The sequence below is a fragment of the Hemiscyllium ocellatum genome, chromosome 8, assembly GCF_020745735.1.
Source record: "Hemiscyllium ocellatum isolate sHemOce1 chromosome 8, sHemOce1.pat.X.cur, whole genome shotgun sequence".
Taxonomy (NCBI): domain Eukaryota; kingdom Metazoa; phylum Chordata; class Chondrichthyes; order Orectolobiformes; family Hemiscylliidae; genus Hemiscyllium; species Hemiscyllium ocellatum.
The window spans coordinates 11268777-11340865 of record NC_083408.1 but is presented as its reverse complement, the minus strand read 5'-3'; positions in this window follow the sequence as shown (position 1 = coordinate 11340865).

The following is a 72089-nucleotide window of genomic DNA, read 5'->3' as shown; positions in this document are numbered from 1 at the left end:
CTCCGTCAACCTTTCTCTGGCTCTTTTTCTCTCCCCATCTCCTTCCCTCCCTCGCTCTCTGTCTGACTCCACCTCTCATTCGCTCTGTTTGACTCTTACCTCCTCTCTCTGAGTCTGTCTGTACTTCTCTCCCTGTCTGAGTCTGTCTCTCTTTCCCTGCATCTCCCGCTGACTCTCTCTAGCTCTCAGTGCCTTCCCCCTCTCTCACTCACTCTCGCGCTGACAGAATCTCTCTGGCTCCATACCTCTCCATCTCACACGCTCATTCGTCCTCATCCTTCACTCTCCCTCTGACATGAACACGGGAGGGATTTTGGATAGGCTGTAGAAGGCGAGGTGAGAGATAGAGGACAGAGAGATGGGGGCAGGGTTGGAGTTCGAAGAAAATGGGGAGGGATAGACAGTAGGGAAAGAGACGGAAACAGCAGGTGAGTGAAAAAGAATGGGAATGAGGGAGATGAGTGCAGATGCATGACGAAACCGGGGCATGTGTCTGAGAGAGAGAAAGATGGGCGGTGAAGAGACCGAGTGAAATGAATGGGCCGTAGAAAGAGAGAGTGTGCAGAGGGAGACAGAGAGAGTAACATTAGGAGAAAGAGTGGCGGAAAAGAAATCTGGACAGAGGGCATGTGGGTAAAATTGAGAGCAAACGAGACATGCAGTTGAGTGGAAATTGTGGAATGGTGTAGAGAGATGAAATGTGCAGATGCTCTGTCAGAGTCGGGGACCAAGAGGTGAAATCAAGTACTGAGGCACGTGCCCTCCCCTTCCCTGAAGACTTGGACCTGGGGGTGAGTCTGTATTTCTCCAGCTCAGCTTCTTCAACACAAAGGCACACAACAATATTTTTCACACTGCTACTCGGCAGTTTTTAATGAACAATTTTATTGTTTACAAATGGAAGTCGTCAATACAGTCAGTGGGATGGTGCCTTTTCTCACTGGGCCCTAAGTCGAGAGAAACATTGAAATATGTCACTGTTTTCACCCCATGGGATAAGGTTGGACAAGCCAGCGCTACTCTCAGTTTGTTATCACAGCGACAGGCTGTTTCATCGCTGAAACACTGAGCTGAAATGAGAAAATTCCGAATGGATCTTTTTTAATAAGAGAATTTGAATAATTGATGAATTTGGGTGAAGGGATATTTAAGCACATTCTTCAGATGCTGTCTGAAAGTTGTCTGGGTCACGGCATAAATCGCAGTGTTTGTGCAGCAACTGAGAAGCTGTAACATGAATCCCAAATCCTGCACAAAGTAATGGAGAGAAACAGGGGTATCCACAATCCAATATATCCGGTACCATAAAGAATACAACATTAACGTTGACCATAAAAGGATGAAATTACCAGAGATCACAAACAGTAAAATGATGGATTTCTTTCGGTTTCTCATTTCTGTGTCAGACTGAGGGTCCCCATTGGTGTGAACCCGGAATCTCCTGCGGGCCCTGCTGGTCACTACAATGTGTCTGACGGTAAAAACATTAAGTAACAGAATCAGGACAAATGGGAGAGCCGGATTTAGAACGTGGTGGAGGAACTCAATTGTAACCCAGACACGGGAGTAACGAACAGCAAACGTTGCATCACAAAACCAGGGCTCGTTCCACAACACGTACCGAGGTTTAAGCATAAAATACCAGAAAATGTTCTTCAAACAGCTCATCACAGTCACTGCTCCCAGAACCACAGCTGCTGTTTTCTCACTGCAATATTTACTTTTCAGCTTCTGACAACAAATCGCCACAAACCGATCAAAGGTGAAAGTGACGGTGAACCAGACAGAACAGTCAGTGGCTGCATAAAGCAGGACGGCGTGGATATTACACACGGGGACGGAGTCCCTCAGGAAATAAAACTCTTCCTGAAAAACAATGGGAATGTGTCTCAATATCAGGTCGAAGAAAATGACCAATAGATCCGCCACTGCCATAGCCCACAAGTAACGCCTGACACATGGAGACAATCCACAATCTTTATAAAGCAGGACGTAGATGTTTACCATGTTAACTGCGAGGAAGGAAAACACACACATTAGAAATCAGCCTGGAGGTAAAGCGACCAGTTTGATTCAGGCCCCACTGAGATTTTCAAATGTGTCTCTGTATTCAGATATTTAGTAAAAGAATTGGCGCTCAAATAACATATGGAAATTTCTCACTTAATGATAAAGAAATCCTCCCTGCCCAAACACACAGAGACACTTCAATAAGAATAGATGACTGCCAGAACATTCGCACAGACTCGATCACTCGAGAGCAAACACATGTCACTTCTTTGCAGTTCCTAATACGGAGGGTGAAAACGTTGCTGTACTGAAGGATTCCCCCCAGTTCCTCGAAAACAAACCGAGGTTGGAAATTTCTGTATTTTGATTTCAGTTTTGGTTGATCCTAAATCGTGAAGAAATATAAATGCAGGGAAAACGCAATCACACCGTTACCTGCCCTGAGGGGACTTCAGAAATGTATCACCTTCTGCCTGGAACGTGATCACTTCTCTCAGGACCTTTTCTTTGGTTCAGTTCTCTGACGTCCCGCCGTTCACGAGTAATATCAGGTAAACAACGGTCTGGGGAATGTCGGATATACAATGTTTTGGGGATTTACGTGGATAGAATGTTCCAGGTAATGTCGGGCATAAAATATGATAGTATCATAAAGACCCACATGAACCCTTCAGCCCATTAAGTGTGGTAAGGCCCACTCTGCCTCATGGGGGAATGTCTCCTGAAATTCAACTCAACTGGCACTTTGTGTACGAAATGAATAAGATAAAGGCAATAGCTCAAGGATTTGATGTAAATCCGCTTTAAGGAAAATGCTCACGTCATCCCTTATTCAGCTATTTCCTCCCACCTCCTTTTCAGTTCTGTGTAACGCTCCCAGCTGTAAAATGTTCTTGGAGTTCAGTTCTCAATATCAGTCAACCTGCAGCCAAGTCTCTCTAATGTCATTAAATCATACCCATTTCCCAATTGCATGTTGTGATTTTCTCAGTATGTTTTGAGAACACAACACACAATCAGACAGAGTGATTTTCATTCAGAAGTGTGACCCATTATTCCCTGCTCCATCGTCAACTTTATTCCTCATATTGACCAATCAGGAAACAGTCTGACTCCGCCATACTCACATGAAACCCGAACACTGCACCGGTAGGACAGACCCACCAGTGATGAGGGCATCGTAGGATGCAGTCAGTAAAAGAGTTACCATGGAATTCTAGAACCCGGAAACCTCATGGTAACAGGTCAAAGATAGTTAAGGAAATCTCCTGATGATGGATATCTACTGCCCTCCACATTGCTTAGTTCTCCTCGAAGTTGAAAACAAATCAGAGGCAGCACTGTGGGTGATAAGGACACAGAACATATTCTGCATATGTCCATCAACAAGAGTATCTCCAGAAGTTCAGCATTGTCTGAGCAGGGAGAGGCCTCAAATACACAATAGCCAGACGATGGGAAGTGATGGGGGAACCAACAAGAGCGAAACATTCACACCAAATTGATTATTCGCAGCTGGATCTGTCCCTAGCCGTATCTGTAGTAGGAGCTAAGACACAGTCCTGGTGAAAGTAATGTCTCAGCTTCATATTGAATATACCGCCCACTGTGTCATGTGTCACTACCTACTGCGAGGCGGAATATACTCCTAAATGCCCGAGTATGGAAACTTGTGGTCCATGAGGCACTGTGGGCTATCAGCAGTTGCAGCATCAATAGCCTTCCTTCCATCAGAAAGTGGGCTGTTCACTGATGGTTCCAAAACATTCAGCATCATTCACAATATCACCTATACTGAAGCAGGCTATTCAAACGATCAAGAGTTTTAAACTTGAACATCATGAGGCCATTCAGCCATTCAAGACTGTTACTCACTAATTGGAGCAGATGTTTAATTTCTTGTGTCTGTTACACCCGAAATGGAAGGGGATGTTCAGTGTTTTACAGCTGCTGCACAGCAATATGGGGTTACTGACTGGTTACTGAGTCCAGAGCAGAGATAAATCAGTGATAAATTATTCTTTATCAGTTTAACACAAATTAGCAACTGCCGTGACATAGCGACAAAAGCTGGGGCCTCATCTATCTGCAAACTATATCAACTCTTTAGATAAATGGAATAAATGTATTCGAAGTACGTTCAGCACGAACTGAAGTTATCAAGACATGGTAAAGAATCTCTCATTGGATTATCAATGGACAACAACTTGGCAGCTGAAGTATAAAGTGAGAAACCAAGAACCTGTCATTTTTCTTTCCAGGAGGAATAAATAGCTGTATGTTACATAAAATGGGAGGGATTACAGGACTTAGTGATGCCGTGTGTTTTGGAGAGTTCACTCTGACCAATTCAGAAATGGGAAGTGTTGCTCCATCTCCCTGACGATATGCTTCCTGATGTTCCAAGTGGTTCAATTGCCTTCAGGACACGATACTTTGATGTTTTTGTTAGATGATAGCTTGTGATGAGGAGGAGGGCATTTTGAGCTGTGCTTCATGGGGACATCCTTTCTTTCTATGTGTAGGTCCGATGACGATAGGAATGGCTGACTGCTTCTGAATGAAGAAGGTGTAGCAGCTGCCAAGACAGTGGGTATTCACCAACAAAATGTATTATGCGTGGTCACACTGCAACATTAATAAATTTAGAGGCGAAGGGTACAATCACAAGAATGAGATCGTAAAATAAAGGCCTTGCCAGATGTGCAGAAATGGTTAGTTGCATCACATTCTGAATGCACAACAGAGAAGTATTAACCCAGAGGAATTATCTACTCAGCCTGGAGCACTGTGTAGATGATGTTCTGTTCGATCCATCGTCGCAATCTGCGAAGTGCAGAAGACTGTGCAGACCGCAACAGTGTATTCATCCATAAACCCTGACTACACATCGCTCCAGCTGTCGGATCTGTCTAGAGCAAAGCTTTCCATTGACCTATGAACCCAGATGTGTTTTCTGTGCAGCACGGAGCCATACAGACCACAGTAGTGCATTGATGTATATACCTGTACTAGATATCTGTACAGCACTGGGAGCTGTTCAGACCACAGCAGTGAAATGATATATATATAAACCCGGACGAGATATCTGTCCAGCACGCGGAGCTATGCAGACCACATCTGTACAATTGTATTCAATCCAAATTGAGTGAAAAACTTTGGAAGAGGTAAACATGAGTTTTATTGTGCTTTTTCTAATTTTCATTGGATTTGAATGTGCTTTGCCAAGTGACAGTGAGAATCTATTGTAAAGTCCTGACACAAACCCACTGGCAGCATTTAGGCGAATAATGGGCATGTTCCATCTTCTTCTGTTAATATCTCAGTGATAGCATTGTACGGGATCGGCAAAAGCTGCACTGAGTCTCCAAAGTCATTCTTTGACGAAGGGAATAGCCGTGAAATATTCAAAAAATAGCGGCAGGGTCGAAATATTCCAGTTAGAGCTCGTCTGCTCCGTCCGTTCTTTGTGTCTGTCTTTTGTATTCTGCTTTCTGGAGAGTTTGCTTCTTCACAAATGTTTCATATTTTAGTTACTCATTTGGGTATCGAGGAGGTCAGTCCAATTTGGAGGCTGCAAAGGGAGGCCAGGTCACTCAACTTCAATCACCGGACAACCTGGAGACTGGGACTCGTGCAATCTATAGTCTACGCCCAATGCAGTCTGTAACCTGGGCTGGGTGCTATCTGGAAACTGGGCCCAGTGCCATCTGGAGACTGGGCTCGCTGTGATATACGAACTGGGACTGTTTCAGTTCAGAGACTGAGCCCAGTGCTTTTGTGAGACTTCGTGCTGGCACACACTAGCCTGAAGGGATTATAAATACCAGGTCATTTGTAAATTCATTTTATTTTATCTGCTTGACTTTCATTAACTATTCTTTCCATTTTGTACAAAGTATTTGAGGTCTGTACCTAGATATCTTGCACCTAACATGGAGCCATAAGCAAGGACATTACAAAACATTCACTGCGCTCATTCGTGTGCATGCGACAATGAAACTAATTCAGTTCAAATGTTAGCGAGTCACTGCCTTTGATGACTTTTCCAAACAAAACTGCTGCTTGTGCATTGGCTTGCGGGGGCCAGCAGAGGCTTTTATTACATCACTTTAAACGCAATAGGGAGAGACAGATGGAGAGAGAGATCGTGAGGGGAGACATCTTGATCCCCATTTCAATCGATTCACTTCCAAAACTACAGTAAACTAAATGCTCAGAGATGCAGATGCAGAGATAAACACATGAACACATATGGTTCTGTTCGCCGAGCTGGAAGTTTTTGCTGCAAACGTTTCATTCCCTGGCTAGGGAACATCATCAGTGCTATTGGAGCCTCCTGTGAAGCGCTACTTTGATGTTTCTTCCGGTATTTATAGTGGTTTGTTCTTGCCGCTTTCGGGTGTCAGTTTCAGCTGTAGTCGTTTGTATGTGGGGTCCAGGTCGATGTGTCTGTTGATGGATGTTCTTGCCGTTTCCGGGTGTCAGTTTCAGCTGTAGTGGTTTGTATATGGGGTCCAGGTCTATGTGTCTGTTAATGGAGTTTGTGGATGAATGCCATGCCTCTAGGAATTCCCTGGCTGTTCTCTGTCTGGCTTGTCCTATGATGGTAGTGTTTTCCCAGTCAAATTCATGTTCCTGGTTGTCTGAGTGTATGGCTACTAGGGATAGCTGGTCGTGTCGTTTTGTGGCTAGCTGATGTTCATGGATGCGGATTGTTAGCTGTCTTCCTGTTTGTCCTATATAGTGTTTTGTGCAGTCCTTGCATGGTATTTTGTAAGCTACGTTAGTTTGGCTCGTGCTGGCTATTGGGTCCTTTGTTCTAGTGAGTTGTTGTCTGAGTGTGGAAGTTGGCTTGTGCGCTGTTATGAGTCCTAAGGGTCGCAGTAGTCTGGCTGTCAGTTCTGAGACGCTCCTGACGTATGGTAGTGTGGCTAGTCCTTTTGGTTGTGGCATGTCCTCGTTGCGTGGTCTATCTCTTAGGCATCTGGTGATAAAGTTGCGTGGGTATCCGTTTTTGGCGAATACCTTGTATAGGTGTTCCTCTTCCTCTTTTTGCAGTTCTGGTGTACTGCAGTGTGTTGTGGCTCTTTTGAATAGTGTCCTGATGCAGCTTCGTTTGTGTGTGTTGGGGTGGTTACTTCCATAGTTTAGGACTTGGTCTGTGTGTGTTGGTTTCCTGTGCACCCTTGTGGTGAATTCTCCGTTGGGTGTTCTCTCTACTAACACGTCTAGGAATGGGAGTTGGCTATCCTTTTCCTCTTCTCTCGTGAATCGTATTCCTGTGAGTGTGGCGTTGATGACGACATGGCGACATTCGGCCTCTCAAGCCTGTTTTGCCACTCAATAAGGTCATGGCTGATTTAATCTTAGCCACACATTGATATCCTCTTGTGAAATAAGCTGGGGCATTTGGCTGTGCTTTTGGTGTGGGAGCACACTGGGACCAGTGACCATTACTCTATTAATTTGAAAACAGTTCTGGAAAAAGATAGACCTAATCCACAAGTTAATGTTTCAATTTGGGGCGGCCAATTTTGATGCTACTAGACAGGAAATTTGCATTTTATGTTGGGGGAAACTGTTCGCAGGTTAAATGACGTCTGGCAAGTGGGAATCTTTCAAAAGCGAGGTAGTGGGATCCTATTAGTTTGAAGGGCAACGCTAACAGGACTAGGGCACAGGGCATGACGCAAATTGTCAGGCGCTGGTGGAGGAAGAAAGGGGGAATATGCTCGGAATAGGTAGCCCATTTCATTTGAATCACTAGTAGAGCATATGGGGTGTTGGAGTACACTTCCCAGGGAAGTCATGAGGGCAACAGTGGACATGAGATAGCTTTGAAAAATTAGCTTAAGGAAAATTTCTAGATATTCTACAAGTATATTGAGGGCAAAAGAAAAATTAGATAGCGAATAAGGCCCCTCAAAAATCGAACACATGTATGGACCTACAGAAAGTGAATTAGGTTCACTAGGTTGATTGTCACATTAACTCACCTAAGGACAGTGAAAAGTTTTCAAGTCGCCACATGTGTCGCAAACCTAGGTATAAAGTCCCACCCCCCTCCGGTACAGAATCTCGGTCCAAAGAAGAAAAATAAAGAAAACAATTTTAAAATGTAAAACATCATATTCATTTCTGGAAAAGTGGAAAAACGGAGAAACGCAATAGTTCAACAACACAGTCCATAAGTGCCTCCCAAGCTGCGTTCACTCTCCTCAGAAGTACTCTACCTTCCCCACTGCGATCCTTACAGTCTGCTGTTACGTGATGGATGGGGTCCTCCGCAAATATATAGGATCTGTATCTATTCAGGAAAAAGGTATGGAAGGGAGGAAACTTGGGGAAATGGGTACATGTAATATTAATTTGAAACGTGGTCACATTAGAGTAGAGGAAATGTTGGACGTCTTAAAATGCATAACCGTAGATAAGTACCCAGGACCTGTTCCAAGTCATTGTGTGAAGCTCGGGAATAAATTGCGGGGCCGCTAGCTGTGGCATTTTGCATCATTGTTCAGAATTCTGAGGACCGCTCACTGGACCTGAAGCATTAGCATTGATTTATTTGCACAGATGTTGCCACACCTGCTGAGTTTTTCCAGCAACCTTTATATTTGTCTCTGATTTACAGCATCCACCAATTTCTTGGATTTTATTTGCATCATTCACAGCCATGGGCGAGGCGCTGGACGACGAGAAGACTGCTACTATTGTGGCATTATTTTAACAAAGGCTGCAAGGAAATGCCAGGGAAGTACACGTTAGTGAGTCTCATTTCTGGGTTGATTAAGTGTTTCGAGGAAATTTGGAGAGACAGCATTTATATACATTCGAAAAGGCAAGGATTGATTTTTTTCACAGTCAACATAGATTTGTGTGTGGAAAAACGTGTCTCACAAACTTGATTGCAACTTTTGAAGAGGTGGTCATGAAGATAGATAAGATAAAACAGCATGTGTTATTTGTGTGGATCTTAGAGAGACCCAAAAAATCCGCTTGGTACACTGGATAATAAGATTAGCTCACAGGGGATCAGAGTGAGTGAGCCAATTAGATATAAAATTGTTTTGACAGTAGAAGATAGAGGATGCGGGGATAGATTTGTTGTTCAAATTCAAGGCCTGTGCCACAAGGACCAACGGTGGATCAACTGTTGTTCTTTACTTTTGGAGAATATATGGAAAGCTTGGATAGTAAGTTTGTAGATGACACTAAAATTCGTGGCGCAGTGGACAATTAAGAAAGTCATCAAACAGGATAAGGAGATGTTGATCAATTGGGCCAGTGGACCGAAGAATGGCAGATGGCAGATAAATTTGAGGTGTTTCGTTTTGTTACACAAACCAGGACAGGATTTACACATATAACGATAGGGCCCTGGAGAGTATTATCAAACAGAGACCCCAACAGGTACTGATGCATAATTCCTTGAAAGTGGCATCACAGACAGAGCAGTGAAGAAGGCGTTCGGCACGCTTCGTTTCATCAGTGAGTGCATTGATAATAGAAGATGGGACATAATGTTGCGGCTTTAAAGATAATGATAAGGCCACATTTTGTATAATTCTTATCACTCTGCTAAAAAAAAGCATGTTGCAAATGAAGAAAGGGACGAAAATATTTGAAAATAGTTGAGTAGAGCTTTTGAGAGATAAGGATAGACTGGGATTTTGTTCGTTTTTTGTCGGAGTTTGAGCGGTGACCTTACATAGGTTTATAACTTCATGAGGGACACGGATAGGAAGCTTATCCAAAGTCTTTTTCCCAGTGTGTGCGTGACAAAATTGATAGTGTAGGATTTAGGTGAGAGTGTAAAGATTTAATAGAGATCTCAGAGACAGCTGTTCCTCACAGGGGATGGCGTGTTGATATAACAAGTTGTCAGAGCAAGTGGCAAAGGCGAGTGCTTTTATAGCATTTAAAATGAATTATTCTCTTATACGAATTGGAATGTTTTTGTTGGGGCATGCGCCAAACTCAGCCAAGTAGGACTAGTTCAGTTTATGATTCTCGGTTAGCATGGGCAATGCGAGTTGAATCTGCTTGTATAAAAAATGAATCTCAGACACTCCTCTTTTATGACCAATTCCATGTTGCCTTCAAATAATTTCCAAATCCAAAATACTCTTCAATAATCATTAATAGCGCATTCCGAACATTGATGTGGGGTTGTAGGCCACAACAAAAGAAAAAAAGTTGTATTAAACCATGATCTGTAACTTTTTTTGCCTGGGATAATCCGCCTGTCCACAATTATCATCAAGCTGATATGTGGTTCAGTGTCAAGTGTGGGTGAACATGACAGCGTCAGACCTATGTAAACTGAAACCTAATGAAATCCCTTTAAAGCTATGGGAATTAACTACTTACATTGCAAACAGGAGAACGAACATCTGACAGAGAGGGCGAAATTGTCCAAATATTCACAGATCAGATCGAATCTCCGCTGTCCTGCTACGTCATAAATGGTGACGGACTATTAAAGACTTCACTGGTGTAGATGGCTCAATTCAAAATTGAGCCATCCAAAATATTTGAACGGCTCTGCAAATCATTGCAATAGACAAGGATTTAGCACTTGTACCATCCTCAGCCAGGAGTACTGCATTTATAATCCATCTTCCATTCGTCATGATGCCCACCGAATCACAGATGTCAGTCGTGAATAAATCGCTGAACGTGACAAGAAGAAGCAGCTGAACACTGTAGATATGGCAACAGCGACTGTCTCTGATACCATTCCTGCAATAAGACTGAATACTTGTGCTTTAGTCCCTAGTGAAGCTATTTCACCCAGCTCCAAATCTGACATAACCCTGGCAATGTTGGAAATTGCTCAACTGTGTCCATTGCTCTCAGAAGACAATAATTACAATCAGACCAATTATCACCCACTCAGTCCCATCACAATAGTTACATTGGTGGGAGTACTTTTTCATGGCTCAGACGTAACCTGCTCACCGTGGTTTTCGATTGGGCCCCATGTGGAGAGGATTTGTTGTTGAAATGACAACAGAATAAGAATCCAGACCAGGCTAAAGATCCGGCAGCTACAGAAAGTCAAAAGGAATTCTCAAAGTATCGACATGCAAAATCTGGTGTCAGTAGCAGTGACCTTGAAGCCAATGTCGATTCTTAACACCAATTTCTTTCCTCAATAAACTTTCAGAAAGTAAACCTCCCGTGTTTTCCTTGTCTGGTCTAAAAGTGATTCCAGACACACAGACATGTGATAAAATCTTCAATTGTCTCTGAAACAGCCAAGCAAGACACTCAATTGTATCAAACTGATGTGAAATCTGAAAGTATAAAACGACACAGAACGCATGTCACCAGGCTCAGTAGCGGAAAAGGGAACAAGAAAGACAGTCCTATCGACCTTGCAGTGACTCTTTCCTAACATCTGAGAGGTTGTGACATTTGCAGAGCCTTCCACAGACAGCACAGAAAAATCGCCACAGGCGTAGGCCATTCTACAAAGTGGGCCTCTCCCATTCTAGCTCATGGCCGAATATCTACTCAATTCCCTTTTTCCACACAATATTCATAACACTTAACGTGCTTAACCGTTTCGAAATATAAAACAACATCTTAGGCAATTTGATTTTGCACCCCTTTCAATATACAGGCAGTTCTCATGTAATGTGTGTCCGTTAAACAGAATTTTTATGTAAATCGATTAGCGAATTGTGCATTCCTTCTTCGGAAATAAAGCATCCTTTCAGTGTTATGTGATTCCATTCCCGGTCCCAGCTGAACGGCAAAAGACACCCTCAGGATCCTATGTCTGCAAAACACACATTCAGAATGTTCAGATAACTCAGGAATATCATCCGCTTTGCAAGCCTTGAAACTGAGGCCGAAAACTGGGAATCGTTGTGTACATTTGGAAGGATATTTATTTCAAACGGGGTTGGGGATCTTGATGAGGATTGGAATTCCATGTCATCATCACTTGGTCAGTTTGCTAGCGCGCTTTCTGGTGCAGACCTTCATGAAAGGGACAGTGCTGCACTCAGTGATTGTAGTTTGCAGGGTTACATTTACGCACTATTTCACTGAAAATGGAAAATCATTCTCATCTCAATGGAGAGTGGCCTGTCTGTATCTATTTTTTCCCATTTGTTTTAGAAATCGCCGCCAGGGAACGTATCACCCCTGCTCCAATTTGTCTCATACTGTCGGTGATTCATGCATTTCACTGAGATCTATTATCAATTTCCTAAACCCCATCAAATACAGGCCCATTCGATCAAATCTCCACTACCACAACAGAACTGTAATCCCAGAGATCAGTCTGGTCAACGTGCACTCTGCTCCCTCATTGTCAGATGTATCCTTGACTTTCTGAATTGAACTATGTTGCACACAAGACCGCAATATGCCCGAAATCTGGTCTCACCGAGACCCTGTGCAGCTGTGGTAAGATCCCGTACTCTTGAGAGAAAGTGGGAACTGCAGACGCGAGAGATCAGAGTCAAGAGTGTTGTACTGGAAAAGCACAGCAGGTCAGGCAGCATCTGCAAAGCAGGAGACTCGATGTTGTGTGCATAAGCCCTTCATCAGACTTACACTGTATTTAAATCCCCTCGAAATGAAAGTCAACATACCATTTACCTTCCCAACTGCTTCCTGGTCCTGGAATATTGCTTTAAGCGACTACTGTGCAAGGAGAACCAGATAATGTTTAATGTTGCAGGTCCCCACTTCGTGGATCTATGCACACCGGACATTGTAGCAATGCCATTCCCAAAATTAACACATGACTTCAGAACTCACCGCCGGGAAGGGAGCTCACACATCTGTGATGATTTGAACAAGAATACAGTATCACTCTATTAATAGATCAATAGTTTTCAAATAATCCCTTTTCAAATGATAGGTTGCTATTCTACTTTTTTTCCACCAAAGTGCACAATGCCAAATCTACCCACATCGCTCTTCATTTGCCAAGTACTTGTCTATTCAATCCACTTATCTCAATCACCTTGTAACTTTTTTCACATCTTCCTCACCCACTCACAATCCAACATTGGTTCGCACCATCAGCAGGTTTGTAAATATTGCATTTGCTTCCCTTAACTAAATGATTGAGGTGTATTGCCTATTGCTGGGGTCAAAGCCCCGATACCTGGAATACTACATGAGCCTTTGTCTCCAATAAAAGGATCCTTCTATTCCTTTATTTCCAATCCAAGGCCTTTGGTGCTGGAACTTGCCGGCTTCAACCTCTTTTCTTTTTTTCGCAATTTCACACCGTCCTTTTCCTTTACTTAACGGACTGACGTCGTGAATTTGAAAGTGTTTACTGTACCTTAAAGAAAGTCAAAGCTGACAAGCTCCTGTCATGTCACAGCATGTGCTGGAGAATTGAAACATGTGACATTTTGGCTGAAACGTAGACACACTGATGTTCTCACAGCCATTAAAACTTGACTGAGCAGTTTCCGTTATGCCCCAAAGTACGAAAACCTTAATTGAATTTGGATTTAATGGTTCGAGCAACATCGAACCAATGAGGCGATCTAAAGTTTTGGGGTAGAAAAAAAATAGACATTTTGGACAGTTAGGCAGAGAAAGAGCACTTCCACAGTCAACAAATCCTCTCTCGAAAAGGTACCTTCTTCCATATGAAATACCTTTGCACCAGAAGATCAAAGACGACCCAGGGAGATAGAAACACAGAGGGAATGCGCCACTGCAGACGACAGCCAGTGTCTGGTTTAGAAAATTTGTTTTCTTCTGATTTCCACGGGACTTTATTGGACCAGTATATTGTTATAGAGTGGGAGGGTGATAACAAATCTTTAATAGAAAGAAGGCTTCCAGTTGTAAATAGTTGTTCTGTAATGTTCACTTTCGAAGTAAAATAAGGAAAGTGTAATTTATTTTATTTAAGTGGAATTTGGGGAGTGCTCCATCATTCGTACCTTAACAAATTACGAGGCAAAGTGAGCTTTTCTGTGTGTTTTGTATAATTGTGAGACGAGTTTACCATATGTTCCAACACTTGTGTTGTGGCGTGGACAGCATCAAAAGTTTCAAGAGCCCAACCTGTGGACTTTGAGCGGAATGAGGGCGGAGTTCTCAATGACTCAAAATCCTTATCCAGGGAGTGGGCATTGAACTGGGTGCAGTGCAGAGGGGAGTGAGTTCCTAATTAATATCTTAGTGTGCGTGGGGGAGGTGGGGATTCACTGAGACTCTGGAGGGCCAGTGTGTTTTGGGGACGGCGAATGATGCGCATGAGTGTCTGGGGGGGTCTGTGTGTGTGGGGGGGGGTCTGTGTGGGTGTGGTCTGTGGGTGTGGCGGCAATCTGTGTGTGGGCGAGCTGCATGTTTGTGGGGTCGATGTGTGTCAGGCGTCTGTGTTTTTTATGGGGAAGCTGTGTGGGTTGGAATTTGTATGTGTGGGGGCTGTGTGTTTGTGGGTGTTTGTGTGCGGGGACTGTAGGTGTGTGTACTGGAGCTGTGTGCGCGGGGGCTGTGTGTTCGGTGGGGTGCTGTGAAAATATATGTGGTGAACTGTGTGTGGGGGTGCTATGTATGTGAAGAGACAGTGTGGGAGATGGTATGTGGGGGTGCTGTGTGTGGCGGCGTCTGTGTGTGTCATCGAATGCTAGCAGGAGTGTGTTAATATGCGGGCTGTGTGGTTGTGAATGAGAGTCGTCTGTCAGAGGTGGTGAGCTGATGTGTGAGCTGTGTGTGAGGGGGGATTTTGTGGGATATCTGTTTGTGGCAAAGTGTTAATGTGGGAGCTTTGAGGGGGGCTGTTTGAGTGCGCAAGCTTTGTCTGTTTGAGGAGGTGTATTAATGTAGCGTTGTGTATGGGGATGTTTTCTTTGTGTGTGGTGTTTATCAACTAGCTGAGTGCCTGTAGACCACTAAATAAATGCAAACTAGGCCAAACAGTTTACATTATACCCTGAAAATAGCAAACTGAATTCCAGTTTGAATTTATTATATTACTGTCGTACAACCGAATGGCAAAATCCGCCGTTTTGGGAGTATAAAACCGGCAAAACAATGAAACTTGGGAGAAGAACTGCCAAGCTACCAGCATCTGAAGACTGCCCAGAAAATAGCTCTGTTAAAGGTATCTGTGAAACAGAAAATCCACAGAAGAAGAAAAGAAGACTGAGGAAGTGATAGATGATATGACAGCGGGCTGGTTTTGAAAATTTGTCATTTTGATAAATCTTAATCGGAGTTTTTATTCGACTATTATAAAAGGGCAAAAATAGATAGGTCGGAGGAAGGAGTTGTAACTTCTTGTTACTTAAGTATTCTGAGTTATAATTTAGGAAATTGAGTTGTTTATTTTTACTTTTAATAGTTCTTGGCCTGTCGAATTTTCACAGATTACTGCACGGGATTTTTTTTTTGTATTGCTGGTTTAAATTCAGCACGCGGGGTTACCTAGTTTCATAACACAATTCTTATAAACATTCCGTACTTTTCAAACAAAATTCTAACTGTGTAAATGTTACGACTGATGTGTTTTTTTTTAAATCTGATTATGTTGCTGTGGATCCCATAGATATCTAGATTGCAAAATTAACGACACTGAATTTGCAGTTCCGGGCAAAACTACGAACATTCCACAGGACACGCAGAGAAATATTTGGTGAAGCCCCGGACCCAGGGAGACACAACACTGAGAAGGTCCAGACCCACAGGGACACATCACTATGTAAGCATGTATCCTTCGAGTGACAATCCTGAGAATGCCTGGACCCACAGTAGAAAAAATAAATCTGATAAGGTCCAGACTCATAGAGACGCAGCCCTGATAAGGCCCATGTCCACAAATACATAAACCTAAAAAAGCCCAGGCAGACAGACACGCAATCTAGCGAATTTCCAGACACTAGAAACACAATTCTGAGAAGGCAATGACCGAGAGAGAAAGAATCCTGAAAATTCAGGGACCTACAGACGCAATCGTAAGAAAGCTCGAACCCGAATGATCACAAGCCTGGGAAGGCCCAGACACATAGAGACAAAACTCTGAGAACATAAAACATTGAAAATTACAGCCCAGTACACGCCTTTCAGCCCGCGATGTTGCACCGACCTGTAACACCAACCTGAAGCCCATCTCTTCCATTGGGATGCAAATATTTTTCTATTGAACTTTTAAAAGCCCTTAAGGTGGGCGTGTCTACTACAGCTGCAGAGAGGACCCTCCACATCCCGACGACTCTCTGAGAAAAGAAACAACTTCTGAAACCTGTTTATCTAGTATCCCTAAATTTAAATCTATGTCCACTCGTGCTAGACGTCACCATCAGAGGAAAATCTCTATCACGAACAACCTTAAATAATGCTTTGATCATATTGTAGTTCTCTGTTAACAGAAATCTCAACCTTCGTCTTTCGAACGAATGTGACCTCACATCCCACAGCCTTTCCTTATAAGACATTCCCCTCATACCATGTTGAATCCTGGTAAATTTCCTCTGTGACCGTTGCACTGATTACACATCCTTCCTCGAATATGGTGAGCAGAACTGTATGTAATCCTTCAAGTGCAGCGGCACCAGCATTTTGCACAGCTGCAATGTTACCTCATGGCTCCCGAACTCAATCTCTCTACCAATAAAATCTAAGACGCGAAATTACTTCGTGACAATCCCAATAATCTGGGTGGCACCTTTTAGGGATCTACGTATATGGGCACCGAGATCTCTCTGCTCATTCTCACTGCAAAGAATCTTACCATTAGCCCAGTACTCTGTATTCCTGTTATCACTGCCAAAGGGAATCTCTTCACACTGTTGCACATTAAACTCGATTTCTAACAGCTTATAAGACCTCTGCAGCTTATCTATGTCCCTATGTCTCCTGCGCACCCTGCAACGTTCTCCACATCTCTGCCAACCTTTGAGGACGCAGAGAGACACAACCCTGAGAAGTACTGGATCCATGGGCATATAAACCTGCGAAGACAGGGACTCACTCATACAAAACCCTGAGAAGGCCTAGACCATAGAAACTCAAACCTGACGAGGTCGAACACAAGGTCACAATCCTGAGAAGGCCCGGACCCACAGAGAGACAAATCTGAGAAACTCTGGAAGCATAAAAAGACAACGTTTCTAATGTTAAGACATTCAGTGAAACAACCCGAGAAGGCAACGACAGTCACATACTCAACGTTGAGAAGACCCAGACAGACAGAGACACCACTCTCAGAAGGACCAAATCCACAGAGACAAAATGCTAAAAAGGCAGGTGCCCACAGATACACATCCCTGAGACAGCCCTCTCCCATACAAACAGAAAACTGAGTACGCCCAGACCCACAGAGAGATAACATTGAGAAGATCCAGAATGACAGAGACACAATCCAGAGAAGACCCGAACACAAAGATGGAACTCTGAAGAAGGGCAGACTCATTTGACACAACCCTGAGAAGTCAAGAACACGTAGAGAAACAATCCTGAGAATGGCCAAACCTAAAGAAGCAGAACCCTGAGAAGACATGCCTACACAGATATACAAGCCTCAGGAGGCTGTGTTTCACAGAGACACAGTCCTGAGGGGGCCCTGACGCACAGAGACAAACCCTGAGAACGGCCACACGCACCGACACTCAACCCTGAGAAGGCAGATGCAGGCAGTCATAATAAGGGTGAAACCCAGACACAGAAAGACACAACCCTGAGAAGGGACAGACCACAAAGAAACCATCCACAGAACGCCCAGACAAACACACACAATACTGAAAAGTCCAGGGCCCATAGAGGAACACTTAGAAGAAATTTCGGATAGACAGAGACAGAACCCTGAGAAGGCCCAGACCAGAGGAGACATAACCCTGAGAAGGTCCAGACATAGAAACATACGCCAGAGATTCCCGGGAACAACCAAGGCAAAACCTTGAGAAAGACCAGATACAAAGAAAAACACATCCCTCAGAAGCACAAGACCCACAGATCCATAATCCTGAAAAGCCAGTGTCTCACACAGACACAACCTTGACATGGACTGGACCAACAGGAACACAATCCTGTGAAGGTCCAGACATACAGAGACAGAACACTGAGAAGGCGCAGACACACAGAGACACAGCCCTGAGAACGCTCAGACACATGGAACCACAAACCTGAGAAGGCCTGGACCCACAAAGACACACCCTAAGAAGGCAAAGACCAGCAGAGACATAAGTCTTAGAAGGCTTAGATGCAAGGGTACATAACAGTGAGAAGCAAAATACAAAGAGTGACACATTTCTGTGAACAAAGAAAACTTCCAACCCAGGAACAGGCCCTTCGGCTCTCCAAGCCTCAGCTGATCCAAATCAGCTGCCTAAACCTGGCGGTCACTTCTGAAGCATTTGTATCCGTCTGCTCCCCACCTACTCATGCATCTGTCCAGACGCATCTTAAATTAATCTACCGTGCCTGCCTCTACGACGTATGCCGGCAACGCATTCCAAACGCCCATCTCTGTGAAGTGCTTGCCGCGTGAATGCCTCTCAAACTTTTCACCTATCACCTAGAAAGCGTGATTTAGCGTAATTGAATTCTTCACCCTGGGAAAAAGCTTGACTCTATCCACCTTGCCGATAGGCTTCATGATTGTGCAAACCTCAATCAGGTAACCCTCAATCTTCTTTTGACTAGTAAAAATAAATTTAACCTACTCAACATCTCTAAATAACAAGCACCTTCCATACCAGGCATACATCCTCATCAACCGTCTCTGCACCCCCTCCAAAGCGTCCACATGCTTTTGGTAAAGTGGCGATCAGAATTGTGCAGAGTATTGTAAATGCTGCCGAACCAATGTCTTGTACAATTTTAACATGACTTGCCAACTCTTATCGTCAATACACCGCCCAATGAAGACCAACGTACTATATGCCCTTCTTGAACACTCTATGCACCTGAGCAGTAACCTTCAGGGTACAATGGACCTGCACTCCCAGATATCTCTGCACTTCAACTTTTCCCAATGCTCTTCCATTCATTGTATAATTCGCTCTCGAATGAGACTTACATAAATGCATCACCTCACATTTGTCTGGATCGAACGCCATATGCCACTTTTCCGCCTAACTCTTCAGTCAATTTATATCCTCCTGTATTCTCCGACAGTCACTTTTGATTTCTGCTACTCCACGAAACTTTGTGTCATCTGCAAACTTCCTGATCATACCAACAGTGTCCTCTTCTCGATCATTTATGTTTATTACAAACAACAGTGGCCCCGATACTGACCTCTGTGGAACACCACTGGACAACTTTCTCCATTTCGAGAACCTCCCTTCAACGACTACTCTCTGTCTTCTGTCGCTCAAACAGTTCTTTATCCAAGAAGCCAGAACACCCCAGACGCACCATGTGACCTCAATTTCTCCATTTGGCTACAATGGGGAACCTTATCAAATGCCTTACTAATGTCCGTGTATATAACATCAACAGCCCTTCCTTCATCTTACAACTTGGTCACTTACTCCAAGATCTCTATCAAGTTGGTAAGGCACGATCTCCCTTGCACAAAACCATGTTGCCCATTATCGATATGTTCATTCCTTTCCAAATATAAATAGATCCTATTTCTCAGTATCCTCTCCAGCAACTTCCCCACCACCGATGTGAGTTTCACTGCTCTCTAGTTACCCGGAATATCCCTACTACCCTTCTTGTACAGGGGGACAAAATGAGCAACCCTCCAGTCATCCGGCACCTCACTTGTATTTAAGGATGCCACAAAGACTTCTGTCAGGGCCGCAGCTATTTTCTCTCTCGCCTCCCTCAGCAACTTTGGATAGATTATATCCGGTCGTGGAAGTTTGTCCACCCTAATAACCTTTAGCATGCCTAACACTACTTCCCTACTTATGCCAACGTGATCCAGACTAATCAAAGTTCTATCCCTAATCACAAAATTCATCATGTTCCTCTCCTCAATGAACATTGATGCAAAGTAATCGTTAAGAATCTCACCCATTCTCTCAGGTTTAGCACACAGCCTTCCTTCATTATCTTTTAGCGGACCAAATATTTCTTTCGTTACCCGCTTGCTTCTTACATAAGAATAAACTACTTTGAGATTTCCTTAATTCTGCTTGCTAAAGCTACTTCATTACCCCTTCTATCCCGCTTCATTCCTTATTTATGACTTGTCATACACTTCCGAAATTCCTCCAGGGGCCGTTCTGTTCTTATCTGCCTCGATCTTATTTACTCTTCCCTTTTCGTCTTGGCTAGTCGGACAATTTAGCCTGTCATCCACGGATCACGAATCTTGCCCTTCCTACCGTTTGCCTTCAAAGGGACGTGTCTTTCCTGCAGTGCCATTAACCTACATTTGAAAGTCTCCCACATCACAAATTCGGACTTTCCTTCAAATAGCAGTGTCCAGTTGACATTTCCAAGCTTCTGCCTAACTTTGATATAATTCGCTTTGGCCCGGTTTAGCACTCTTCCCTTAGGACCACGTTCTTCTTTATCAATGATTATGGTAAGACGAACAGAATTGTGGTCACTGTGTCCATTGAAATCCCCCAGCGCAACTTCCACCACCTGTCCTGGCTCGTTCTCTAGTACCAGGTCCAATATGGCCCTTTCCCTCGTCGGATTATTGACATACTGCTATTGAAAACTCTCCTGCACAAATAATACTCCAGCCAGGTCTCTGATGCTCAGTGTATCCCAGTCAATGTTTGGAAAATTAACATCTCCCATCACTACTACCCTATTGCCTCTCTAACTATTCATAATCTGGTTACCTATGTGTTCTTCTCCTTCACGCTCACTTTTGGGAGGTCTGTCATGCAGCCACAACAATGTAACTGCACCCTACTTATTTCTCAGCTCCACTCATAATGCCTCACTCCCAAGACCGCCATAGTGTCCTCCTTTAGCACAGCCGTGATATCGTGCCTGACCAGCAATGCAAGTCCATCACACACCCCACTTTTACTTCCCTCCTGGTCTTGCCTGAAGCGTCTATATCGTGGAACATTTAGTTGCCAATAATTATGCCCTTCCTTCAACCAAGTCTCTGTGAGCGCAGTGAAGTCAGACTCCCAGGCACCAATCCAAACCCTAATTCATCTGCATTACAAAGTATACTCCTTGCATTAAAGTAGCTGCATTTCAGGCCACTAGTTCTTTTGCGCTCACCTGCTCTCTGCCTATTCATCCCTTGATTAATGCTACATTCATGATTCTTATAGTCTCCAGTCTCCACATCGCTCCCTACTTGCTTTCCCTTCTTGATCCCCGTCCTCTGCCACAGTAGTTCAAAACCTCCCCAATAGCAGTAGCAAGATCTCCCCCAAGGGCATTGGTTCTGGTGTGGCTCAGATGCATACCGGGTCTGGTTCAGATGTCGACTGAGAAGACCCAGATCTACAGAGATACAACTATAAGAAATCCCAGACCCACAAAGACACAACGTTGAGAAGGGCCAGTCCCACAGTGACCCAATCCTGGGAAGGACCAGCGTAACAGAGACATAACCCTGATATGTCCTGTTCCAGCAGTGTGACAATTCTGAGATGACGGGGTCACACCTGAAAAGGCCTGGTTACCAGAGACACAAACCTGATTAGGCGCGGACACACAATTGGACACAGGCCGAAGAAAGACAGGACCTACAGGGACACAACCTGAGAATGCCCGGAATCAACGTGACACAGGCCTGAGAAGGACAAGATCGACAGAGACACAACTCTGAGAGTACCAGGACCCACAGAGGCACAGCCTGAGAAGGGCCAGACTCATCGAAACACAGCTCTGAGAAAGGCCAGAACCACAGAGACACAACCCTGAGTTGGGCCCTCACAAACAAAGACATAATCAAAGAGGTCAGAGCTACAAAGGCATATCACGGAGTAGTCCCAGACCCACAGAGAAACAAAGCTTAGAGCACTTGGACACACTGAAAAAACATTCTGCATAGGCTTGGACGCACAGAGACACAACGCTGAGACGGTAAGGAACCATAGGGACACATTCCTGACCATGCCAGGACGCACTCAGACAAAAAACTCTGAATGCCTGAAAACACTGAGAGACAATCCTGAGAAGGAACAGACTGACAGAGACATAACAGTAGAAGGAAGAGGTCTATTGGGAGATAACATGGAGAAAGCCTGGGTCTCCACTGAAACAACCCATGGAAGCAGAAGCAGAAGCACAGGACCCAATGTAGCAGAACCCCGAGAAGACCCAGTCCAACAGAGTCACATGCTTGAGAAGGTCCAGACCCACAGAGTCACATGCCGGAGAGGGCCCTCACCCAAAGACACCGAAGCAAGAGAAGGCAGATTCACATGGACACATATCACTACGAAGTACTGGATCGACACATAAACAACTCTGAAAAGTCCTGGACTCATAAAAACACAACGCTGAGAAGGGCCTGACCAGAGTGCTACAACCACGAGAAGAAATGTGGCATCAGAAAAATAATCCTGAGAAGGCCCAGATTCACAGAGATACAACCATGAGAAGAGAAGGACCAACACAAACAAAACACTGAGAATGTGCGCACCCATACAGACACAATGCTGAGGGGCCCGGACAAAGTAAACACAACCTTGAGAAGGCGCGGATGTATGGAAAGTCAACTGTGAGAGGCACGTTCCCACAGAGACACACTCCTGAGCATGCCCTCATCCACGAAGGCACAATCAACAGGAGGCAGTGGCCCATCGAGACATATCACAAAGACCTGGACGCACAGAGAAACAAACCTGAGAAGATCTGAACACGCAGAAATCCAACTCTGAGAAAGACCGAATCCACAGACACACAACCATGAGAACACAGTGTCAAACAGGAACAGAACCCTGTGAAGGCCCGGAACAATAGACACACGAATCAGAGAATACACAGAGCCACGAGACACTACCCTGAGAAGGTTCGGACTCTCACTGACACCACCCAGAAAAAGGCTAAGACACACAGAGACAGAACCTTAACAATTCAAGGATCGACAGGGGCATACGACAAAACCCAGACTCAAGGAGACACGACACTGAAAGGGCAAATACTCGCAGTGGCACATTTCTGAGAAGACCCAGAAACACAGAGATGCAACGATGAGATGGTCCAGAACCGCATAGACACAACGTTGAGAAGGGTCAGACACCGACAGATAAAACCCAACATAGACCAAGACCCACAGATACACATCCCTTAGTAGACACGGACCAACAACGAAAAACTCTAAGAAGAGCCAGACCCACAGAGGCATAACCTGCGAACGGCCAGACCAACTGAGACAGAAACTTGAAATGTCCCAGACAGACAGCCTTGATATGGCCGGGACACCCAGCGATAAATACCTGAAGAGGCCTAGTTACACCAGGACACAATCCTGGGTACGCTCAGACTCACATTAGGACACAGGCCGGACAAGGACAGGACCAATAGTGATACAACTTGTGAATGCCCGGCCCTTCAGAGATACAAGCCTGAGAATTCCCAAAACCGCAGAGATACCAAATTGAGAAGGTTTGGACACACAGAGACACAACACTAAGAAGGCCTGGACACAAAAAGATACAGCCCCTGAAGGATTAAACACATAGAGATGGCTCAAATACATGAAAACACAATCCTGCGAACGGGCATACCTACAGATACACAATCATGATAAGGGCCAGATCCAGAGAGACACAATCCTGAGAAGGCCCAGAAACACAGAGACAATCCCGAGATAGTCCAGAACCACAGCGTTGGAACGCCACGAAGGCAATGATGCACAGAGACAAAACTCTGAGACAGCTCAGACCTAAAGACACACAACCCTGATAACTCCCGTGCCAAGAAAGGCAACGCTGAGTTGGCCAGACAAATAGTGTTATACCCATGAGATGGCCCGGTTACACAGAGACAAAATCATCAGTAGGCCCGGACAGAAAATGGGATATAGCACTGAGAAAGTCCAAATGCAAGCGGCATAACCCTGAGAACGACTGGGCCGACAGAGAGACAACCTGAGAACATCCTTGAGAAGGCCCAGCACTACAGAGACACAATCCTAACCAGGCCTCGACCCTCAGCGACTCATCCTGAGAAGACCATGACTCACAAATACTCAACCCTGAGGAGACGTGGACCCAAAGAAAGCCAATCTCGAGAAGACTCTGACCCACAGAAAGCCCACCCTCAAAATACCCGGACAAAGAGACACTACCCCGAGAACGCAGTGGAACAATCTAAATAACTAACACTGCGGTGAACTCCAACCTCAGTGTGTTCCATCCTGGGGAAGGTTAAGTCTGTAAAGACATTTCTCAGGCCAAATCCTGAAGCTGTTGAATTGCATCATAGTCTCCCCTGGTCATCCCCTGTGCAGCAAAACGACAAGACCTTGGAGAAAATATGGTGGCATGCAACTTAGACTAAAACAACATGGTTTCATGTCCCCTCACCTGGCAAAGGTCAGGTCAGTTTTCCTAGGAATCACGCCAATTAAAGTGATTGGTCCGGACAGTGACCCCCCTCTGAGCACTCCGCTCCAATGTGGACCAGCTGGTGAAGATATTCACTGACATCTCTAACCGCTCCTTTCTTCAAGTCGGAGTCCCATGTTGCTTCAAGAACACCATCATCAGCCACATCAGTCGGAAAGCTCATGCAATGTTCCTCAATGACTACTGCTCAGTACTTTGACATTAGTAATCATGACGTGTTGCAACAGGCTGGTTATCACCATCATCAGTTTCAGTCTTCCAGCCATCTCGGTCCTCGACAAGTGAGCTACTAACATTACTGGCCCGCGGCAGATACGACATCCTTCACGCTACACTAATCACTGACACTTTTTGACGACAAGGACACCGATACCAGATTCCTGCGCATCGATTGTAGCTGCTGAAGGGCCCCTTCTGCACTCCATGTACAACCACGGCTGTGTCGTCAGCCCCCGAGTGTACTCACTTAGCACACACGACTTTGCCTTCAGCCTGCTCCGAACTCCCTAAACATCCACTCCTATGTCTCACCCACTGCTGCACTTCTTGTACACCCACGGCTGTGGCCACAAACCACTACTGTACTCGCTGTGCAACTACAGCTGTGTCCTCACCTCGGTACGGTACTCCCTGAGCACCCATGGATGTGCCCTTATTCATGGCTATGCTTTCAAATTACAAACACACGACATCCGCAAGTTTGCTGAGGACTGCACCACAGCAGGACAGACATCAAACAACGAAGAGTCAAAATACAGACGAGTTACGTGGTATAAATGACAGAAAAAAAAACTTCTTTCTCATCTTCGGTAAAACTAAATAGTTACTCATTTACTTTCAGAAGGAAAGATGATAAATAAATGAACAGAACTGAGGTTGAGAGGATGTAGAGCATTAAGATTCTCGGAGTCATGATAATCAACAAACCAACCTTGAAAATTCAAGTAGATGCGGCTGTCAGCAAGGCACAACAACGCCTCCTCGTCCTCAGGTTGCTTTGGGAATTTTACATGGCTATAATGACCCTGATGAATGGCTTATGCCCGAAACGTCGAATTTCCTGTTCCTTGGATGCTGCCTGACCTGCTGCGCTTTTCCAGCAACACATAGTCAGCTATAATAACCCTCACTATATTCTTACAGATGCGCCATTGAAAGCATATTTTCTGTTTGCATAACGGCCTGGTACATAAAATGCGCCGCCAAGGGCAATAAGGAACTAGAGAATATACAGCCCAGACAACCAAGGAAGCGAACCTTCCAACTATCGACTCCAATTACATGGATCGTTGCTGCTGAAAGGCTGTCAGCATCAACAAAGACCCCTCCTACCCCTATAATAATCTCCAACTACCTCTTATGTCAGGCAGAAGGTACAGAAACCTGAACAAACTCACCAGCTGTTCAGGAATAGCTTCGTCTCTGTCGTTATTAACATGATGAACTGATTCTCTAGCTTCAAGTAATGCTGATCTTGCTGACGTGGATCTGGCCTAGTGCATGCGCTATGTGGTGTCACCTGCATGCGTCGACATAAGTGTTTCTTACACACTCTGATCCTCATGTCCTTGCTGACTGTGGGAACGAGACTTCCCCTATCATGCACAAAGACTCTAGAGGCAGACAGGGTACAGGCAAGGAGTGGATTTTTATTCAAACAAAAACCAGTTACTGCAGCGAGAGGGCCTAAGGATCTTCCTCGAATCTGGCTTGGATGTGAGAAGACAATCATTTACTCAATATTCAGCTCGGATCAGAAGAGACATCAATGATACACTCTGTTCTTACAGTAAAAAGACAGCATTTTTGTACATTTTGTGTTGCAATGATCATACACACCATGGTTGCTATACCGTCCCCTTCCTTTCTGTGAGAACAACCTTGTAATACACCTGATTATTAATGTATATTTCAATGGACAGTCCTAGGTTGTTAGTTGCTCAAGATGTTAACGATTTTTGCATTCTCTTGGACTTTATGTTGCATTCCAAAGTTACTGGGAGCATGGCATTTGCTCAATTTTGTCTCAAAATACTGCTTGACGTTTATTCCCCATTCTACTGTCTGTCTCTTATCAAATTCAATTAGCCCTTCTTACTAACAAAAACAGTTGATTCTGTTATTTACAAACCGTAATAATAATAATCATAATAATAATAATTTTTAACTATTTCGGTTACCAACTTATATTTGCTAGAAAACATAAAAACGCAGATGGTTTAATCCAAAGTAGGCAGACCGCAGGCTGGAAGTACACACCAAGCCAGGCAGAATCAGGCGGTAGGAAAGTCAATGTGTCCAGTGCGTCTCTTCATCAGGAATATTTTTAGTTAATAAGGCAAGATATGCCCGGCATCTCTTTGATGTTTGATAACTACGTTGGATTCTGTCTCCGTGACTATTTAAATAATCTTTTACAAAACCTATTAGTATTATAAGTAGTTTCAAAACATAGCTACTTTCTACTTGATAAGTTGAGCTGTTTTTTTTAATGGTTGGAGGCATCCATAATGGCATTAGAATTAGTGACTTGATCAGATGAGTTATCAAAGCTGTTTGGTTGCAATTTCATTATGTGTTCCGTATTTTTCACAAATCACCAATTTTGTCAAAAAATAATCTTCTTTATTGCTGTGTTTGCATACGCTGGAATTTTGAAAACCAGATAACGGTTTCTTGCGACTGAGAAGTATTCCACTCCAAAGGCTGATTTTGTTTTCACTTATGCTGAAGTAATCTATTCTATATTCCGGCAATTCGATGTCTCTCAAAAACAGGCAGCTCCAGCACTCACCTTCGTATGGAAGTGCTCTGCTTAAATAAACGTGATTTTTTTTTTAAATCAAAGCTAATGAAATCAAATCATATGATAGAGAGGAATGAATTACCTCAAGAACAATAGCAATGATTTAGGCTCTTTAGTTCTTCGACATCTGAACATAAATTGTGATAGATGATTGCACACTTCATATAGGGGAGATTGTTTCACATACATTCACATCCAAAAAAAATGGAACAACCCTATACATCAGTGCAAAAGACAAGGATGTAGTATCTGCACCATCCTCAGCTCCAACTGTTGAATCGATGACACACATTACCCTCCTCATGATGCCCACAGAATCGCAGATGCCAGTCTTCAACAAATTCGATTTGCTGCACATGACATCAAGAAACAGCTGAACACAAAATATATAACAAAGGCAATGGGCACTGGCATTATTCCTGCAAAAGGAACATAGAGAATAGAACAGAGGAAACTACAGAATAGAACAGGCCTTCGACCCACGATGTTGTTCCGAAGATTATGCCTAATCTAAAATAAAACAACCAAACGTGCGCACGCCTCAATTGACTGCTGTCCATATGCGTGTTCAGCAATCGCTTTCATGTCCCGAATGATTTTGCTTCCACCACGACGGCTGGTTATGCATTCCGAGCGCTCACAACTCTCACCGTACAAAATCAAACACTGACGTCTCCTCGATACCTTTCTCCTAAAAACGTAAAAAAATGATCTCTCGTGCCAGTCAATCCTGTACAGGGAAAAAGCCTTCTGGCTGCCGACTCTATTCATGGCTGTCGTTTCCTTTTATGCTTCGATCAGATCACCTCTTTTCCTTCTTCTCTCCCGACAGAAAAATCCGAGCTTAGTCAGTCTCTCTTCGTATGACAAGCCTTCCAGTCCATGCAGCGTTATGGTAAACCTTCTTTGTACCTTGTCCAAAGACTCTGCATCTTTCCAATCATAAGGCGACCATAACTGGACATAATAGTTACCGCGTAGTCATAGCAGGTTTTTGTAGAGCTGCAGCAAAACCTCGCCGCTCTTCAACGTGATCCACTTTTTAATGAAAATTAACACCATATGCTTTCTTAACAACCCTATCCAATTGGGCGGACACCTTGTGGGATCGATGTAGGAGAACACCAAGATCCGGCTGTTCCTTCATACTGCCAAAAATCATGTCTTTAATGCTGTAATAAGCATTCAAGTTCGACCTCCCAACATGCATCACCTCCCATTAATCCAGTTAAACTCCATCTGCCATTTCTCAGCCGAGCTCTGCATTCAGTAAATCTCGTGCTGCAAACTACCATAGCTCTGGATACTATCAACAGTACCTATAACCTTTGTGTCATCAGCAAATTTACTGACCCACCCCTCAAACTCCTCACCAAAATCATTTATACAAACGACAAAGAGCAGAGATCCAAGAACAGAAGCCTGCGGGACAGCCATCACCACTGACCTCCAGGTAGAGTAATTTCCATTCAGAACCACTCTCTGCCTTCTGTGAGGCAACCAGTTCTGAATCTGGACAACCAAATCCCCTTGCATCCCATACTTCTTGACTTTCAGAATGAAAACACTGTGCTGCACAACAAGCCATGTCCCTGAGTAAGCTGCATCAATCCAGCTTCAACGTGAACTTTTGCCTGGCAATATGAAACATTACTCAACTATGTCCTGTGCACGAAGAGGAGAATAATTACAATCAGACTAAGTAACTCCTTTTCAGTCCCATTGTGATAGTCAAATTGGTGGGAACTCTTTTTGGCAGAGCTGTACGCAGAACAGAAATCACCGGCTCAGTCTGGGTTCCTATAGTTCCCCATATGGACATGGTGCTGTTGTGCAAATATCACTTAATACTTATCCAGACCAGGCGAATTCTGTGCCAGAGAGTGGAAGTTAAAAGCAACGGATAATATATTGAGGTGCAAAATCTGGTGTCAGTAAATTGGTGAAGCCAATGCCGATTGACAACACCAAATTCCTGTTCCAATGTACTTTCAGGAATCACACCTCCCCTGATTTCCGGGTCTTATCCAAAAGTAATCCCAGGCTCACATATATGTGATGAACTCTTCAATGGTCTCCGAAGAGGCCAAACAAGACACTCAATTTCATCAAAGTGCTCTGATGTCTCAAATGATGAAATTGGACAGAACATATGGCACCAGCTTCGGTATCAGAAAATGGAACGGGAAACACAGTCCTGTCGACCTGCAAAGACCTGCTTCCAAACATCTACGAGTTTGTGACCACATTTACAGAGTTTTCCCACAGATTACACAGACAGATCGAGAAATGAGAAGCGCATTGAACATACTGAGCCTTACCCATAATAGTTCATGGCCGAAAATCACCTCAATGCACTTTTCCCATACAATGTACATGTCCGTGAATGTAATTTGCGTTGCTAAAATATAAAATGAGAAATGCCGTCATCCCTTCGTTTCATAGAGTTTTCGACGCAGTCCAATATTATAATGGCTGATCCTTTCTCTCCATGACATACTGCTGCACTCTCCCTATCCCTTTAGTATCTGAAAATACATATTGAAGCTGAGTGCCTTGGCATCCACAGCATTATGTGGGAGAGAATTCCCCCAGGTTAAACTGTCTTTGATTGCAGACTTTTTTTTTATCTCAATGCAGCGTTGGCTGCCTGTATCTCATACTGTGAACCCTTGTTTTAGAGGTCCCAGCCAGGGGCAATTATCATCCCTGCTTCAAATCTGTTTCATCCTGTCATTGCTTTATGTATTGTAATGAGATATAAACGAATTTTCCTAAATCACATGGAATACATTCCCAGCCGACCCACACTCTGCTCAAACAGCAAGCCTCCCTCCCCAGATATCAGTCTGTTCACCCTTCGCTACTCTCTCTAAATGTCAGGTTTGTCCTTTATTCGGTAAGGAAACTAAAAACTGCACACAATAATGCACAATGTTCGAGATGACTTCTCTCCTAATTCCTATACAGCTACATAAAGGCACCTCCCTGAAATGCAGATCAACACATCATTTGTCTTCCGAATTGTTTTCTGCTCTTACAATATTGCTTACTGTTTGAGCAGAGTTTGGGTCGACTGGGATTGTATTCATTTTCGATGTAACAGTTACCCACATGGTGCGTCGGTGCACACTGGGCTGTGTGCCAAAGCCATTCCAGTATTGACTTCTGGCTTCAGGCCTGCGCAAAAGGAAACAGAAACAAGGAGCATCAGTTCCTTGAGAGATCCACATTTCCCAAACTTTCCCTTTTCAAATGGTAGGCTGCTATACTCTATTTCCCCGTACAGCGCACAACCCACATTGCTATCCATCTGCCATGTATGTGCCCATTCACTCCATTTGTGTCAAACATCTTGTAGCTTTCTTTCGTCCTTCTCACCCACTTATAATCTCACATCTTTCAATGCTGTCAGCAGATTGGGATATGTTAACATTTGATTTCCATAACCAAATGTTTGACATGTGTTGAGAATAGCTGGTCAAACCAAAGTCCTCTGAAAATCTGAGTCCCGATTAACAAAGATTGTGCTGAAAATCGCATGTGACTTCTTAACTAACCTATTAATGTGTCCCTCTTTCTGAGAGGAATAGAAAAGCAATTTCTGAGCTTCCTACTTTACTGTCATTCATTGAGTACACCGCTGTCTGTTTCCTTCTTCCAAAGTGAATCAACTCATGTTTATCAGGGTAACATTCCATCTGGCATTGACCTGTCCATCTGACCATACTATCCATATCTTCCTGTAACACAGAATCTTAGTCCTCAATGCCAACCAGACGGCCAGTAGCGGTCAATACAACTGCTTAGCTAAGTGCGACTGGCACAGATATCAAGGCAAAATTTAACTGAGCATGACATCAAGGAGCCTGAGCAAAATTACACTAAATGAGAATTCCTTGTGACCTTTCCACTGTTGGAGTAATTCATGGCACAAGGTAATATGTTTTTCATCGGTCGGCATCAATCATCTCAGTCGTTGGACATCGCTGCAGGAGATCGTCAGGGTTTTTTCATCAGTCCAGCCATATCCAGTTTGTCGTTGGACAATCCCTGCAGTGTGGAAGCAGGCAATTTAGTCCACTGAGCACACACTGATCAGAAGTGGCGATGGTCACTGAAGATCACACAATATTCAGAACAATTTTTCATCACACAGCTCCTGATTCAGTCTCTTTCCATGTGCACGAAATCCTGGACACCATTCACGCTTGTACTGTTTAAGTGTCGGTTACAGTTAGGTAACAGCACTGTACATATTCACAGTAAATGGCGGAGATCATTCAGTACCTCAATCATGGTTCACAAGAATATGAGGGAATCATTCAGCGCATCAAAAGTATTGGACAAGAAAAGGAACAGCTTATTCAATCCCTCCTGTCGATTACAGTGGAAGGAAAGAAGTCTGCTCAGCCCCAAAAATCATTAACACTGAATCTGAAAGAGACCTTTCACATCGCGAGTCACTGACAAAGGAACTGGAGAAGTTCATTCAGCGTCACAAGTCAGTAAATCAGGAACAGGAAGTTTTTAGAGATGCCCCAATTTCGCCAACAAATGGAGCAGGGACTGCACAGATGGACTGTTTCATGTTACTTATCGTGTCTTCGTTAACCAGAGTATATATGTGCGATTTTAGCGTATCACTTGCAGTTGCAATTATTTGCGGCCCCGTCTGAATTCAGTTCGTGACGTTTAACGAAGGACATACAGGTTCTTTTCAACAACAGCACTTCCCAGCCTCTCACCATGTAATAAACACAAACGAAGTTCCTAAAGTTTGTTGCTAACGTCTGAATATTTTTATACCTTGGGAACTGGTATTTGTCCAAGCACAGATCTTTCTGATATCCCACAAGCCTGGTATCCGGAGGGAAAAAAATTCAAGTACTCTATTCATTTTGCCCATTTTCCATTTTTTTATTCATTCTGTATATATTCCATCCCAAAATATGCATGGACGTTAACATTCTCCACTCACCTGTATTCAAACACATCAAACATCTTCTGAAAATGTAGATACTTCACTCCCACTGGTCCTCAGTTGTCGATGGGATATATCCACAAACTCCAGCATGTTTATCAAAGAACATTTCCCTTTGCTGAATCTAGGCAAAATCGTGTAAATCATAGCATTATTGTCCGATTGTTCATAAAGTGTTCCAATATGTTTCTCACAACTGACATCAAGCTATTTAGATTTCTGTTTTCCTTCCTTGTCCGATTTTAAATATCTGGGTTTACAATAGCTGCTTCCCAGCGTGCAAGTTCCTTTCCAGTGTCTCACAAGCTTTGACGAATAATCCGTAATTCTTTCACTAGTTCTATCGCCTCAATACTATGGAATTCAGCGCCTCAGATGCAGCAACTTACCAAGCTTCAATTCCATCAGACTTTCAAAAAATACTCTTCCATAATTTTAATTTCCTGCAGTTACTCATTTTTACCATTTCTCTTATTACCTAGATTTTTCGAGAAGTTACCTTCTGTCCCTTCTTTGGAGGAGATAGAAACAATATACTTAGCTTAGCGGGTAGATGGTTTGTCTCAGCTCGTGAATACATCCAGGCACTGAACTTTTGAGATGATGGATATGTTAACAACTCGTATCTTCAAAGTTTCAAGGTGGAATGGGTCGAGCACTGGAAAATGTTCCTGGGAATCTCAAGGAAAAAAACTGCAGTGCCCATTCGCTACCTGTGTAGAAAGCATGCCCCTTCTGTGTAGTCTCAGCTTGATTTGTAAGTTATGGACACAGGTAGGGCGGCACAGTGGTTCAGTTATTCGCACTGCAGCCTCACAGCTGTAGGTACTTAGGTTCTATTCTAGTCTTGTGCAACTATCTATGTGGGGTTTGCATGTTCTCCCTGTGCGGGTTTCCTGTGGGTGCTCCGGTTTCCTCCCACAGGACAAATATGTGCAGATTAGGTGAATTGGCCATGCTAATTTGCCCATATCGTTACGTGCATTAGTCAGAGGGAAATGGGTCTGGGTGGGTTGCTCTTTGTAAGGTCGGTGCGGACTTCTTACGCCAAAGGACCTGCTTCCCCTGTGCAGGAAATCGAATATATTCTCCTATTCTGTAAATGCAGTGTCCAGAGTGGTGTCACCAGATCCTCGGGTCTCCTTGAATTAACCCAGCAGTTGACAAGACAAATACGAGAACGCCATCCACAGAAATTCCACTGATTTTCCAATGACAGGACCAGGTCAAATCCCCATAGACATGTTGCGCATAGTCAGTGTTAATAATACTCCCTCTCCTGAGTTTCCCTTCCTGGCTGAGAAAGCCATTCCATCTCCGAACAATCCCACAGGAACTGTTCCTTTCTCCAAAGAAGCAGTTCACAACATAACACCTCCTTCCTCTGTATCACAGCAACGATAACGACAGTAACAATCTTGCCGATGAAGTTGTCACCACATTCTGAGAAGATACAGAGAGCGAGTTTAACTCACTTGAAGGAGCGACTTACCTAAATGGACGTGATGTTCAAGCTTATGGGAAAAGGGAATAATTTCCGATTTTATATTCCTTGCAGTTCATCAACAGCAATTCATTTGTTTATGTTTCCTCTCTCTCTCCCTCTCTCGCCCGCCAACCATTAATCCATCTCTTCAATTCAAACACGCCCTTCCATGACCCCAGCCCCCTCCAACTCAACCACCCCTGATATCAGCATATATCACATTATTTCCCAGTTGGTTGGAGTTCTGATGTAAGATCATTGGATATGAAACGTTATTTGATTCTCGTGACAGAGGCTACAATACTGGTTGAGATGCCCCAACACTTTCAGATCGCCAGCATTGCTAGTTCCTTGGTGTATTTCACCTTTAACTTTGTTATTTCACTGGATGTCAGAATCACTAGCAAAGGGAGCATTTGTCTCGAACCTAATTGTTCTTGATAGTGAAGCCATTTGTCAATGCAATATGAAGCCAAACATACTGATTTGGATCTGAGGTCAGAATTAGTCCAGACTGGGAAATAATGGCAAGCGTCTTTTCCAAAGATTATCGGTGAAATAATAAAATAAATATTTTGCTTTATGGTTGCCACGTGTGAAATTAGATTTCAGTCGTATTTTTGCCATTAGAATCATTAGAATTTACGTTCTGATTTGGAGATCGATGTTGTACTGGGATGTCATTCAACACCAGATTATAGTTTAACAGATTTATTTGGAAGCACTAGACTTCTGAGAGCTGCTCCTTCATCAGTTGGTTGTGGAACATAAGATCATAAGACACTGAATTTATAGCAAAGGTGTATAGTGTGATGTTACTGAAATGATGCATTGATAAAGACCTGGATATTTTTTGTCAAATATCTCACATTTTAAAATAGACATGTTGCTTTCAGTTATTTCATATGTATCCCAGGACGTTTTCTTTAAACTTAGATTCCCAAGTGAACTTTGGCACTGGGTGCCAAGTCAGTTCCGATAATGCGTTGAAGTGATATGTGTCGCAAAGTTCAGACTGATTCTATTGCTCAAAAATAAAACATTTACATGAACTTACATGGATTCATCGGCTGTGGTCATCCGCTGTGGTAGAATTTGAAACAATGCCGTTAATGTCATAACCTGTGCCTCAGAAATGTACAATCATTTACATTATTACTCTGATGCAGGTTCCCTGGTGTGAAATAAGTGTTTGTAATAAAAATATTTGTAACTGGAAGTGTGGTCAGAAGAGAACTGAACCCGTACTTTCAGAAAAGAACAAAGGGGTAGATGCTAGCTAATTCATCAACAACACTGAGGCAGAGGTAAAGTCTGGAGATATTATGGAGGTGGTGGGGGCAGAACAAATGACAGACAGTACATGGAGAAATATAACAGTTCAGCAAGAAAGACAGACGCAAAGTTCTGAACAATCTTGTTAATTCTTAGATGATAACGATAGAGGAGTTTGAAATGCAGTTTATATTTGCTAAATCTAAGTTATCTAATTTGGAATAACCTTCACCATCGTTTATAGAATAGGCGAGATAGACTTACCAGGAACACCCACAATAGCCAGCATGGGATAATAACCCAGCTGAATGACCATCAGGACAGAATCTATCTGGAATACTGACAAGGTCCCATTCAGAGAAAGATAGTGAAGAACCAAGGTTAAACTACTGTCCGTTGTTGTAACATTCCAGTCTAATGTTCTCAGACTCTGATCCATTGTTGAAACATTCCAGTCTATTGTTCTCTGATTCACATCAATTTTTGTATCATTCCAATCTATTGTTCTCGAATTCTTATCCATTGTTGAAACATTCCATTCTAATGCTCTCAGCTTCTGGTCAATTGTTGGTACATTCCGTTCGGCTGTTCTAAGACCGTCCTCCTCTCCCTGTCTCTGCAGCTGCTGACCCAATCGTCTTGAAGATGACACTGCCCCTGATACTAACAGATAACATGTTGAAGGAAGCCCCTTATTTAAGAGACGAGTAAACCCTCCAGTGACACTTGTAGAATCCATCGAGACGGACATCAATCACAGTCACGAAACAAACAGCTCCTGTTAACCCCTTTCACGACAACCCTTATATATCACAAGAATACTTGGTCTGGGTGAAATGTTGACATCATGGACTCTTGGACAATTGGTACATTTCCAACTGTAAATTTGCATGTGAGGGAGAAAGGTGATTCTTTCTGCTCACTAGGTCTATGATTACTTACAGGCCTTTCGACCCAACAAGTCCAGACCAACCGGCCGAAGCTCACGCACCCAGTCTCCTGCATTGATCACTTCGGGCAATTTAGCTTTTGTTTTACATTTTTGGACTGTGGAGGAAACAGGAGCACACGGAGAAAACCCACGCTGACACGGGGAGAATGTGCAAACTCCACACAGTCAGTTGTTGGAGGCAGGAATTGAACCCGGGTATCTCGAGCTTTGAAGCAGCAGTTCTAACCACTGTGCCACCGTGCCACCCACATGCCATGGTGTTTTGGCAGATTAGGAAGTGTTTGGCTCCCACGGCCATCTATGTCTGATCACCAGGCCTGCTGCAACCTTTTCTTTTATTTCTTTATGTTTATCTTCAACATTTCACACGCGTTAGGAGGGTCGAGGCCTTTTTTTCAGAGGCTCTACAATGGCCTCGCAGTGTGGATACGGTCTGTTCCTTGTAGGCATTGCTTCCCCCTCATGGTCATGTGTAGTGGTGGTCTGTGTCATTGGAAGGATGTTCAATTTCTTACAGAACCAGGATACTTAGCTTTACCGTTTGCAAAATGTCGATGGGGTGTCAGTTGCGTTGGAAGTCAGCAAACCTCTCCCGGCTTCTAAACACTCTCTCTGATATTTCTCTCAGAATTGTCTTTTAATGTTTTTTCCCTGGATTGTAGAACTGCATATGAGACAAACTGTTTTCTCATTTTTCTTTTTGGTACTTGTGTGTTTATGGGATGGTATTTACCATATTGTTACTTTCAACTCTTACTTTTGTTGTATCTTATCTACAATGTTTGCATGAAATAGTGTTTTGCTTAATATCGAATATTTTGACCAAATAAATTGCATCTGAAACACAGCACCTCACATTTACTTTTAAGATATGAAAATGTTCGGGTGGAGGCTAACTTCTGCATGTATCGACTCGAGCAAATCTGCTCGAATTCCTAACAATAGGGACACATATTCATATTTTAATGGGATAATTACTTCCTGTACAGTGTGCTTTAGAAATACGGGTTTTACAGCTGAATGGTCCGATTTGGAGTGTTCTATCAGAAGTTATATCGGACACTCAACCCACTCCACCGATCAGCTCAGACCGTATAAGCCGACATGAGGTATCTGGGCAGCGTGGAGTATTATGCAGACCAGGCACAGTGCAGCGCAGTAATCTGTACAGGATGAAAGACTGTGCAGGGCTCACTAGCCCACTAGTTATTTGTCCAACATTGGGATTACCACAGATCACACTGGTACGTTGATTTATGGAGCAGGACGAATGGGTCTGTGACGCATGGGGTGCTGTGCTGGCAACACCAGTGCTTTGCTCTATAAACACGGACAAAGTGTCTGTTCACTATGGGAGCTGAGCAGTAAACAGGACTTCATTTTGCTACAGCAGCAGGAGAGGTGAGAGCGAGAACCAGGGGGCTGCCGGGGACATAAATGAACTGCTATGTTTGGGCTGTGGTTGAAACTGAGACAATACGCGTGAACTGTCTCTCACCGGCCCTATACCACGGAACAAAGAGACTGCAGTGTGCTGAGCTTTATTGCTTTGTTTGTTATTGCGTGAGTTGTTAAAAAATACTTTATTTTTCCTTTCGCATTTATTTGATTGTTTGAGGAAAATCATAGGAGGGAAATATGAGCAATTAATTGACCCATAAATTTATATAAATAAGGAACTTAACTAAGTAGATATGGCTCGTCAGTTTATGTGCGGTCGCTATAAGATGTGGGAGAGGACTAGTCGAATTGTGAACTGCAGTGACCAGATTTGCAGCATGTGTTAGTTGCTGGAGCATGTCCAGCTCACAGTTGATGATCTGGAATCTTAGATTCAAACACTGTGGCACATCCGGAGGGGGACAGTTGCATGGACGATTTGTTTCTCAAGGCAGTCACACCTGGCAGATTAAGTAATTCTAATTCAGTTAGTTATCAAGGACAACAGAATGCTACTGCAATTGAGGAAGGTCGGGTGATTCTGAGTTCAGGAATGGATGAGCCTCAGCTTTTGAACTTATTCAACAGAAACGAGACGATTGCTTCCTGTGTGAATGAAAAAAGGGCTAGGGGGAGGATGAGCCAGCTGACCACGTTACCATGGTCCAGGTATCGGATATTAGCTTTTTGCTCTCCCCTCTAGAATCACATCCAGATATCCGATGAAGAAGCAGGCATGCCTTTGGCTCACAGTCTGTCCATGGCTGCTGTTTTGGTCTGAAAATTAATGGAAGGATTCGAAGGAGAGGTTGCTGAGATTGTAGACTAGTTTTGCCTCTTGAATGAGTGGGTCGGTGGAGGGATAATATTTGGACCAGCGGGAGAGGAGGAAACGGTGGATATAGAGGTTTACACCACGGTGAAAGGATGTGAGTATGGAGTGATTGTCCATGGTGAAGATGAGGCATTTTGAGCACCAAGGAAACGAAAGCTCTTGAGGAGGTGGAAGGCGTGGAGTGTGTTCCCAATTTATATGGGAATGCATTGGACCAAGGTGGATAGGACATTGGCAAGATAAGGAAAGATAGGTTCTGTGGGGCATGGGTTGGCGAAGACGGAATTTCGACAGTGGCAGTAAGGTTCGGGAATTTCGGTTCAGAAGTAGAAACAAGCGCCATGGATTTTCAGGACGCTAAGACTAAAGGGTGTGCATGAGTCATCCTTGAGATGATGAGATTATGGATATATGGGAGATCATGGTTTGTTGATGGAAGGTGCGGACGTAGTTGGGGGAGAATAGGCGGAGGTGAGATGGCACCTGGCTTCCGTGGTTTCGAAGTCAGGTCATCAAATGAATATAGCGCAACCACAACCTCCCGTCACATGCTTTTATGCTGACTTTTGGCTTGGAGCGAAGGGAACTGAGGACTGAGCATTGTTAGAGTGACAATTCGGTGAGCGTCAAAGGTGTGGACACGTTGAGGTGACCAAAGTGATGGCTACAGTTTGTGGTGATGCAATCTGGGGCGGGCAACAGACCAGCACAGTGTATCCAGCGGATACAGCATTTTGAAGGTCGCAGAAGGGATCCTCGGAGGTTGGATGGACAAAGTAAGGGTGTGGTCAGAATCAGAAGAAGGAAGTGGGATGTTGCAACACGTGTTGAATTTTTGTCTCCTGGAACGTAGTGCAATGAAGGTCAGAAATTTACTGAGGACTGAACGTTCATGATTAGTAAGGGGGAGGTGTGAGGGCTGGCTTAAAAAAGGACTCATCAAGGCTGCAATTAAGGACCTGGTGCAGAGTTAGCGTTGGGAGTTGTGGCAGAGACTGTCTCGGTCGCGAATGTGATCATGGCATTGTTTGAGACACCATCAAACGAAGCGTAAATAACCATGTTTAATGGAGAGCGGAAGTGCAGCGTTCAGTGGCATCGTGGGCAATGGAAGTGTCCTTGCACATGACATTCGTGGTGTCTTCAGCGGTGGCTTCGTTGATTGACTTCACTGAGGGTGGAAGTGGCTGAGGGGCCAGCGACATCTGGGCTGCAAGTGGCGTTTGGAATAGCCTTGGAAGCGATTTCATCAGAGGGGGACAATCCTGCCCTCGAATTATATCATGGTGCCTGCAGTGTGATCGAGTTTATCTCCTGGAACGCCCTCCCTATTGCAAATGAGGCTGCTCCTATAGAACAACCTTGCTACATCGTTCTTAAAACTCTGCCCCTCTATCGCACGTAACATGCCTTGTCAATTCTTCAATTCGGTCCTTTCACATCATTATATGCCCTTTTCTAGTCTTAGCCTTATTCCTTCTCAACCTTTTCTGTGACAGCAAAATGCTTGCATGTCAGTCGCCTCTTCTCTTCATGTATGTTGCTGCTTGACTCCCCCCTCTCTCCCTCTCTGTGTTTCCCTCTGTCAGTGCATTTCTGTGTCCTTCAATGTGTGTGGTGCCTCTGTCCATCAGTCTCCCTGCATTTGTAAATAATGTTTTGGATCACTTATGACAAGTATCCACTTTGGTACTTTATATCTCACAACACGAACCTCCAGCATTCCAGATCACACAACATTACAGTGCAAAGCCAGGGTGCTTAATCCATCGTGTTTGTACCATCAATCGTGCAGTTCAAATTAATCATAAAATCCTGCACATTGTCCATTTCTCTCTACGTTCACATCCACGCTCGCTGCCGACTGTTCAAGCGTCTGCCGGTACTCTCCTTGAACACTGAGACCATATCTGCTTCTACCTCTCCCCTGGAAGCTAGGTCCACGCCCCTTACAAAGCTCTGTGTTGAAAAAAACCTCTATTCTCTCACATCTCCTATAGACGGGTCACCTTCCAACTTAAACATTGCATTTAACACGTCCAGTCTCGGACAAGAGGTTGTGATAGTCTACCCGATGGATATCTCTCATAATTGTAGGAGCTGTGATCAGTTCTACAGTCATCTTCCAACTCCAAGCGAAGATAATCCAAATTTGTAAAACTTCTCTTTTAGGATATTATATTACGTTCGAAGAAACGACCAAGAATCTTCGATTGCACCCGTTTGAAAGCAACCAGATCGTTGTTCTGCTGTGGTGACTATGATGAAACACTACCATCATAGGACAAGCCAGACAGAGAACAGCCAGGGAATTCCTAGAGGCATGGCATTCATCCACAAACTCCATTAACAGACACATGGACCTGGACCCCATATACAAACCACTACAGCCGAAACTGACACCCGGAAGCGGCAAGAACATCCATCAACAGACACATCGACCTGGACCCCACATACAAACTACTACAGCTGAAACTGACACCCGGAAGCGGCAAGAACAAACCACTATAAATACCGGAAGAATCATCAAAGCAGCGCTTCACAGGAGGCTCCAATAGCACTGATGATGTTCCCGAGCCAGGGAACGAAACGTTTGCAGCAAAAACTTCCAGCTCGGCGAACAGAACCACAACAACGGACACCCGAGCTACAAATCTTCAACCAGACTTTATGTATCAACTGCAGTGAAGCAAGGGCTTGTTTGGAAATCACGCGGCCATTAGCTGATTGTCACAGCTTTTCTTCGCAAATTAAAATTTCTCGAGATAATTTTTGGAAAATGTTGAATGGTTCGACGACAAAAAAGTTGGCATGCCAGTTGGGACTGGGAGAAACATTCTCCTCTGAAAGGATGCTGCAGCTGCAAGGCACTCACGTTTGTGCCGAAAGCGCTCCTGAGAAAGACAGAGTAAAAGTTCTGGCCACACACAAAGGAATAGCAAACATTTTGCTGCTGATTTGACGATATTCTGTCAAATAAGGGAGGTTTTCAGAATGGAAGAAGTGCACAGAAAGCTGCTGGTGGATCTTTCTGAGCCAAAGAATGAAAGAGTGAATAGTAATTTAAAGTTTGAGGATGTTCAGCAAAACTACGCGGGGCGGGGGTGATCACGTATAGAAAAGATAGATTGAGACAAATTTTCACGTCAGCATATAAGTTCTGTTGGTTTCGCCCTGAAATAGTAACGGTAAATAAAGAAGAAATAAAAAGCAAAATCATGTGACTGAACCGTCAGAACTGGTGAGGACTGTTTTGTAGTTAGTACTTTTGAATTTCAATGAAATTGAAAACTGGCAGATTGGTAGTAGACTGAAAAGTAAAATAATAGAAACTAGGCAAATTTACTAAAGTGCTACTAGACGCTTGAAAAAAAAGTGTGGATGATAATCAGACTGATGTAATTTTACACATGAACAAAGGAGCTGCTAAGACAGGTACGTTATCTTAGTAAGAGAGAGAGAGAAGCTCTGGCTTGCACAATGACTTTGTCTGTGTGTGTTTGTGTGTGTGTGTGCGCGCGTGTGTGTGTGTGTAAGTGTGTGTGTGTGTGTGTGTGTGTGTGTGTGTTTGAGAAAGAGAGACTCCAAGTATAACCATTGTGGTCTGGTTTTTGTCCACAGTTTCAGGTTGGTTAAATGGTTATGTCTTGTTCCCCAGAGCTCGAGATGCTGGAGTGTTTTGATTTTTTTTTACACTGTAGGAATTCAAGATCGAGTTTTCCTTAAAAGCTTTTTCAGGGAATCATCATTGATTAATGTAATCTGCTGATGCAGTCCTGTATTAATATAGGTAGAACGAACGAGAATAGAATGTCTTTATTAATTAGTTGAAACCAAAAATGTTTAGGGACTGATGAACTGATGAGGAATGACTGTGATTTGAAGAGTTATGGAATACTCACAATAATGGACGATTTTCTGCCGGATATGTGAGGCATAAGGGAGTGAATTGTGAGAACAGAAGCAATAGATCAACTGAACTGTGATATATGTCAGGACGAACAAAGTTGAAATACTGCGTAAGAAATTACCAGTAGAAAGAAAGGATATAGTAGAAAGAAGTGAAAAATGGGAATAAAGAAATGAGGGTTTATTACCTTAATGGCCAAAAGAGGGTACTATTGATGAAAATCTGTGCGATGAAATGGAAGGATTAATAAAGAATTCCAGCCCGGAGGATGAATAATTCCGGAAGTTGTTTTGGGGTTACTTGCCTGCATACGTTTGATATGGTGACTATGGCAACTTTTCGTGTCCATGTGATCCATGATGAGCTCATTATGAACTCTTAGTTTGTTCCCTTGGCCGATACCTGGTAGCTGTGTAGCCTCGAAGTTTGGGCTGTATCCGACGCTTCCCTTTGTTTGAGATGGCACCCATGTGATGCTACTCCACGAGATTGTTACCTCGCCGCGGGTTTAGTTTGATGTTCTGTCCCTGCTGACATTGCATCGACCGAAACGGAAGAGTGTCCCTGATTTTGCGGTGTCAATGGACGGTTTTGGTCAGCAACCGTGTATTTCCAACGTTTTCAAGGCCAAGAATGAGATATCCGTGTGCTGGGAGTCGCGTATCCCTGTCATTGGTATGAGTAAGAATGCTGAGTGGATTAATTACATCTATGACAGTGAACCGAGATTTATTTATTGCTTTAAAGATGGCCTTTCTGTGTTAGCTGCGCAGTCGCATTGTGTGGCAGCTAAGATAGCCCTTCAAAAGGTTGTTGACTGAGAAAGGTGCTCTCTGTGTACAGTTTTAGGGACATTCATAGCCCGGAGGGATACTTTCCAAGGACTATTGGGGGGGGGGGGGCTGTGGAATTCATGGAAGAAGCTTAAGGAGGATGAGTGGTCCGCTCATTGGATCTTTTGTCTTGTTGAATCGTATTTTGGGTGGATGGTGGTTTGCTTAATTAAGATAGGGGTTGTTGCGAGTGTCCTGTTGCTTGTTGTTGCATTTGTCTTTTGCTGTCTTATACCTCTATTTAAATCTTTTAAGTCTGTCTTGCTGTGCGACAATTCTCTAGTTCCAGTGGACTTTTGCCCGGCCCGTCTACCACTGTGGATCCACTGCTTGACCACTCTGATCTGAAATCTGGTGCAGTGCTGAAGTCTCCTTCCGATGGAGACACCAGACTTGCATGTGCTTCACGCGCATTTAGATTATCCAGGGTCTTTGGGTATTTTTCCCTATGCCAGTAATTGTAAGACAAGTTTTAGACATGTGCTTCCAGGTGCAGAGGAAGGCTCCTTTGAGATCTACTCCATGGAAATTGTTCTTGATGGGTTTGGGACTATTCGAATGGATTTGGTCTTTGTGCATCCAATTCCCTATTATTATTTCTCTGCATGAGAGCTTTTGATCTCAAAGTGGTAAATGCATGGATGTTAATTTGGCAGCTATACCGGTAAGTTAGTGTTGCAATGCATGCGCAGGAACTATAAGATCAGAAAAGGAAAAACAACCGTCTCAATTGCTGCGAATCAAAAGGCTTTGATTTCACACGTTTTAACTTTACTTTTTTGAAGGATATCCCGTGTGTCCTGGGTTTTATTTTTGTGAATATTGAGTGATTCCCCCACAACAGTACACCGTGAACCCCATGCGACTTCATCTTCTCCATCAGCCTACCATTAGGAACCTAATCGAAATGTTTTATTGAAACCCATGGAAATGACATCCAGATCGCTTCCCTCTTTCATCAACTTTGTCACTTCTTTAAAGAATTCTATGAAGTTGGGAAGACATGACATTTCCTGCACTAAAGCATGTTACCTGTCATTGCTAACACCATTTTATTCCAAGTGAGAATATATCCTATCCATCACTATCTTCTTCAGCAGCTTCACTACCACTGACGTCAGGATCACTGGTCTGTAATTAACTGGATTATCCCTGCTAGCTTTCTTCAACAAGGGTTCAAAAGTAGCAATTTTCCAGTCTTCCATAGACCCACCCATCTTCAAGGATGCTGCGAAGATATCTGGTAAGACCTCAGCTATTTCCTCTCTTACATTCCTCAGAAAACTGTGATCGATCCCATTCGGATCTGGGGACTTTAGCACTTTAATGCCTTTTAGAATATGCACCACTTTCTCCCTGCTTATTCCGTTATGATCAAGAGTAATCAAACATCTATCCCTCCCGTCAGCATCCGTCATACCGTTCTTCTCAATGAATACAGATGTAAAGTACTCGTTAATAATCTCACTGGTTTTCTCTGACTCCACGCATAACTTTCGTCCTTTGTCTTTAAGTAGGCTAACCCTTTCTCTATTCACCTCTTTCTCTTTATTTATAAATTCAAAAAATGGAAAATGTTTACCTTATCCATGCTTGCAGAACTTATTGCATGACCCAGTTTAACCCTCTAAATCCTTCGTTTCAGATTGGTCTACATTGTTCCAAAGCTTTGTTTGTCTTCAGTCGCCTCGAGCGAATGTACGCTTCTGTTGCTTCTGAGCTAGTCTCATGATTTTACCTGTCATTCAGGTTTCCATAACCTTGCCATTTCAGTACCTCATTTTGTTTCCAACAGCGAGCGTGACGAGGATAAAAATTCTCTTTAATTCTAGATTATAGGTAGACGGCAGGAGATCAAATCGTATCGTCATGCATAACCAGAATTGGAGGCAAATTATTTGAACATATGCCCACTGTTGTTCATATTGGACAGCAAAGTTTGAAAAAAAAATCTCAGAGCCGCATGGATCTTACAGCTGCTCCTGGAATGGCAGACAGAGTTAAATATTAATCATAGTTTTCCAGCAGTTAATACACTCCTTATAGTTTAGATATAGAAGATTAGTTTTCTATTTTGTTTTATTAACATGCAAAAACAAGCAAAAAATCCAAAAATAATTCATGATTATTTTCAATCGAACATCTTTTAAGCAATGTTGGATATAATAATATTAGAAATGTTATTAAAATGTTTCTCTTTTCCCTGCAAATATATTATTTCTGTTTTGAAAACCAATCAGTTTAATTCTAAATAAGAAGTTGTGCCTCGTCCTTTCTGTCTGCTACTCAATATCATATTCATTCTATTCCTGACTCATTAATCCTTGAATTTTAATAAAGATGGTTATAGTACATAGTTATGGAGCTGGCCCGACCCCTGCATACATTTTAAGCTAATAGTTTAGAACATAACTTCGCCATTTGTTTTCGGTAAGTGTATCATGGATATCCCCAGAGCGAATTAGGTGGTCCGACTGCCGAGTTTTAAGCAATCGGAACTCATTTACAAAATTATGGAATGAAACACAAAGAACACAAAATACAATACCGGAAGACTTATCCTATCCTAACATGACAGGCTATACAGACTTAACGATGCTGTTGCAAACTATTTACAACATTCCCAAAAAAAAAGCCACTTCGTACAAACAATAAAATGGCAAACAAGTTACAGGTTACGATGTCAAAAGGACAGAAGGAGGGGAAAAGCATCCAGTTTCAACTGTGACCCTGACTCAACTAAACCCCGAACTGAACTGACCTGCGCACTCAGAGTGCTGACCACACTCGCTTGGTTGGACGATTTCATTTTTAAGTCATTTGCATGAAACATTATTCGCTAGGTATAAACAAAAGGGCCCCAATGAACCACTCAAACTTCAGACATGCTGCGTCCTTGAGTTGGTTTGAAAATCTCTGAAAAATTCAAGGACATCATGAAATTGTAAAAGGACCAGCTTTGCGTCACTCCCCACCCTAAACTAAAAAAAAATGACGATCAATATCCAATGAACGTTTAATTTGTCAAAACCGCACAATGTTTGGTTAGTACTCTAAAACACACTTATGTTCACTCACTGTAAATATGCAAATATGTACAAAGAACTTCGGATTCAGTCTGTCGTACTCCCACCACTGAACGCCTTAATCACTCATTCAGGTCTCGACTATGGGACAGCAAACACTTTTGCACGACTGGCTGCTTATACAATTTTCAAGTTGAATGGGGGTTACAACAGGCTCCACCTAAACAAACTTACGTTTTTGTCTTTCAATTCCTCCACAAACTTTAATGAGTTATGATTAATATATTAAAATGTCTCAAATGCGTTGATGGTCATATAAACACTGAAATGTTCTGATGTTCGCCCCAAGCTGAAAGTCTCTTTCTCAGCTGTCTCATATTTCTGCTGATGAACGTGCAACATCCTGGAGACATATCCGATTGGTCTTTCTATCTGCTTGTGGTCTTCCTGCGCGAATAACCACCAATACCCACATCACTTGCATCCACACTCACACTGAAAAGCCTTGTGTGACACCAGGCCAGTTGTTAACACAGCTCAGAGACTGTCAAATGCCGTTTGTCAGCCCGCTATCGTCTGAAAATCCTTGCTTTTCTTTAGCAACTCAGGGAGTGGAGCAGACACATTCCTAAATTTCAACAAAAGCATTCGGTTACATCCACCCAAACCCAGAAAACTTAGCACAACTATTTTTAACGATGGAGTGGGAAATTACACAATTACCTTAGATTTTGCATCTCTGGGGCCATTTTTCCGTGTCCAAGAGCACGACCCGGGAAGATGACTTGGTCTTTGACAAATTCAGCTTTGGCCAGGTTTATCACAATGAAGTCGATTTGACTCGTCCGATAAATGTTGCAAATATTTCATCCACGAGGCCTGAAAAATCATCGTCGTCAATGTATGCAAGAAAGTTTGGTAATTCGGCACTTACTGTATTGTGATCTTTAATCCCAAACAGTCTGATTTAAAACTGATACAGTCCATTTGGCGTGATAAAAGCCGAAGTTGCCTTTGGTTTCTGACATAAGTACCAGCCAGTATCTTCATAGCAAGTCCAAATTAGAAATGTATGTTGGTTGTCTTACCTTTTCAACACAATCTTGCAACCACGAAATTGAATGTGCAAAGGTCTTTGTAATTGCATTGACTTTGCCATAGTACACACATGAACCTTGGTTGCCATCTGGTTTTGGTACCATGACTAGGAATGAGCTCCAGTCACTACATACTCAATTCAAGTATTTCCTCTTGGAGCATGTGTTGAATCTCCTTCCAAACCTGTGACAACTTTAAATGGTTATGCCTGTAAGGATGTTGGTGAATTGGAACAGCATCTCCTATATCTACATCAAGAACAATAATATGAGTGCTTTCAAGTTTGTTTCTACATATGTACCTATATTTTGGTGATGACTCTTTCAGGTCACTTTGATTTTTCTCAGGAACGTAACTCAATAATTTTTCCGAAGTTTTCACAATTTACTCTTTGCCAAAATAGGATTGAGGAATGTCCAATTCAGTATCGCTTGAACTTCGTTCTTCCTTCTGTGTTGAAATCATTAACACCTTCTCCATATCCTTTTTTTATCAACATACTTATTGTGCCTATGTGCCAATTCACAGCCTGCGAGATTTCTTTCTGTCGGGAGTTGCGAACACTAATTGTACTTCATCAGTTTCCTTTAGAATTGAACGTGTACACAAAAACTTAGTTTTAAAGGTTCACGTATCAATTGAAGTAACAGTATCACCTTAACCCCAAGAGCAAAATTTCAAAGATTTGATTTCTTGCCCATTAGATACTTCTTTGCATGATGTCATGCTTTAAAATGCTGTAGAGCAAACTCGCCAGCTCTGTTTAATCTCTTCCTAATATTTGACACATAATCCTATTCTGTGGTCACTGAATTCTGACTTAATTCCTCTTAATTCATGCTCAAACATTAATTCAAATGGAAAGAATTTGGACGAGTCATTTGGTGCATCTCTGATCATAAAAGGGACAAACAGAATTCCATTATTTAAATTCATGGGACTGCCTTGACAATATGCCTCAAAATCGTATTTAATATTTGAGGACACCTGTCTAGCCCTCCATTAGATTCTGGATGGTATGCAGTGGATTTGAGTTGTTTTATACCTCAGCTGTCAAGAAGGACTTTCAATAGTAGGGATGTGAAGCTTGAATCTGGATCTGACTGTTTCTCTATTGGTAGTCCATTTCTAATTGCAAATTTGAATAAGTCGTCAATAATTCATTCAGCTATAATAGTGCATAATTGGATGGCCTCTAGAAAACAATTAATACATGTATTAGAGCATAGAACATAGAACATAGAACAGTACTGCACAGAACAGGCCCTACAGCCCACGATGCTGTGCCAACCACTGATCCTCATGTATGCACCCTCAAATTTCACTGACAATGTCCAGGAGTCTCTTAAATGTCCCCATTGATCCTGCCTCCACAACTGCTGCTGGCAACGCATTCCCTGGTTTCACAACTCTCTGTGTAAAGAACCCGCCTCTGATATCCCCTATATACTTTTCTCCAACAAGCTTAAAACTATGACCCTCGTGTTAGTCATTTCTGCCCTCGGAAATACTCTCTGGCTATCGACTCTATCCATGCCTCTCATTATCTTGCATACCTCAATTAGGTCCCGACTTCTTCTCCTTTTCTTCAATGAAAAAAGTCCTAGCTCAGTCAACCTCTGCTCATAAGATAAGCCAACAGCATCCTGGTAAACCTCCTCTGGACCCTATACAAAGCATCTACATCTTTCTTATAATAGGGCGACCAGAAGTGAACACGGTCTAACCAAAGTTTTATGCCTTCGTATAGTAGTAATGTGTTGTTATGATAGTACTTGTGGCACTGTGTACAGATATTCCCATCTTTTAAAGGAATGATCTTCTTTCCCCAGAGGGACAATCTAAAGTCGATTCACCAGAATAATCTCTTTGGTGATGGACCCATGCGGAAAGCGTGAAGGAAACGAGGTTTTAGTCTGGATGGTTATAACTGAATAAACGATGTTTATATTAAAACTTGTGTGCTTTGGACCAACAGCCGTTAATCCCGAATCAAAACATTAATAGCGTGAAATATAACACATGTTTTCGTGCAATTCGCGTTTTCCAATTTGGACAGTGAAATAGAAAGGAAATGTTTAAAACGTGGGTTCAAGTGCAGGAAAATGCGGTAAGCGTGGATGTACATTTTGCTCGGCAAGGCCCAGTTTGTGCTGAAGAACCTGTCTCTGTTCCGTAGGACTCTATGCCTGTAAGATATTTTCTACATAGAGCACAATATTGTGCGAGTAACAGCCTCAGGTTCTAAACGTCTCTCACCGTCTTAATGTGCAGTTACTGTGTGTCCCTGCATAGAGCGTCATTTTTTTTCACAAGTCTGTCAACAACCACTCTCTGAAAGAGTTAGACATTCCCACCCGCTTCTCACATCCAAACCGAGCACTAACCTATCTTCTCCGAAATGGAAGATGCCTCATTGTGACTTGGCACAAACCATCCATTGTCCCTCCTCACTGTCAGCAAACTATATTGACGTAACACGTGTGTACCATTAACATCAGAGCCAGGAGGAGTAATGTGGAGAAATCTTCCTCTGCAGTCTCTGTTTCATTGGATTGTCATCTCGGAGCATCATTGTCAACCTCCTACTATTGTGTTTCAGTATGGAGTTGCTGAATGGCCGCTTCTGCCTCAAGTGGCTGAATGACCTCCTCCTTGTCCCAGGGAAGAAGTTAATGACAGTATTGGACGACCTGTGATTCCTCCTTTCCAGCGTGCTGGACTCACTGGACTCTTTGCATTCCTTTGTTAATTGGAGACAAATAAGAGGATTGAAGGACTCTGCAAGATAGGTGGCAACATGAGGTGGAGAAGTCAATATTTCAGGTAAAACCGTTCTTCAGGACTTAGGGTGGGTTAGGAGCACCCGCAGTTAAAGAGGGAAGGAGTGGTTCGGTTGGCGAAACCAGTAGAATGATGAGGTAGGAATAGGTGAACAGACGTTGTGGCTTCAACTTGATCCTTTGATTGGGAGGTGTGAATCTGATAGGTAGCTAGAAGACAGGGTGGTTCGGTGGAATGTTAGGCAAGACGTGAGATTGGAAAGGCAGTCGGGGCATGGTTGGGAAGTGTATTTCAAATTGGAGAACTTATTGTTGACTCCTCCAGATTGTCGACTGCCAAGGTGGAATGTAAGCTGTGAGAACATTGAATATTACAGTACAGGTCAAGTCCTTCGGCCCTCAATGTTGCTCCAATCTGTGAAACTAATTTGAAGTTATTCAAGCCTACAGTATTCCTTTTTCATTCATATGTCTATCCAGTGATCGTTTTGACTAGTTTACAACAATTGCAGGCAGCGTGTTACACGCCCATGCGACTCTCCCAGTATAGAAACTACACTTGACATCTGTCCTACATCTATCGTCCCACAATTTAAAGCTATGCCCATCGTGCGAGCTATCACTATCCAACGAAAACAATCTCACTTCTCCCCATCTAACCCTGTGATTATCTTGTATGCCTCAATTACTTTCCCTCTCAATCTCTTCTCTCTGACGAAAACAGCCACAATCTTCTGCGTTTTTACTATTAAGAACTTCTCTGCAGAACTAGCAACATCCTCGTCAATCAATCTCCTCTGAACCCACTCCAAAGCTTTCACATCCTTCAGATATTGTGGTGACCAGAGCTGTACACAACACTCAGAGTTTTGTAAAGCTCAGCATGACCCAGTCGTTCCAAAACACAATCCCTCTCCCAATTAAAGGTTAGGATACCGTATGCATTCTTATCAAATGCACCAACTTGCGTGGCAACTTTCAGGAATCGATGTGCATGGACACTGAGATTTCACTGCTCATCTACACTACCAAGGATCTTACATCTAAAACGTACAACTTACTCCTTTGCTCTTTGCAAACTGAATCACCTCACACTTTTCCGCATTTATCTCCCTTTGCCTCCTCCCAGACCAGCTCTGCAGTTTATCTCTGTCCCTCTGTTATCTATAACATCCTTCAGCGATATCCACAACTCCATAGACCTTCATGCCATCCGCAAATTTCACTAACCCATCCTTCTATGCCCTCATTCAGGTCACTTACAAAAATGACAAACAGCAGTGCTACCAAAACAGTTATTTGCGGTACACCAGTCGGAGCTAAACTCCAGGATGAACATTTCCCATCAATCACCATCCTCTGTCTTCTTTCAGCTGGACAAATTCTGATATAAACCAATAAATCTCCCTGAATCCCATGAATCTGAATTTTGTGCAATGCCCTACCTTGGGGAAACTTATAAAAAGCATTACTGAAATCCGGGTACGCCACACCAACCGCTTTACCTTTATCCACCTATTTGTTCACATTCTTATAGGATTCGATAAGTTTTGTGAGGCACAACTTAATCTCCGTTTATGGTTAAACTCATTGTTGCAATAGAGGAGGCCAGGTCTGTTTAAGCCTGCGAGAGAGTGGTTGGGGGTATTGAAATTGGTGGTGAGTAGAAGGTCAGGTCTGCCCTGCGGGACCACCTGTGATGCACAGCGAAATGTGCCCTGAGTTTATATTTGGCCTCCGTGATGGAGGAAAGACCAGATCGGAAACACTGAATGCAGTAAAATGGGTTGGAAGAGAGGGAGATGATCCTCTGCCTTAACCTGGAAGTTCTGTTAGAGGCTCCGGATAGAGAGGTGAAAGAGATATTGTGCTAGAAGGACATTTATTTATCCGGTTGTAGGAGAAGATACCTGGAGTGAAGTCATTCGTGGGGAATGTAGCACTAACCGAAGATTACCAAAGGGAAAGTTGTGAGTGGAAAATGTGTCAGTTGGTGGGATCCTACTTAATTGACCTCATCTGGTGTTCTAGATGTGATCTTCTCTACATCTGGACGACCAAACGTAAATTAAGTGAATATTTTGCTGAGCATCGCTGCTGGGTCCCTGAGGGATGATCAGAACTTTCAGCCCGCACCTACTTGAATTCGCCCTCCCAATCCCTATTGAACACCTTTCATGATCTCCATTACCAGAGCGAACGACAAACACACTTTGGAGGAACAAGACCTCATTTGCTGCCAGCGCAGCTTGCAGCCCGGAGGACTCCAAATTGAGTCCTCCGACTTCCAATAAACTCACTTTAAATCCCCAAACTCCGTTACCAGCTCTTCCCCTTCTTTCCATTCTTCTGATCAACCCTTCTTCGAACTACAACCGGATTCATTCTCCCATGAACAACGCATACCCTCTATCTGAGTTCACTTATCCCCACCCCTCCATCCTGCCTCCCCGTCCTTCTCCCCGCCTCTTTATCTGCAGCTCCCCTAATGCCTACGCTTCGTCCTGAAGAACAATTATACCCAAGGCGTTGGCTTCTCCAACTCCTGATGCTGTCTGGCTTGTTGAGTTCTTCCAGTTTCCTGCATATCTACTCTGGATTCGAACACTTGAGTTTTATTCTTATCAACACTTCTTGAGTAATAGGCAGGGCAGTGCGAATGGGCTGTTCCTCTTCTTATCCAATGGCATTGATGGGCTTAATAGCTTTCTCAGATTACTATCAAACCAGCTGGAAATGGTGAATGATCTCTTCTTTTTTAGTGTGGATATGTGCTTGCTGAGCAGTACACTTACATGAATATTACCTAAACGTTAACACCACAACTTTAAATGGTGTCCTCATTTTATACTTTAGTACCTGTGGAATTGAGAAATTGATCTAGACATTGTGTTGTCGAACTTAACACCCTAACAACGGATCTTATGACGGAGGGAAAGGCATTGATGAAGCTACTGAAGACTTTTGTGCTGAGGAAGCTATCCTGAGAATTTCCCTTAGTGATATCATAGACTGAAAGACTGATAACCAGCAGCCACATTGTGTTCTGATTGACACAACCAAAAGGGTTTTACAACTGATTCCTGTTTAATTGCATTTTGTTCTGGCTCTTTGGCGCCTTGTTCATTCAAATACTGCCGTGATACCAGAGCCAGTCACTCTTACATTGTGTTCATATCTTTTGTTGATGTCAATATGTCACGTGAATTTCTGGGGATTGTTTCCTTCACACCAAGGGGAGTGATTGCCGGGACTTCTCTATTCTAGAGAGCTGGGGAGGTTGATCACCGAGATGTTTGGAAGGTGGTCACAATGGATACTTGACCCATCAGAGAGTTGAGGGCTGAATAGTTTTGTCAGTAAAGATTTGTTGAGGCTAAGAACAGATCAGCCATGATCTGCTGGAATGGAAATACATGCTTGAGGGCTGAACGACCTTCTCGTATTTCCTATGTTCTTTTACTCTCTTATTGGGAAATTATATTCCTGGATGGTCTATTCTTGGATGTTGCAGTCAGAGAGACCATATGATTCTGAGAGTCATCCCTGGGTGTGTGATTGGAGCTATTTTCAGTGATTCGGTGTCGACAGCATGACCAACAGATGAAAAAAAAAACTGTTTCGCAGCGTCATCTGCTCTTTCGATTCCCAAGAATATTTTCTAAGCCCAGGCCAAACAGCATGTGACCGTTTTCAGACGCAGAATAGTCTCCAGGCCTATGCACCAGATTATTTGAGTAAATGGCTTCTAACTGCTCTTCTGTAGCATGTTTCAGGGGCTGAACGGAACAAGGAGAAACTAGACTGAGGAGGAGGATTGGGTAATTAGCCACTTTTAGCGTTCTCCACCAAGCACGATGTTGGTGAATAAAATAATTGTGGTCTCAACCTCAATTTCACATCTGTACTTCAACAACTTTTTTCTGTGCAACATCTAAGTGACACAGCTTTGAATAAATGCAAAAAAAAAACAAAATCACAAGTGCTGCAAGCTTCTGGGGAACAGCATTAGCAATAAAACAATCCTTTATTAATTTCTTCACATCCCTATTCACACTGAAGTTGGAGGGATGTCAGAAAGCTAGTCCTTTTGTTTAACTAAAAGGTGTTCCTTTTCTGAAGGATGCATAGTAATTGTTTTTTTTCATAAGGGTCGTGTAACAATCCAGTTTGAAAGAGAGCTGAACGTGTATTAGGACGCCTTTCTATTTATACGTAAACAGATGAGACTTTACGTCAAAGCTTATATTTTTGAAGTGATCTGTGTAATGACAGTGGAGTGGCCAGTCCGAATAGCTGAACTGTTGATTGAGTCAGTTCAGCTGTGGGCTGTGAGAAAACACTCTGCTAGATTCTCTCGCCTTCTCCCATTCTAACTTTGCCCTGCAAACTCTGGTTTTATTTTTTTGATCTGTAGGAACACGATCGCAGAATCACAAGACTGAAGTAGGAGAAATCAAAAGGCACAGATAAGTAAGCTGAAACAGCTTTCTCAGAGATTTTGCTTGATCAGTGAAGTGTGACCGAACAGGAGAAAATAAGTAAAAATGCAAGTACATTTCGCTCTGCTGAGTCTACTGAGTTACAGAAGGAAGATGAGATCTTAAAGCGTTTATAGCAAAAGCATGTACAGAAGGAGTATATTTGCTTTCCTGTGTCTGTTATTACTTAAAATGTCGTGTCTTAATGAGGAAATGGGAAGCGTCACATATTGAAACAGATGAGCATTGGTCACAGGAACATCAAATTGGTTTGCCAGTCTGCATAGAACGGTGGTGTTGTGAGTAGCACATGAGCTCCTACTTGGAGGTAATTGACAAGTGAGGAAAACACAGACAATAATACAAGGACATTTTTAGTGTTCTGGACTAAGCAAGAATTTAGTTGGATTTTGCCTGACATGTCATACATGTCAGCTAATCCACTCTTACTTTGTAAAAGGTGAACGTTTAAAAGCAAGTTTTCGTGACGCTTCTCAAATAAGAGGAAATTGAGTGAGTAGGGACTCCAGACAGAAAGAACTCTCACAAATTGTGTCATGACTACATGCTCGAAAGCATTTTGACAGGGAAGGAAAGAACCATGTTCAGAGTATTCTGTAGTGGACACTAGTCAAATCAATTTGGACAACGGAGATTTTGTCAAAATTGAGATAAATTATTAAGTTAAGTTCAGCAAGAAAATCGAAACGACCTGAAAATGTTATGACCCTCCCATGTGGAGATATGCAGAAATAAACTGGGGATTAGTAATCTAGTTGTGTATGATGTAAATATAAGCGATTCCATTCCGTATACGCCACATCCTGAGAGGTTTAATGCTTAAGGTTGGCATAGGTTCCGAAGGAGATAGAATGCATGCTCCAAGATGGCATAATTGAATTGAGTTACAGTGGCTGGAGTTCACTCACAGTTCTGTTGCCAAAGCTGGATTATACCCACCAGTTACGTGTGAACTGTTGAAAATTCAGCACATTTTCAAAGACTGATGTATATCGACTTCTGTGGCTGGTCGATTGTGTCGAACAATTGGGCCAACGAGCATGCATTTCTAAGTTGGACTTGGTTAGAGGCTATTAGCAATTACTTCTGATGGAGAAAACAAAGCGGATTTGTATTTCATTGCACCTGTTGAATTCTACAATTCAAATCCAGATGGTTTGGTATGACAAATGCGCCAACCATATTGCAGAGACTGACTAATCAGGTCACTGCCAACTGTGTGGTCCTTATTGTTGACCTGGTAATTTTTAATCATTCATGGAAGGAACATTCACAACATTTATCAGTGTTGTTTGATCAATTTTGGAGAGCAGGTTTGGTTCTAAATCTAGCTAAGAGTGAATTTGACAAAGCCCGAGTCACCTTCCCGGGCCATGTTATCGGAAATGGAAAAAATGGCCCCAAGAAATGCGACAGATAAAGAAGTTAGGGAATTTCCCACACCGTCGATGAGGTGAACAGTACAAAGGTTCCTGGTATTGAGACGAATTTACCAAAGGTTGGTGCAGGATTTTAGCAGTGTAGCTGAACGACTAAACGAACTGTTATGAAAGAAATGCAAGGAGTTTCATTGAACAGGGAGCCGTTAAAAGACATTTGACATTCCAAAACTGTTTTAAACACTGCCCGGTATTAGTCACACCAAATACACAAATTCTTTCAAATTGGGAATCAATACCAATGATGTCTGTGTTGGTGCAGTGATCCTGCAAGAGAATGGCTGGGTTAGAAAGAAACATCACGTATTTTCCAAGGCAGTTGAATGCTGTGGTTCTATTCGCCAAGCTGGGAGTTTTTATTGCAAACGTTTCGTCCCCTTTCGAGGTGACATCCTCAGCGCTTGGGAGCCTCCTATGAACCGCTTCTGTCAGGTTTCCTCTGGCATTTATAGTCTTGTCTCTGCCGCTTCCGGTTGTCAGTTGCTGTCCGCTGCAGTGGCCAGTATATTGGGTTCAGGTCGATGTGTTTGTTGATAAAATCACTGGATGAGTGCCATGCCTTTACGAATTCCCTGGCTGTTCTCTGGCTTGCGCGAAAATATTAGTGTTGTCCCAGTCGAATTCATGTTGTTTGTCATCTGTGTGTGTGGCTACTAAGGATAGCTGGTCCTGTCGTTTCGTGGCTAGTTGGTGTTCGTGGATGCGGGTTGTTAGCTGTCTTCCTGTTTGTCCTATGCAGTGTTTTGTGCCGTCCTTGCATGGGATTTCGTACACTGCGTTGGTTTTGCTCATGCTGGGTATCGGGTCCTTTGTCCTGGTGAGTTGTCTGAGAGTAGCTGTTGGTTGGTGTGCTGTTATGAGTCCTAGTGGTCGCAGCAGTCTGGCTGTCAGTTCGGAAATGCTCCTGATGTATGGTAGTGTGGCTCGTCCTTTAGGTTGCAGCATGTCCTCGTTCCGTTGTCTTTCTCTTAGGCATCTGTTGATGAAATTGCGTGGGTATCCGTTTTTAGTGAATACCTTGTATAGGTGTTCTTCTTCCTCTTTTTGCTGCTCAGGTGTACTGCAGTATGTTGTGGCCCTTTTGAATAGTGTCCTGATGCAACTTCGTTTGTGTGTGTTGGGGTGGTTGCTTTCATTGTTCTGGACTTGGTCTGTGTGTGTGGCTTTTCTGTATACCTTCGTGCTAAATTCTCGGTTGGTGTTCTTTGTACCATCACGTCTAGGAATGGAAGCTGGTTGTCCTTTTCTTCCTTTCTCGTGAATCGGATTCCTGTGAATGTGGCGTTGATGATCCGGTGTGTGTTCTCTATTTCTGTGTTTTTAATGATTATAATGGTGTCGTCCACATATCTGACCCAGCGTTTGGGTTGTATTTGCGGTAAGACTGTTTGTTCTAACATTTGCATTACTGCTTCTGCTATGAGTCCAGAGATCAGTGAGCCCATGGGTGTTCCGTTCATTTGTTCTTATATCTGGTTGTTGAATGTGAAGTGTGTTGTGAGGCACAGGTCCAGTAGTTTAAGTATGCCGTCTTTGTTAATAGTTTCAACGTCCTGTTGTCTGTTCTGTCTGCCCAGCAGGTTGGATATTGTGTCCCTGGCTCGGGTTTTGTCGATAGATTTGAACAGTGCCGTTATCATCGAATGAGACCATGGTTTCTTCCTTGTCTATGTGTATATTTCTGATGATGTCCAAGAATTATTGTGTTGACTGTAGAGAGTGTCTGGATCCGCTGATAAGGTGTTTCAGTTTCTGCTGTAGCTCTTAAGCCAGTTTGTGTGATGGTGTCCCTGGTCGTGACACTATGGGTCTGAGTGGGATGTCTGCTTTGTATACTTTAGGTAGTCCATAGAATCTGGGAGTGTTGTTACTTTCAGGTTTCATTCTTTGTAGGTCAGATCTGGTTATCTGTCCATTTTTTTGCAGGTTCCTTAATATGTTGTTTATCGTATTGGTGAGCTGTGGGGTGGTCAGACTCCCTCTTTTGGTTTGTATTGGTATCTGCAAGTAGCTGTTGTGCCTTTTGGATGTAGTCTGCTTTGTCCAGTATGACCGTCATTCTGCCTTTGTCTGCTGGTAGTATGATTACGTAGAAAGGGGACGAAACGTTTGCAACAAAAACTCCCAGCTCGGCGAACAGAACCACAACAACGAGCACCCGAGCTACAAATCTTCTCCAAAACCTTGAGCAGTTGAATGTTCATCAACAGAAATATTCTACAGTGGCGAAAGAGATTTTGAGCGTGAAGTTGATATTGAATCATTTCAGTATTTAAATTACCAGCAAAGCATTGCAGACAATTGTATACACTGGTCATAACGACTGACACTTGTGGAGAAATTTAAAAACAAAAACGCCAGACTGTTTAGATGGAGATTGTTGATGGAGCCATTCAATTTGACAATTGCGTATGAGGCAAGTTGCGAACACGTGACTGCTGATGTATGACCAAGAGTCCAATGAGATACGGAGGCGTTCAGTGGCGAGTGTGCCATGGCCTGAAATTGAATGTGTTTGCGCGTGTTTGCCTGTGAGTCAATAATGTAGTGTACGTTCGTGTTTTAGATTAATAAACCATTGTTTTTGAGGGGTTTTAAAAATCAGCCATCCTTGGATATTGATGGTTCATTTTATTAAGGGGAGAGGTATCAGTAAGCTTTTTTTCTGAAAGCTGTTCATTTTCTCAAGGATACTGTATCCTGTTTTTTTTGTTCAGAGAAACTGTTAAAGACTCCCAGCTTAGAATCGGCTGTGTACAGAGAGAAAAGTGCATCGAGAGGCCATTTTCTTTCTACGTAAACACGATACTTTAGGCCAAAGCTAATGTTTTAGAAGTGACCTGGATAATGAAAGTGGAGTGGTCAGTCCAAAAAGCTGAACTCCTAGTTGAGTCAGTTGTACAGTGGCCTGTGTGCAAACTGGCTGTGGTACTCTCTCTCCCCATGTCCTTCTAACTTCGAAATATAAACCTTTGAATCATTTTTGCTTTATGTTTAAGAGGTTTGCTTATTGAGACTGTTGTGTATGTTCGGAACAGCATAATTATGTCTAGTTTCGAGATGTTCTGAGTGCTGTGGGTATTTTATACTCTGTTCTTTGTGTTTCATTTCGCAATTCTGTAAGTAACATTTTGTATCTGTTATACAACCTGGTAGTCAACCTGACTAGTTTACTCCAGGTGTTTTCACTGTGCACTTACCAAAACACATTGCAAATACACGGTCTGGGCTGTCAGCGTAAGAATGTTTTGGATGGTCAAGCCCAGTTAATAACAGGGTAACTCTTTCATTTACTGGTCCTGCTCCTTCATTGGTCATGACTAATTTTAAATGTTACCAGGTTAGTGATATGGAAAATGATATAGGTCTCAGAGTACGTCAGGTCCTTTGTGAGGGACAATTCTGATATATATCTTAAATTTGCGAAAATAACTCATCTTTAACCAAACAATGTTACTTAAGCTATGAATCAGAGACACATGAGAAGCAATTTGGGCAAACATGTACATCAATACTTCTCTTTCAATGCATGCAGAGATGCAGTTCGTTCGCACACACAGACATACACAGACACAGATACACACCGTGACAGACACAGAGTCGCTCACACAGGTGTACACAAACGCATACATCCGCACACCTGAAGACAAATAGAAAATAAAAACCTGCAGAATATTAAATCGAAAGTGTTTGTCCAAGCAACAGTTAAATTCCAGAAAGTGGCGAAATTAGATTGCCCCAAATGCTATTCTCCCTGTCTGGTTATTCTGCTCACCCAAGCTGTGGGCAATGGGATTATTTCCTGGAAAAGTTGTATTTTGCTTTAGACAGTGGGAAGATTCCAATGAATCATCAACAGGAATCTTTCACTTTTATTAAAGATGAATGACGTATTTTCACCTCTCACACTTTACTGTGAGAAGGAACAAGGAAATAGAGTGAGCAAGAAGCCGTGGCTTCTCCAATAGATTGCGTTTTGACCGTCTCTGACTGAAACTGACAATAATGTTATCAGATGACCAAACTAGACTCCGCAGCCTCCTTGAAAATTATCTAGAATGTATGACTCTATCCCTGTTCCCTGCTCCATGTCGAAGCAACGTTTAATTTATAATTATACTCTCTTGGTAGCTAAGCAAATTTGAAGATATGTTCATATGTGTTCCCATATTGTTTATCCAATAAATTCATGTTGTCATAGTTTCGGAGTTAAAATGTATACATTATTTTCTTAAATTTGAGTCCTTACCTCTAGTGTACCATGCCAGGGGAAATGTCCATCAGCTACACACCACTCATTCTCAACTCTGAAGTGTTTTGGCTTTCTCAATGTTTATAAAACCAACAAGGGCATGGAAAAGGTAAATCACCAACGTCATTTTCCTACTTAGTTGGATTCCAAAACTGGAGCACATAGATTTAAGTTGAGAGGTGCAATATTGAAAAGGACAAAAGTGGTAACCGTTTCATGGAGTGTATGGAATTAATTGCCATAGGTTCTGTTGGAAACTGAGACCATGATAGCATCTTCCCGCCATTTGGATGGATACATTAATGTGAATGGTTTAGATGGAAATGGGCCAAATGCTGCCAATTAGGACTTGATTATTTTATAACATCTGGTCAGCATGGACAAGTTCGATGGAAGGGTATGTTTCCATGCTTTATGACAAAACATGGTCTTCTTCCAGAGCAAGTAAAGTGAAATATCTTTGCAAAGCTTCGAAATCAATTGGGTATGTTTATTTTCAGTTTAGGAAATAATAACTACATACAATACATCAGATGTGGCCTCAGAAATGCTCTTTACAGATTCAGTAAATCATCCTGATAGCATTTGTATGAAGTAGAATCATTCCGTATACCGTCCTAATCACTCGCTGCAACTGCATATTAACCTTGTGTGATTTATGCACCAGGTTGCACAAAAATGCTTTATACCACAAAAGTTTGTGATCTCTCTCCATTTAAGTAGTTTACTTTTGTCTTCCACTCTGTCACAGCACACATTTCGTTATTCCATTTTATACTGTTTCTGCTGAAGGTTTGCACATAACCCATCTGTTTATATCCCCTTACAGGCTCTCTACCACCAATTGACATCTTATTAAATGACTATTTTGTTTGCTGAGCTAATTGAGTTCAATCCAATCAGTACACACATCTAAACCATTGACGGATTCTAAATAGTTACTAATCTCATAATGAACTCTGTGGCACTCCACCAATGTACATCTTTCCAACCTGAAAAGAAACATCTATCCCTAATGTCTATTGCCTGACATTAGCCAGTGCTCCTATGTACCCGTGCAGCAGGCTAGAAATGTTGAATGGCCTCTTCCTGTTCTGTGTAATGTACTCATAAGGCTGAATGACTTCACCCTAATCCTTTATTTAAAAAAGGGACAGAATGTTATCCTCCTGTCTTATTGTATCAATGCTGACTGACTGAATGGGATCTTCCTTTCCTTCTGTAACAGCACCGTAAGGCGAAAGTGAATGCTGCAGATGATGGAGATTAGAATCAAGCGTGTGGCGCCCGAAAAGCACAGCAGGTGAGACAGCATCCGAGAAGCAGGAAAATCGACGTTTCATGCAAAAGCCCTTCATTAAGAATAAGTGTTTTTGATGAAGTGCTTTTGCCCAAAACGACGAATTTCCTGCTTTGCATTTCCGGCGCAACACTCTTGACAGCATCAAGGGATTGATTGAGAGTATACCACATGGATCGCGAGCAGCGATTGGTCATTTAGCCCCTCGAGCCTTCTGCACCATTTTGAATATGCAATGTTGATGTGAATATTTCTGCATAACATTTCCTGTTTGCTCCCAGTTGGCATGGATTCTTTGGATCATCAAAGATCTATGAAACTGAACCTTGAATGTTTTCAGTAACCGATTCTTCACTGATTTTTGGGATGAGAACTCCACAGCTCACACAACGCTGAAGAGAAACGAGCATGCCTTCTTCAGTCTGAAATGTGAATGCCCTTATTCTCAAATGTGTTCCTCACTCGACAATCTCCTGTGTTTTGAGACAAAAGGATACAACAATGAGGAACAGGAATTGACCATTCAGCCCTTGGTAACAGTTCATATGTCCAATAAATCTATTCAATGATATACATATCAAATTTTGCCTGCACTGAATTTAGCGGAATTCGAGATAGCATAAACCCACAAGAGTATAAGAAATTAGAACCTAGAACATAAAATAGTACAGTACAGTACAACGCTTCAGGCCTCAATGCTGCGCTGACCTATTATCCCACCCTAAAATTAAACTACACTACATACCTTCATTTCACGATCATACATGTGACTATCCAAGAGTTGTGTAAATGTACCTAATGTATTGATTCCACGACACCTGCTGGCACCTGATTACAAATACCTGTCCCTCGCTGTGTAATAAAAGGCCTCGGATCTCTCCCTTCAACCTTCTTCCAATTACCCTAATATTCTGGTCCCTTTGTAATCGATATTCCCACCTTGGGAAATACATTTCTGGATATGCACCCTATCTATTCATCTCGTCATCGTGCACACCTCTGTCAAGTCATCTTTCATCATTCATCTCTCCAATGAAAAAAAAAGCCCGAGATCCCACATACTGTTTTCAACAGTCATGCTCCCTCCCCCTCCCAGTACAGGCAGCATCCTGGTAAATCACTACTGCACTCACAGTAAAGCTTGCATAATCTTCCTATAATAGGGCGACCAGAACTGAACACAACATTCTAAGTGTGATCTAAACAGGGCTCAATAGAGCAGCAACGTCCTGCTAATGAAAGCTAACACACCGTATGCTTTAGGAACAACGTTCAAATTGGGTAGCAACTTTGAATGGTCGATGGACATCGAATTCAAGATCCATTTGTTTTTCAACACTGCCAAGAATCCTGCGTTTGAACCTGAAATCTGCATTTAAATTCGACCTTCTAAAATGACTCACTTCAGGAAAGAGTAATTTGAGCAAAATTGGGACATTTAACCCATTGAATCTGCGGTGCCAATTGACCACGTTTGAAATGCTTCTCAGCCGTATTCTCGTGCCTTTTCCAACCGTTGATTACCGTATGAATGAAAAACCTATTTCCGTCTTAAAGAAATTTCGATGTGTTTGCATGTAAGTTACCATGTCCACATGTATATGTGGTAGCTGTTTAATATGTGCAGTTATATTTGTGTGTATCTCTGTCTGTATCTCTGTGAAATGCTATCTCTGTGGTTTTTCGAGTAAATCAATTGGAATTGGCATCAACTCTCTCCGCAACCCCCCCCCCCACCCACGTCATCTGCCTGTCCCAGTGAAGTTTATACACATACGATGCTTTACAAAACGACCAGTATATCCTCCAAACTTTCGAAACTGAAGGACCCTGGAATATCACCAAATCCTTCTCTCAACTTACCATCCATACTGTCCTTCTCTCGACTTACCATCCATCCTGTCCTTCTCCTTAATGAATTAGAATGCAAAATATTCGTTCAGGACGTCACCTACTTCCTCCAGATTCACGCATTAATTGCATCGTTTGTCCTGGCATGGACATACTCTTTCCCTGGCTACTGCCTTACTCCTGATAAAGCAGATTGGGTTTACCTAAATTCCGTTTCCCAGTTACATTCCAGGATGTATGCTAACTCTCTGAGATCCGTGTTAACATTTTTATGTGTTTCTAATATAGTTTTCGTGGCCTGTCAGCGTCTTCAGTTTCCACAAACTTACAGAATCCTCCTTTTCGTTTTTTGAATGAGCTCGCCATTCCTCTTGTCACCAAAGCTTCCCAAATCTTGCCATTCTGAGCACTCTGTGTCGATGATCGGATCACATATTCCTAAATTCAGGAACATTGAGACAGTTTACGAAAATGTTCTAAGAAAAGGCTGATGAAATTCAATGTGAGCAAATTTGAAGCCTTGCACTTTGAAAAAGCGAACACGGGCATGAGCTATTTTATAAACGTTGAGGAAATTCATATTGCGAACGTACAAACTGATATAGGAGTGCTACTACACGGTTCTCTAAGCTTGACTTGCAGGTTGAGTCAGTGATTTAAAAAAGCAAATATAGTATTGTCATTTATTTCAAGAGGATTGAAATGTAAACGTAGTGAAGTGCTACTGAGAATTTATAAAGATCTGGTTGGGCCCCGTTTAAAATACTGTGTCCAGCTTTGGACCCCATACCTCAGGAAGGCATTCGGGCAGTGGAGAGTGTACAGCGGAGATACAAATGAATGATCCCTGGAATGGTAAGCCTAGCATACGATGAACGGTTGAGGATCCTGGGATGGTATCCATTGCAGTTTAGAAGGTTAATGGAAGATCCAGTAGAAACGTTCAAGATATTGCAGAGCTTGCAAAGGGTGGACGTTGGGAAATTGTTTCCGTCCGGTGAGGATATTAAGACTTGTGGCGACAGCCTGAGATGCAGTCGAGATCAATTTAGAATGAAAATGAGAAGACATTTCGGCAGCCACAGAGTGTGCGCCTGGTTAATTCCTTGCCACGAAACGCATTGCAGGCAGGGTTATTAAATATGTTCAAGGCATAGATTGATAACTTCTTAATCTCGCAAGGAAGTAAGGGATACGGGGAGAGTGCAGGTAAGTGGCGTTCAAATGTCCATTAGCCATGATTGAATGGCGGAGTGGGCTTGATGGGCTGAATGTAGTGTTCTCAAACAACACTCCCAGATTCATCACTATATCTCACATTGTTGATGTCCTTTTAAATTTCAAACCTTGCACAGCTGCAGGTGGTTTTGTTGTTTGCCTTTTGTGTTGCTTACTTTATTTACTTTACTTTCATTCTCTTTATTGAAAATATGTCTCCTAAGTATCGCTTGCTCTATCTTGCCAGCATAATTTCACAATTTCTTTTTTGGTCACACCCCTGGACATTCCATTCTCCTCTGTAGTACTGAGATCCCTCTAAATGACATTACCGAAGCTTTTTTTGTCAGTATGCTTGTTGACTTCCAGGGAACTCTGGATTGAGCAGCCAGACCCTTATCATTTTTAGGCAAACACTTCCGCAGAGCCGCTTTTCTCTATCTGATATTGCTCTGATTCTAGGAGAAAACGAGGGCGGTAGATGCTGGAGATCAGAGTCGAGAGTGTGGTGCTGGAAAAGCACCGGCGATCAGAAGGAGCAGGAAAATCGACTTTTCGGATATGAGACATTCATCAAGAATGAGGCTGTGAGTCAACGGTTTGGAGAGATAAAGAGGAGGGAGATTGGGCTAAGGGGAAGTTAGCTGAGAGTGTGATCGGTAGATGGATGTGGAGGTGATAGTGATAAATCAGAGAGGAGGTTGGAGCTGATAGGTGGGAAGGAATCTGGCCAGGTAGAACAGTTCACGAGTTTTCCTGCTTCTCCGATTCTGCCTGACCGGATGTGCTTTGCCAGCATAACATTCTTGACAATGTTCTGATTCTGATTAATCTATTTGTTATCGTTTCCATTTGACTTGAATGACATTTTTCCCAAGTTAATGAAATGTGCAACATTCATGCTAAGAAGCCAATTCTTAGTCTAGCTTTGCCATTTGAAATACTTACGTCAAAATCAAATCAATTATGATCACTATTTCTGAAATAAGGCCCTTTCCCTTCCAAATAGGCAGTGGTCATGAATGTGGAAAATGTTGTCTAAGGAATGCCATGGCACTCACACCTTCTTTTGTGCCTCAGTGGTGGACGGGATGGATAGTAATCATGAGGACTGATTTTATCCAGTGTTATTCCTGGGACGTATCCATCATCGTCTTTGAGGGCAGGCTTTCGGGCATCAGCCATTCAAGTGCAGAATTGCTGACCTCTGACCTGCTTTTGATGGCAGTGTCATTTATATGGCTATCCATAACATATCTGCTCAATAATAACAACTTTTCTTCAGAGAAGCACAATGTTGGGCACTCTGTGGTGGTAATGCTTTTGAAAATCAAAGAAGTATGGTTTGATTACTTTTTGCTCCATTTTTCTAGCATTCATGTGGCATGAATATTATTTGCCATTTATGAGACTGCACGTGGATATTTTCCAGGTCTTGTTGCCGATGGACTGTTTCAGCATCGAGGGAATGGTATGATCAGTGAATATTTCCACGTCTGACCTTATAATAGACAGAGAGTCATTGTAGCAACTGAAAGTCGCTAAGGAACACAAAAGTCTCGCCACCCTGAAGTGTGGATGCAGATCTGTCCTGAAGTTTCAATTGCTGACACTCACAACAAGCATTTTAGCACTGGTGATTATTCCAAGCAGCAGTGTATTTTCCCCAGATTCCAGTTAACTATAATTTTATTCGGGCCCTTATCATCACACACTTTAAATGGCGCCTCGATGTAAAGAGTAATTGCTCTCACTGCCCTTTTGGAATTCCACTCCTTTAAACTGAGCTTGCAATGGAGACAGCAGCTCAGTGAGCCTGACCACACACTAACTGAATGACACTGAGCAGGTTATTGCTGATTGATCACAGTTTTATTGCTGATAGCTTCCTTTATATTTACATAGATCGTACATCAATGGGCCAGTGACCAGCTGCAAAGCAAGTCCTTGCTTTTTGTTTACATGGCATAGTGTGCAACTTATCACGTTGTGGGGAAATGTTAAAGTTCTTGCTCAAATGCAACAGTTTTTTTTGGAGGTGTGGCAATTTCTGGAGGTAAACCACAGTTTCTCGTGTCTTCAGCCATTTCTTGACATTGTGTGGGGTAAAACGAGTTGTCTGAACACTGGGGTCTGTGATGCTGTTGCCTTCTAAAGGAACCGAAATGGATCACCTGTTCAGCCCTTCTGGCTGATTGTTGTTATAAACGAAACAGCTTTAATTTCCCTTCTGACATGCTGCGCGCCCCCATAGCTGTGGATTTCATTGCTGGAGAGCTGTCTCCTCCTGTAATGGTCTCTTTCATTGTCCACTATCATTTACGACAACATGTGGCAGGACAACAGAGGCAGATTTGAACCATACATTGTTGGACCACTGAGCTCTGTCCTTCACTTGCTGCTTCTGCTGTTGGACATGCAAGTCAGCATCTTTTTGTAGCTGAAGGCAATAAAATCTTTTCCAGGTTATCCTCAAATATCTAGGTCTAGCTGGTAGTGCTTCCGGCAGGTCCTTCTGCACTCTTCACTGAACCAGGCTGGAGCACTGGCTTCATAATTACTGCAGAGATGGAGGTATGCCGGGCCGTGAGGTTCGAAACCGTATGAGTTGTATAGCGCATGATTCTACTGCTGACTCATGGCCTATTACACGTTCATTGTTCTATCTGTTTAAAGTCTGTCCCATTCAGCTCACAGGTTGCCACACAATATAGTAAAGGCTGTGGAGATTCTCTACGTTAACATTACTAAACCACTTGACAATGGCAGGTTGGTCTGCAAAATCAAATCACAATCTATAGAATCCCTGGTGATTGGTAAGTTGGATACAAAATTTTCTTTGTCACAGTAGTCACAGGTATGTGGACGGCTTATTTCTGTTTAGAGGTCTGTGGCCAGAGATGTTGTGCAAGAGTCAGGGCTGCAATCTCTGTTTGTAATTGTTTATCAGTGATTAAGAGGAAAACGTCAGCTCTCTGACTGGTAATTTTACAGACGATATGTGGAAAGACATTTTGTTATTGGGATGTCTTGGAGAATTGTGGTTAATGAGTAAGGATATAAAAGACTGTAGCAGTGTGTCGATCAGCTGGAACACAGGTTGGATAAATGAAAAAGAAAATGCATTTCATCGTGACAAATATAATGTGAAACATTTTGGAAGTCAAATGGTCGAGTAAAATACATTATAAACAACCGACTGTGCTATACAGTTGGATCTTGGTTGCATTTCCATAGCTTCCAGAAAATAACAACACAACATGATGTGTAAAGAAGGTGTATGGCATGTTTGCCTCCCTTGATCCCAGCTTTAATTTCAGACGTTTATATGTCATGCTGTAACTGAATATCGCTTCAATTGGCTCAGTTTGGAATGGTATGTATATTTTTCATCGCCACACGATCGGAAGGATGCGGGGGCTTTGGAGAAGGTGCAAAAGAGGTTTACCAGAATGTTGCCTGGATGACAATGTGACAAGGAGAATACGAAGTTTTGACTGTATGCAGAAGTGTTGACTATAAGGAGAGGTTGGACACAGTTGGATTGTTTTTCTAGAGTGGTGGAAGCTCAAAGGCGACTTGCTCCAGATATATGGCATTGGGAGAGGCGTGAATAGTCTGGATAGTCGGAATCTCTGTTCCACTGTGGAAATATCAAATGCTGGGGAGCCTTAGTCTCAGGTGAAAATGACAATTTTAAATGAGATGAACGAAGCAAGTTTTTTTTTGCACAGAGGGTGGAAGCTGCCAAGGATCATGTAGAAGAGGAAAAGTTAGCAAAGTGTATATGTGGGTTTCAGACAGAAATGCGAACAGGCAGAGATGAAAGAGATATGAGCCACGTGCAAACATAGGCTATTAGTTTATAAAAGCATCATGGTCATAAGACGAATGGAGTGCTGAAAGTTTTTTGCTGTGCTGTACTGTTCTATTTTCTAACCTCCCAGTCTCTACAATGACAAATGCAATCCGAATCGTGGATGTGTCCTGAAATTCTCTTTCATTCTTCTAAATCCCAGTGTGGTCAAGCTCAACTGATTCAACCCCTTATGATTAGAATATCCGTCAAGCCCCAAGATCAACCGATCATTCTCTGCCCTGCCTGCAAAGCCAGTTTCTTTCCCTAGGACACTAGTACTGTTCATATTATTCTATGCTTCATTTGATTCATTACTTGTGTATTTTTCGCAACTCCTCCCTATGTTTGCAATCCATTCCCATTCTGATAAATTACAGCATTTCTATTACCTGCTGACCTGTAAGTTGCCAGTTACACAAGAATTCTGAGAACTCCTTGTGCAGTCTGTGTGAAACCAAACAGTGCTAGCCCCTGACAGTAAGTTGGGAAAAGTGAGAGTGTAATAGAAAGGATATGACAATAAATAATAACTGCGAAGTTAGGAACAATAGGATACACATGATTTTATGACAGGGAAATATTTTTGAACCTGTTTGGATTTTACATTTTGGAAGGACCATTAATGACAGAATTGATAAAGGTGTGGGAGAGGACTCTCAGTTTGGGGACGTTTGAAGTTTCTGAAACGTTTTGACCAGTTTCAATAAGGGGTAAATCTTAGCTAGGGAGAGACAGAGGCCCCTTAAAGCTCAATGAGGCAGTCGATGGGTATCCACTGTTGATGGCGCAGATCTGAAACAAATATTTTACTGTAGAACCTCCTATTGAGAATGACAGGAAGCTCAGGAACCACGGAGAAAAAAATTGTGATATTTTGGTAAGCGTTCACGTTGTAGAATAAGATGTGCTGGAAATCTTGAAATGCAAAAAGGTTTATGAAACCTGGGAACATGAGCAGACGTATAAAAGCAATTCACGAGATGCTCAGGAGGAAATTTAGGGCCTCTCGCATATATGTTTGTATCATCGACAGGCACGAAAGACCAATGAGACTGATGAATCTGGTGTATCAGTTGTTGGAATAGATTCTGAGAGAATAGATTATCATGCATTTGGAAAGGCAAGGTGTAATGAGCAATAGTGAGCATGGCGTTTTTGCGTGTAAAGTGTTTCTGACAAGCCTGAATGGTTTTTGAGGAGGTAGAGAAGTTGTATATCAAAGTAAAGCAGTACACATTGTCTACATGGACTTTAGCAGGGCCGTTGGCAAGGTTCTGCATGGCAGAAGAAAAGAACATAACAACTCCGAGCAGAGGCAATTCCTCTGGCCCTTCAGGCCTGCTCCACCATTCAATATCTATTCCTGGACTCAGAACAAATTATCAGTGCACACACCTTAGCGTTTCATTATTTTTTCTTGTCAAGAGTATGTCAACCTTAGCTTTGAAACTATTACTGAAGTAATGTGACCTACTTCACTGCAGTAGGAATTCCACGGTTTAAAGGCGCTTTTTGGGTAAAGGTTCCTTCTCAACCCATTCTGAATGCTGCCCCATATAATCTTTTGGCTATGCCCTCTTCTCCTAGCTTCACCTGCCAATACAAATATCCTGTCCACGTCTATCATTTCTCCTCCCTTCATAGTTTCATTTCTTTTCCCGGGATCTCCCCGATTGATTTGAATTTCAATGAATAAAGCCCCAAAATAGTCTTTGTATCTCCTTACAAGCCAATCCTCTCAACTTGTAAATCGAACTTGTGAACTTCCTGTGCATCCCACCTGTATCAATACATCCATCCTCAAGTAAAGAGACCAAAATAGCACACTGTAATCCAGGCTTCGGCAGCACCTTGCACAATTGAAAAATAAAATACTCCGCTCTTAAACTCAATCCCTTCAACCAATGCAGGACAACATTTAATTTGCCTTCCTAATTAGTTGTTTCAACTTCAGACCAACGCTCTCTGACTCATGCACAAGTACACCCAGACACCTCTGCACAGCAGAGTGCTGCAACATTTTACCATTGAAGTAATAATCCTTTCGACTGTTACTCTTGTGAAACTCTGAGGGTGCTGGTGTTCGACTGGTGTGGACAAAGTTAAAATTCACACAGAATCGTGTTATATTTCAGCAATTTCGTTTGGAAGCAGGAGCTTTCCGAACAGCGCTCTCATTAACTACATTCGTCTCTTTATCGATCACTGGCATGTTTTGTGTGTGCTCCACTGTGAAGACCGATCGCAAATATCTGTTCAGTGCCTCAGTCGTTTAATCATGTTCCATAACTAAATGCCACAGCTGTTTTATCGTGTTCCAGAACTAAATGTTTCTCATCATCATCTAAATAACTAACATTTACTTTCGCCACTCTTTTGTGTTGTGAATAATTATAGAATATTTTTCTGTCTGAACTAGAACTGGTTTTCTTCTGTGGTAGTTTATCTCATGTTCTACCGCACTATTCTTTGTAGTGTTTTTGGCGGCTTCCTGTTGAACTTCGATGTTGTCCCAATCTTCTCCGTCCTTGCTGTTTTTGAAAACGTTGTTAGCCTCTCTTGTTTCCTCAGATAATCATTTCATATAACCCCCTGTTCTTAGAGTCATTCCTTTTCCCTAGAATATGTTTTTTTTTGCTGAGAATCTTGAAAAAACATCCTCTGAATGTCCTACGCAGCTCGTCAATATATTCACATTAAAATATTTGGTTTCAGTCTATTTGAGTCAAGTCCTCACCCATTCTATTGTAGTATCCCGTTTTTAAGCACAGGGCTGTGGCATTGGACTTTATCTTCATACACTCCACTTGTACTCTAAATTGAAGAAAAAAACTATGATCACTCCTTCCAAGAGGATTTCGAACAAACAGGATATTAATTATTCCTGCCTCATTACCTAGGACCAGATCTCGGACAGATTGTTCCTCATTGATTCCATTCCATACTGTACCAGCCAACTATCACGGAAACACGGAACTAACTCCTCCTCAAGTCGAACGTGACCGAGCTGGTTCGCCCAATATTCCCCATAACAGTTGCCATACAATTTTAGAGACTATAGTTATTTGTTTGTTGATTGCCCGCCCCTGACTTATTAATAAGTTTAGATCACACAGGGCCCGGGAGTGCTCACCAACTGGATTCAAGATTTGATTGACAGTCGTCATCAAAGCACATTCATAGTGGGTTGTGGTCAAGGTGCAGGCCGATGCGGAACAGTGAGCAGTGAGGTTTGGTGTTGGGTCCACTATTGTGCATCGTTTATATAAACGATTTGTATGAGAGAAAAGGAGTAATATATAGTAATTTTAAAATTGACGTTGAAATTGGTGGTCAAGTGACAGTGAAGTGGATTATCTACGAGTACAACGGGATCAACAATACTGCTGATCCAGTGTTGAGGTATAGCAGGTGGAGATCTCCACGACGTTGCATTTTGCGAATACGAATCAGGGCGGGACTTGTTTAATTAATGTTCATGGTCTGGGTAGTGTTATCAAACAGAAAGGCCTAAGGACGCAACGACATAGTTCTTTGAAGGTTGTGTTACAGGTAGACAGTCTGGTGAAGCAGGTGCTTTGGTCGCTTGCCTTCGTTGTCAGAGCATTGAGAATAGGAGTTGGGATGTCATGCAGTGGCTGTACAAGATATTAGGCAGAGGACGATTAAATAGTTGTTAATTATCTGGGAAAACAATGACTCAGCTGGTTCATTGATGTCATTTAGTGAAGGACACAGCATTGTTACCTGCTGTGGATCACATCTTACCCCAGACACAC